The sequence below is a fragment of the Carya illinoinensis genome, chromosome 9 (genome assembly GCF_018687715.1).
Source record: "Carya illinoinensis cultivar Pawnee chromosome 9, C.illinoinensisPawnee_v1, whole genome shotgun sequence".
Taxonomy (NCBI): Eukaryota; Viridiplantae; Streptophyta; class Magnoliopsida; order Fagales; family Juglandaceae; genus Carya; species Carya illinoinensis.
Genome location: NC_056760.1, coordinates 35,513,459 through 35,583,955, shown reverse-complemented (window position 1 = coordinate 35,583,955; position 70,497 = coordinate 35,513,459). Strand labels below are relative to the sequence as shown.

The 70,497-nt window shown below is 39.0% G+C and overlaps 5 protein-coding genes, 1 long non-coding RNA gene and 1 pseudogene across 15 annotated transcripts in view; 6 read left to right on the top strand and 1 right to left on the bottom strand.

Annotated features, from left to right (window-relative positions):
- LOC122276101 (probable LRR receptor-like serine/threonine-protein kinase At1g67720) overlaps window positions 1-4,486 on the top strand; it is an 8,184-nt gene extending 3,698 nt beyond the window's left edge. The window contains exons 8-16 of one of the 3 annotated variants that reach the window (XM_043085571.1): window positions 148-216; window positions 1,068-1,222; window positions 1,345-1,583; window positions 2,062-2,188; window positions 2,284-2,352; window positions 2,453-2,639; window positions 3,535-3,670; window positions 3,959-4,308; window positions 4,388-4,486. In XM_043085571.1, coding sequence (XP_042941505.1) covers window positions 148-216; window positions 1,068-1,222; window positions 1,345-1,583; window positions 2,062-2,188; window positions 2,284-2,352; window positions 2,453-2,639; window positions 3,535-3,670; window positions 3,959-4,294 — 1,318 coding nt within the window. In that variant the 3' untranslated portion in view covers window positions 4,295-4,308; window positions 4,388-4,486. Of the gene's footprint in view, window positions 1-147; window positions 217-1,067; window positions 1,223-1,344; window positions 1,584-2,061; window positions 2,189-2,283; window positions 2,353-2,452; window positions 2,640-3,534; window positions 3,671-3,958 lie in introns of all 3 variants that reach the window. The other 2 variants (XM_043085570.1, XM_043085572.1) reach the window with 2 other exon arrangements.
- Window positions 4,487-12,203: 7,717 nt separating this feature from the next.
- LOC122277039 (protein FAR1-RELATED SEQUENCE 5-like) lies at window positions 12,204-14,866 on the top strand. The gene is made up of 4 exons (XM_043086922.1): window positions 12,204-12,278; window positions 12,564-12,698; window positions 12,785-13,756; window positions 13,847-14,866. Exons 1-4 carry the CDS (start codon window positions 12,204-12,206, stop codon window positions 14,864-14,866), a joined length of 2,202 nt encoding a protein of 733 aa, XP_042942856.1.
- A 1,903-nt stretch (window positions 14,867-16,769) lies between these two features.
- LOC122275996 lies at window positions 16,770-19,565 on the bottom strand. Its single transcript, XM_043085399.1, has 2 exons — window positions 17,388-19,565; window positions 16,770-17,280 (listed from the first exon to the last, which is right to left on the bottom strand). The coding sequence occupies exons 1-2, from the start codon at window positions 17,556-17,558 to the stop codon at window positions 16,939-16,941; spliced, it is 513 nt and encodes a 170-aa protein (XP_042941333.1). The 5' UTR covers window positions 17,559-19,565; the 3' UTR covers window positions 16,770-16,938.
- A 195-nt stretch (window positions 19,566-19,760) lies between these two features.
- On the top strand, window positions 19,761-21,469 carry LOC122275997. The gene is made up of 2 exons (XR_006228729.1): window positions 19,761-20,321; window positions 21,106-21,469. It is a non-coding gene; the product is annotated as an uncharacterized LOC122275997 (long non-coding RNA).
- A 2,357-nt stretch (window positions 21,470-23,826) lies between these two features.
- On the top strand, window positions 23,827-29,465 carry LOC122275995 (nuclear transcription factor Y subunit B-1-like). Of its 4 annotated transcripts, none has more exons than XM_043085398.1 (8): window positions 23,827-23,978; window positions 24,172-24,402; window positions 24,496-24,625; window positions 24,849-24,854; window positions 24,973-25,047; window positions 25,221-25,271; window positions 29,226-29,302; window positions 29,383-29,465. In XM_043085398.1, exons 2-7 carry the CDS (start codon window positions 24,185-24,187, stop codon window positions 29,277-29,279), a joined length of 534 nt encoding a protein of 177 aa, XP_042941332.1. In that variant the 5' UTR covers window positions 23,827-23,978; window positions 24,172-24,184; the 3' UTR covers window positions 29,280-29,302; window positions 29,383-29,465. The 4 variants fall into 4 exon arrangements, with proteins under 4 accessions (XP_042941332.1, XP_042941331.1, XP_042941330.1 ...); XM_043085396.1 differs by having other exon boundaries at window positions 23,829-23,978; window positions 24,973-25,053; XM_043085397.1 differs by having other exon boundaries at window positions 29,226-29,465.
- A 5,635-nt stretch (window positions 29,466-35,100) lies between these two features.
- Window positions 35,101-43,846, top strand: LOC122275282 (E3 ubiquitin-protein ligase UPL4). 5 transcript variants are annotated; one of them, XM_043084275.1, is made up of 19 exons: window positions 35,101-35,379; window positions 35,682-35,716; window positions 35,922-36,702; window positions 36,827-36,937; window positions 37,047-37,163; window positions 37,282-37,440; window positions 37,534-37,695; window positions 38,393-38,545; window positions 38,625-38,746; window positions 38,843-39,917; window positions 40,166-40,213; window positions 40,524-41,759; window positions 41,888-42,118; window positions 42,225-42,329; window positions 42,664-42,744; window positions 42,829-42,897; window positions 42,993-43,121; window positions 43,207-43,290; window positions 43,401-43,846. In XM_043084275.1, exons 3-19 carry the CDS (start codon window positions 36,061-36,063, stop codon window positions 43,464-43,466), a joined length of 4,590 nt encoding a protein of 1,529 aa, XP_042940209.1. In that variant the 5' UTR covers window positions 35,101-35,379; window positions 35,682-35,716; window positions 35,922-36,060; the 3' UTR covers window positions 43,467-43,846. The 5 variants fall into 5 exon arrangements, with proteins under 5 accessions (XP_042940209.1, XP_042940208.1, XP_042940207.1 ...); XM_043084274.1 differs by lacking the exon at window positions 35,682-35,716 and having other exon boundaries at window positions 36,008-36,702; XM_043084273.1 differs by lacking the exon at window positions 35,682-35,716.
- Window positions 43,847-67,766: 23,920 nt separating this feature from the next.
- Window positions 67,767-69,775, top strand: LOC122277038 (annotated as a pseudogene).
- Window positions 69,776-70,497: the final 722 nt, after the last annotated feature.

The window sequence follows — 70,497 nt, the reverse complement described above, 5'->3', positions numbered from 1 at the left end:
CTCGTGAAGAAATTGAGCGATTGATCTTATCTGATATATGATCATGAATTAAGTAATACCACATATTAATATTGTTTTTGTTCATTGGAAGCATTGCCTTGCCGTTTGAGCAAGGTCTTATAGATATGATGCATCTGATGGTTGCAGGTATGTGCAAGACAATATGTTGTCCGGAACTATACCCTCAGGCCTTCTCAATAAAGACTTGGTTTTCAAGTAAGTATGATGTTTTACAAATAGAGAAAATGCAATATGAGATTCTTACAAATTTGAGAAATATTAACCTCAGAATGATAACTACATGGAGATGAAAGCATTGGTGTATATTTTTACCCAATTTATTTGTTTTCATCCACAGAATCGTTCTTGTGTGTGTGGTGTGTACTCATGTATGTATTTCCATTTATGTTAAAGCATAGACACCGCCATTGGAAGAAAATATAGCAATATAAGCAAACATCAACATTCCTATTTGTGACGTGAAAAGAAGACTCTTCAAATTAAAGATGGGCCACAATTCTGTAATTAGTTTCATTGTTAGTATGGTTCTAGACTGCAGAGCAGAGACGTAGATTTGTCTCTTTTTTTAGCAAGTTTTAGCTTATGGATAGCCACATAACTATTATGGTAGAAATGACATGGCATTTCGAACTGGCTGTCTAGTAGGCATACTCTTTAGAAAACAACCTTTATTTTTCATCTGCTTCCAAGATTTGTTGTTTTGGGGAAGATTCCACTGTGCCTCTGAGCACATTAGATTATTTTCTTGGTTTACTCAAGTTTCTTTATGGCTGATTATAATTTTGTTATGTTTCTAATGTGCAAACTAAAGTAGCTATGAAGGCCCTGCCTCATGGTTCTTAGCTTAGATGAAGTCAAACTCCACAGTATGTCTTATATTTCTTTTTACAAGCCAATATAATGTGTTGAATTGTAACACTGTTGACAATTATATGGTTTTTTTTTTTTTTTGGGGGGGGGGGGGGGGGGGGGGTTGGGAGGTGTTAAAATCTTTTGTATATATGTTACTCCAATACACTAACCCTTTCTACTGTGATTCTACTCAGCTACACTGGGAACATCAATCTTCAAAAAGGGAACAAAAAAGGAAGCCACATCACCATAATTATTGGATCATCTGTTGGGGCTGCCGTTCTGCTCATAGGTACTATTGTGTCATGCCTATTCATGAGCAAAGGGAAGAAAAAGTATTCTGAGCGAGGTATGACTCTTGAGCAATATCCAAGTTTAAGAATTATTATGTAAAATTACAGTTTTGTTCAACACAAATTTTTTTTATTTGTTGCTTTTTTTTAAAAAACCCTTGTTTTTATTTGTTAATAGACCAACTTGAACATGCCCTGCCCGTTGGAAGGCTAGTTTCCAAGACTGATGCTCCCACAGAAGCCGCACAGTGCTTCACTTTCTGTGAAATTGAAGATGCTACCAGAAAATTTGAGAAGAAAATTGGTTCAGGAGGATTTGGAGTTGTATTTTATGGCAAAATGAAAGATGGAAAAGAAATTGCAGTTAAAGTTTTAAGCAGCAATTCCTATCAAGGAAAGCGAGAATTTTCTAATGAGGTAAGTTTTCATGTGACCCGCACCTCTTTCCATATTCTGAATTTGGGTCGTCTTGTTATCTTGACCTATTTATGAGCTATTGAAGGTTTCCAAATTGAAATGTAACGCAATGGCATGGGAGTGTTGCACAATTTTCCATTTAATTGGAAATAAACGAAGTGGAAATGAGAGGCCCTTCCCAAATCCTTTTGTGCAGCACTTGTATCTTGTCTAGAAATTTAAATCGCTTTTGTCACTTAAAATTTTGTTGCAATTGCCTGCTCTGCTTCCTACTTTCTCATGTCTTTTGTTTTGGGCAAATATGGAGAATGGGGAGGTTTTGAAACTTGATCTCTTCTATTCTAATCTTTTTTGAAGTTAACATGCTAATCAAAGGTTTTTCATTATTATTAATATGTCCTGTTTTATTTGGCGACAGTATTGCTTTTAGACATTAGAAACTGATTTTTATGGTTGAGTATGCTTCAATTGGATCTAGGTGACTCTTCTTTCAAGGATACATCACCGGAACCTGGTACAGTTTCTTGGGTATTGCCAAGAAGGAGATAGATGCATGCTTGTTTATGAGTTCATGCATAATGGAACTCTCAAGGAACATCTTTATGGTAAGCCTGCATGTTTCTCAATCAAGCAATATGAGTGTCAGTGCTCAACCATGTATAATTTTTCATATGCCCATTACTTATAAATAATTTCTTAGGCCCTCTAACGCATGAACACAGTATCCCTTGGATCAAGCGACTTGAAGTTGCTGAGGATGCTGCAAAAGGTTCATAAGCTAAAATAAACTCTTTCTTGTATCGCTAACAGAGAAGCTCTCCACTTCATAGATTGTTTAAATTGATTCATGTATTCTCATTCTTCTTTAGGGATTGAATACCTTCATACAGGCTGTGTTCCAGCAATTATTCATAGAGACTTGAAAAGCAGTAATATTCTTCTTGATAAACACATGAAAGCAAAGGTTTCAGATTTTGGTCTTTCAAAACTTGCCGTGGATGGAGCCTCTCATGTGTCAAGCATAGTGCGGGGCACTGTAGGTTATCTGGATCCTGAGTAAGGCTTTTCTCTATCTTCCTTAGATGCTTTCATTTTTCCTTGACCAAGTCAAGCATCATATCAAACCTAAGATATGAGATTAGATTAATATATTGAAAATAAAGCTGGTATCTATTTTTTTGTTGAAAAAATATAAACAAAATATAAGGCATAATACTTGTTTTTTAAATATTTCAATTTTCAAGTCAATCACCTATTGACTTGAAATATCACAAATCCAGCACACCCAAGCAGAAGTAACTCCACCATCATTTCCTTAATTAATTGAACTTGGATTAATTTTTATGAACCAAGCCTAATTTTGATAGGTCAAGCTTAATTTTTAGGCACATAACATACAAACACACATATATATGAAAAGAATATTTAGATTTTGTAATCAAAATTAAATATATTTTAGAAAATATATAATGTATTTTATATTATTTTTCTAAAAGAAATCAAAACTAGGGTGCGGAGGGCCATGGCCACCTGTTTTGTCTCTGCTAAGTTCTTTGATCTGATCATGAAGTTTTGCACGAATTTACTTGCTTTTTGGTGAAATTTTCAATTCATTTACTCATTTGTGAGGAACAAGTGAAAAAAGAGAGGGGTTTTCACAGGTAACAAAATTGTTGTTTTTAAGGACTCTGATTTAAATCCTTGTCAAACATCTAAACCCACTGCTGCCGGTTTAGCATTTTGCACTCTGCAGCCATGATCATCCTGTGTCGTCGTTCTTTTTGAAAAAGAAAATTGCAAATACAAAACATTTAGCAGCCTCTGACAGTATCTAATTCCTCATGTATTAAGATGGGTTGCATAACCTGTTTAGAATTTTCTTGGATCAATTGGCAACCATAAATTGTATTATATTACCTAATAATGGATTTTTTTTCCTTCTGATATGCAGGTATTATATCTCACAGCAGTTGACGGACAAGAGTGATATCTATAGTTTTGGTGTCATTCTTCTCGAACTGATATCTGGCCAAGAAGCAATATCTAATGAAAGCTTTGGCATTAATTGCCGGAACATAGTCCAGTGGGTAAGTATGGTTTTCTCTGCTGAGACATTCATTGAGACTCGAGATAATTAAGTGAAACCCTAATATTTGTTATTAATCATGTTTATTATCAATTTAAGTAGTTTTTCGTATTTTAAAGATACATACCAATCTTCTTTCAGCTTTCTCTCATCACTCTTTTTGAGTTTTCTTAAGTTATCAGCAGAAGTACTAGGGTGAAAAACATGGACCATTGTTACAATTGGATTGATGTAGAAGGTTTCATTAACTTTCCATCAAGTGATAAATTAGTTGGAATGATTCTCACAGGCAAAGTTACACATCGAGAGTGGGGACATTCAAGGAATCATTGATCCGTCACTTAATCATGAATTTGACATCCAATCAATGTGGAAGATTGCAGAGAAAGCTCTGATGTGTGTCCAACCACACGGACACATGAGACCATCAATTTCAGAAGTTCTCAAGGAGATACAAGATGCAATCGTGATTGAGAAGGAAGCAATGTCTGTAAGAGAAGGCAACTCAGATGATATATCTAGGAACTCTCTTCATTCTTCCTTGAATATGGGTCTTTTGGATATGGGTGGTGCCGATAATTACCTTACATTTGATGAATCCATCACACGGCCTTCTGCACGATAGTCCTCATTAATCATGTATGTACAAACACATAAGGCCTCCTTTTTTTTTTTTTTTTGTGATAAAAGGTGAAAAAAATCATATTCTTTGTTACAGGGAGCTCATGATTTTGCAGTCTTTCTCCTCAAGTTTTGAACATGCTGTAGTGGTGGTTTTTACTGAGTGTCAATATCTAGTTCTGGTGGATTTGAAAAACTTGTTACTAAGCTGTTGCCTGTTGGACAGTTTATAGATTTTAGCAGTAATGTCTGTGGTCAAAAAAGAGTGACCTTTCAGACATTACAAATCAAGCTCAATTATGTGAAAAAATCCTATACAAATCATGAAATGCTACCAGGAGACACGCAGCTTTTCCAATACATTTGATGAACCTGCTGGTTCATCAAATGTATCATCTCTTGGGCTAGAGTAATATTTTCAAATATAATTCTTCCATGCAAAAAAGCACCCTACTCCGAAGAAATAATCTTATTTAAAATAGGCGACAATCTACAAACCAAAATTTTAGAAAAAACCTTATAGATCACGGAGTACAAACTTATGGGTCTAAATTTGTCAAACCCAGATGGATTTTTCACTTTCAGAATTAACACAATATAATAAGCCAAGTAAAATTTGAGTAGAGGGGAGCCACTGAAAAACTCCCTAACTGCTGCCACCACATCAGACTCCATAATATCCCAACACGAATAATAGAACCCAGAACCAAAGCCATCTGGACCTGGACTACTACTCGTCAGAATAGAAAACATAGCCTGTTTCACCTCGTGGATCGAAGGGAGCTGAAGAAGAATATAGTTGTCCTCCTTCAAAACAACATTTTGCACAAACAATGATAAATTCAGGGGATCCTTCTTTGGTCTTGCCTTAAGGAAGTCACTCAAGAAATCCACAGCACCAGCATGAATAGCTTCCGAGGAATTCAAACAAGAACCATCTCGGAGTCGCATTTCCTGCACAATTGGCTTATTCACATAAACAAACATTCTAAAAAACTGAGTGAATGCCTCACCCTTCTCCATCCAACTAAGTTTAGCCTGTTGTGAAAGACGAGTCTCCTCTCTGAGAAGCCAAACTGCAAGCTCTTTCCTTGGCAACTAATAATACTGTCTCAACCTCTTCAAAAAAAGCTAGCTTGCAACTGATCTTCAAGTCTTTCTATTTGCTTTTCCAAATCACGAATATTAGTCTCAGTGTGTCCAAAAATTCTCCAACTCCAATCCTTTAATACCACTTTCAACTTTTTCAATTTAAAAGCTAGCCGAAAGAGACCCACAGTAGCAACTGGAACCTACCAAGTTTCTTTAACAATCTCTCTAACACCCACATTTGTTGGAACTTAAACGAAAGAAACTCGTATCGACATACTAGAGACTTTAATACAAAGGACATTGGTGAATGATTTGAAGTCGAATGAGGCAAATAATTACAATAAGCATCAGGTAACAAGTCCATAGCAATTTAATAGGGCATCTATCCAGTTTCAACCAACTTCTAGCCAAGCCTCTCTGCCCATTACACCAGGAAAACTTGCTCCCCACTGATTTCATTTCAGTTAACCCACAAGCCTCAATAAAATCATTGAACTCATCCATTGCAATTCTCAACCGAGGTCTACCACCACTACGTTCATCATCCTACAAACAATGTTAAAATCACCAAGACATAGCCAAGGTGTACATTGCACTACATCCAACTATAATAGCCTCCAGAGATCTCTCCTATCCATATGGTTACATTTTGCGTAAGCCACAAAGGCCACAACAAAGCGTGAATCAACCTTCAACAAAATAGACACATGCTGAGCACTCTGACTAATCAAAAACCTCTAAACCATCCCTCCATAACTATCATAATTTTCCACCAACACTTTGATTAGAAAGATCATGTTCAAACTTCAAATTATTTTTCAAACCTTCCAAATTACTATCATCAACAAAAGGTTCAGCCAACATAATAAAGTTTACCTGTAACTTTCTCACCAACTTACAAAGTCTTCTCTGTGACAATCGAATCCTATGGATGTTCCAAAACAGATGTTGACACATCATAAATCCATCCGAGCAGGCTTGCTGGGAACCTAAGATGAGCTTCTAAGAATTCTTCCACCCTTAGTTACATTCTTAACTTTTATAGCATCACCATCCAAGGGGTAATCTTTATTTTTACACAAATGCTCTGCCATTTCTTCATTGGGCTCAAAGGCATATTTTTCAACAACTCCATCAGGTTGTAACTCCACCCTATCGATCAGAATCACATTAGCTAGAGACTCCATCATAAGTTGATCTTCTGTGTTATCAAGTAGCACCCCATCCTCTACCACATTCTCAACTAACTCCTCAATCACCACCATGTTACGTGGTTGTATCACCAACACACAAACAACAGCGTCATTGACAGGCAATTCAGGAGACCGAGAAACCTTCATATTTTATGGATTAGGCATCGACTTATCATTAGGTACAAGACCAAACTCCATCACCACTACTGCAATATCAGCAATGTCTACACTAGAGTTATGCTCTTTTGAAGAATTAGGACGATCCATATTTCTATCCACATTTTCAGCCACCAACACATTGACAAAAGAGACATTAGCAGGCAATTCATGAGACCAAGTATCCACCATGCTATTTAAATCTTTACCCACTTCCAATATCTTCAGATCCTGACCACCAACCACCATTAACTCTGTATCAACACATTCTACAATATAGCTCTGCGTTTTGGAATGACTAAGACCAGCCATATCACTATCTACATTCTCAACCACCAACACACCAATAACAGCATCATTTACAAGCAATTCAGGAGACTGAAAAACCTCCATATTTATCGGATTAGGCATCGACTTATCATTAGGCACAGAATCAAGATTCAATACCTTTGTAGGCATGTCTTGCACAGATGGCTTAGGCTTCCAAATATTCATTGGCTTCTCTGTTTCCCTTTGAAGCCCCTTTAGTTTGCAATCAACCACCTAAGTAACACCTCCCTTCCATTTACACGTCTTCAAATTATGCCCCTGAGTACAACATCTTAAACAAAATGTAGGGAGAGTCTCATATTCAACCTCAATATAGAAACTTGAAGCATGGTGAGGATTTCCAATCCAAATCCTCCTGATTGGTTCCCTTGCCGCATCTAATTCCAAACAGATCCTTGCCCCATCGGTTCTCGTCGCGCATTTGGTGGCATTATCACAACGCCCCAAAGGGGAGGTGATATTCCTAAAAAAAGATTCATAGTAATAATTTGGTGGTAATCCAGGAATGAAAATGCACACCGGCACCAAAGAAGGCTCTGTATCCTCATTAAAACCTAGATGCCAATAGAACCCTTGGTAAGGAACACCATCCACATCAGTAATCTCCCTCGACAATGCCTTCACAAAATTAGCCTCATTTGAAAGACGCATGAAGACATTTCGAGGCTTTCTTATGGCGGAAACCATTGGTTGCGAACGCAGACCCCAACGATTTCTGATGAACACTTGGATTGCATCTAAGGACGGACGCTGCCTTAAAAATTTAAGGACCATTGAATATATAAAAGGAGCAACAAATTTCTCGACTTCTTCCCTGGAGAACAAAACATAGATTTCACCATTAATAATTTTTGTAGGACCAAAAAGAACCTCAATTTCAAATAACGGCTGCGGCGAATAGGCCACCAAATCAGCAAAAGAACACTGTCGACCAGCCATCGTCAATGGCCTGGGAGGAGCCCCGGTGGCTGCCATATAGCACACATAGATAACGAACCCTAGACAACCTCTCAGTGAGTTTGGAATGAAAAGGACCACAAAATGCAAACCTCATCTTCTAGTTTAGCCCGACCATCAACAATCCAAGTAGCTAGTGAATCAACCCCCTAATACACAAAGGCAAACCGATCATTAGATGAATAATAAAGGAGAACAGGCTAAAAGCAAACATTGAGGAAGTTTACCGAAGAAAGAAAGCTCTTAAGCCGACTAGCAATTTCGTAGACAGACTCTGCCCTAGCATCATTGGCACGTGGAGCAAACCCAAAAGGGTGTGGCTTAGAGGGTCCGAGCAATCCAGAGGAAGTGTGCCCCTCAAGCCTCCTAGTTGCCCAAATGGGTATGGCAAAGAGGAAGAATGAGGCTGAGGTGGAAGGGTTAAGCCCTCAAAAATGTCAGATCTCTACTTGTTTGATGGCTTGTCTCCACCTAACAAAAGAATTTGGGAGGCTGTGTCCTCTAAGATTATTGGCAAAGAATCCTCTTGCCTTAAAGAATGCTAAAGGGCGACGAAGGTATCGAGATCCTATCCCCTCTTAGATGCAAGGGATCTTCATGAGCCAAACCCTATAGGTCAACAAAAAGGACTGGAATCTCACCATCGAAAATGGTGGAAGAATTGGAATATGGAGTATGAGCTCTACCATCAATGTCACCCAAGAAATATCCTCGGCTAGTTGGGAAGGCGCCCTGGTAGCCACTTCACTTGCTTGAGCCAAGTTTACTCAATGCCATGGGCATATTCCCAAAGTTCTCAAAAGGCACACCAGGGATAGAACTATGAAGATCACTTGAGACAGGCTAGAGGAAAGTCTTATAGAAGGCCATCTCTACCTCTACATCATCCTAACTAGGAGGCTCGACGTATTTTCGACCTCCTAATAAGGTAGGATTAAGAACCAAAGATGGTGAAGACAACGCAAAGTCCAACGCTGCAGCTAGATTAAATTCTGCTTGTTCTAAAATATCATCAGGGCTATCCAAACTAGGCAACTCACGCTGAGTTGACCTCCAAACACCTGACGACAATTGAGTTCGTTGTGAATGATTGGAACTACTAGACGGGTGGGAAATCTCCAGCTCGGGCCCCAAGCAATCATGAACCCCCTTCAGTTCACAAATAGTCTCATCCTCCATGCTAGGTTTCTTTCTTTTTCCTCCGACAAAGTATCGAAAGGCCTCTTCTGGCCACGAGAAATGAACGGTTCCCTCAAGAAGTGACAACCATTGACATGTGACAAGTTCAGTATCACCAAGAAGTAGTCAATGTTCACCTTAGTCAAAAGGGTGTCAATCCAAACTTTTTATTGGTGTTGTTCAACCTAGGAGTAAACCTTCTTTAAGCGAGCTTGCTCTTGGTCGGAAAGAACCATGGAAAACTCATCGTCATCAGGAACAACTCTCCACATGACATGAATAGGGAACTTCTGGTGAGCAGCGTTGCCAACAGGATATTCCCAATTATGACCAAAGGAGAAAAGAATTTCTTAAACCAGTCCTTGACACAAGAGAAGCGAGGTTCCAGGTGTGCTATCCTATAGTTAGTCTAGGAATGGAAACTACACAGATATCGTCTTGGCACCGTACCCTGTGAGTACAGAAGAACTTCCTGGAAATCAAGTTAGGGTAATCCTCACTGTCGGCTCCCAAAACTAAGCACCATACCACACAACATGATAGTAGGATCCTCCAAGTATTGGGATAGAGTTGCAAAGGAGCCAAGGCCAAATAATCTAAAACATCCCATATGGGGCAGCAAAAAGGAAGCCGCAACCCGTTCAAGAATATAGTGGTATACAATGTGACATTTTCAACATATTCGTTTGAGTCAACAATCTCATGGCAGGATCCAAGCACTTCCAAGACAATAGGATCGAGCGTCTTGTAGGAACTCCTCACCATATCTAGGTTTGCCTCGGTAGTTGTCGCAAACCAATGATACCCTCGAAGCATGGAGGGATGCTCTGGCTTGAAGTTCTAGCTTTCTTGGGAGATCCTTCAGGATGCCACTAGGGAATCCGAACTCTATTAATTGCGGATTAATGATATAATTGTCGATTAGATCTTGAAACTTCCTAAAAAAGATAGCCATCTAAGATACTCGTCCAAAGTGATAATTCCTTCCAAGACAACTGCCTATTCAGGACTGATATTTAGCACACTCGAAATCATTAGAGAGGATCATGTAGTTATACGATATTCATCATTGCCTATATAATTGAAAATGAGAGGCGATTAAAGGTAACTTTGGATGACCATAAATATTTTATATTTTTCCTTTCTAAACATTAACGTAGGCATCATAGATGTCTCCAACTCTCCAGCACATCGAGCCCCTATATGCTTCCTTTGATACAGGTTGGTTGAGAACTTGAGACCATCAGCAGTGGTGCAAAACACACAGAGCTTTATTTTTTATTCATTCAATACATTGCTAATATGAAAAATTTTCGCACCAGCTATACTAAAAGCTAATTAGTGTTTTGATTTTTTTAACGTTGTAATAGATTTTATTATAGAGTTCTTCTCCGTATAGGCAGATTGCGCACCAATTTGCACACCACTTGCTGACGTGGCAGGTCAAATTTAAAAAAAAAAAAAAGAGGCAGAAAAAGAGGAAAAACTCTATCTGCCCATTTCGCGTCTCCCTCCCGTAGCTCCCGCTCGAAATACGCGAGGACCATGCAGCACCTCCGTCCTCCACGACCACCTACTCCGGCTTCCTCCACCACCTCTGCCATCCTATAAAAAAAAAAAAAAAAAAAAAAAAAAAAAAGACAGAAAAAGAGGGAAAACATCTCCCCTGCCATTTCGCGTCTTGCTCCCGCACCTCCAGCATGAAATACCCAACGACCACGCAGCACCTCCGTCCTTCGTGACCACCTGCTCTGACCTCCTCCACCACCTCTGCCGTCCTATAAAAAAAAAAAAAGACAGAAAAAGAGGGAAAACATCTCCCCTGCCATTTCGCATCTCCCTCCCGCACCTCTCGCACGAAATACGCAACAACCATGCAGCACCTCCATGGTCTGCGACCACCTGCTCCGGCCTCTGCGACCACCTCTGCGACCACCTCTGCTGTCCTAAAAAAAAAAAAAAAAAAAAAAGGAGACAGAAACTCGATCCTGGCTCTCACTTGATCAAACCGGCTTCCTGAAAAGGTAATATTTTCGACATTTATAGTTTTCATGTTTATTTGAAAAAAGAATGTAACTTTGATCATTTTTGTTGCTGAAGATAAACGAAATACTAGTTTTTGTTGCTTTTGAATTGTAAGTAGCTAAAATCTCCCAAATTGACTGTCTTGGTTGCCACAAAAAAAAAGAAGTTAAGAAAGAAAAAAAAAGGAACGAAAAGTATTTGTGCTTAGTATTGAGAGTACAAATGGATGAAAAGTATTGGCTTAAAAAGTACACACATAACCAACTATTATATTAGGCATCTAAGGAGGTCTGTTGTATAATTTGATTGTGACCGTGTGCATATAATTTTTAATCTAGTATGCAAGAAATTAAGAAGTATTGGATTTTTTGACTCAAGAAAGTGATTAGATGTAATTATTCAATTTTGGACAACTATATAACTACATATATAACCTATATTCAGATTTTACTTGTCATCAAGAGTTACCACCATGCATCTTCCTATATATAGATCATTAATTCTGGTTAGGATGTATTGAAAATATTAAGTGTAAGTTCATTTAAATCTGATCAGTTGAGAAAGCTAATCATGTGCTTATGTGTGGATTATTAATTGGGAGTTGGGTGCATGGAAGAATTAATCTATGCTTTTGTTGAGATTCACAGCCCACAGGACAATTGGGCTTTTTAATCAAATCATAGTATACCTACCACTAATTTCTTTGTGGTATAATTTTTAATATATGGGTTTAATAAAAATATATGGTTTTTTAATACACTAGCATACTTTACTTGATTATTTCGGTAATGCACAATCTGAGTAAAGATGTTTCAGATTTAATTATTGAAACATCATTATTACAACCGTGGAGGTAGGATTCGCTACAATTACCCAAACTAGCTCACATGTCACCAACATGTTTATTATTAATAGTTACTAAGGATAAAGGCTGGTGTAATTTATAAAAGATGATTTATAATGTTGTAAAATTTTCATTAGATGGAGAAAGGAAATGAGCATGCGTCTCCTATAACACCGATGACCACAGATGCTTCCTCAAATCCACCCACCCAGGTATTCATTGATTAACACTGCTTTTTCACTTTGAGTTAATTATAATGAATGGTTTTGTTCCATAAATGATACCAAGACCATTCAATCTACTCGGGTCAACACCTCCTCTTGCTATTCCATCAACCAATCTACCAACCCAGGTGATGTTCTTGTTAAATCTCCGGATTGGCTTTTGTTATAATAATGTATGTACTTTATTTTGTTTGTTTTCATAGCCTCATTTTTAATGGTTTTGCATGTAATTCCGGAACAATTGACACAATCCACTGACATTGGTTATGTTAGGTGATACCAATTTTGCCCTTTGTAATGGATTTCTCAAACTATATGCATGGGCACCATCCACCATTGGGGTATTCGTGGTTACCACCACCCTTTCTGGATCGTCCTGATACCAACCCATATACATGGACTAGTCAGGTGATAACTTTACTCATTAAACCGTCGCACTACTTTTTTATCATGGTTGTAATCGATTTAATTGCTTCATTGGGTGCAAACTGCAGGGAAACCCACGACCTCCAACATATTCATCACTTAGCCCTCCGATTGATTTACACTCCGCAAGTTCAAGTAATGTTGATGAAAGTGAAGATGCCATGCCTGCCTCTACGCCCCATGGTATTGATACTGTGCATATCGAGTTAGGCGATACTGTTCATACCGAGGGGGTCGATACTGTGCATATCGAGGGGGTCGATATTGTTCATACCAAGGGGGTTGATACTGTGCATACCGACGGGAATGATATCGTTGAGGAGCCGAAATTGGATATGGTGTTTAATTCTGAGGAGGAGTTACTTGGTTATTATAAAAGATATGGGCAACAGTGCTGTTTCGGGGTAATGACACAAAAGAGTCACAGACTTGAGGATGGGAGCCTTAGATATGTGACATTGGGTTGTGCCCGTGGTGGGAAGGCTCGGAATCATACGTCAAATGTCATTAGGCCACGTCCGACTTCAAAGACTGACTGTAAGGTTAGGATAAATGCTACGTTAGAAAAAAGGGTGTTGAAGGTGTCGAGTGTGTACAATCACCATAATCACGGCTTAAGTCCCCAAAAGTCGAGATTCTTTTGCTGCAATAGAGAAGTGAGTGAATCTGTTAAAAGAGTGTTAGATATAAATGATCAAGCTGGGATTAGAATGAACAAGAGTTTCGGCTCTCTTGTTCAAGAAGCAGGTGGGTTTGAAAACTTACCATTCAATGAAAAAGATTGTCGGAATTATATAGACAAGGCACGGCATCTTCGACTTGGGAAAGGAGGTGCTGGAGCCCTCTGTGAGTATTTTGCCAGGATGCAATATAAGAATGATGGATTCTTTTCATTAATGGATATGGACGATGATGGACGATTGAAGAATGTATTTTGGGCGGATGCACGAAGTAGGGCAGCCTACAAATATTTTGGTGATGTCGTCACGTTCGACACGACGTATTTGACAAACAGATATGGGATGCCGTTTGCACTGTTTGTTGGTGTCAACCACCATGGCTAGTCAATTCTGTTGGGGGCAGGTTTAATATCCAGTGAGGATACTGAAACGTTTACTTGGTTATTTCAGACTTGGTTGAACTGTATGGATGGTGAAGCTCCAAAGGCTATTATCACGGATCAGGACAGAGCCATGAAAAATGCAATTGCGCTGGTCTTTCCAAATTGCCGACACTGGTTCTGCTTATGGCACATATTGAAAAAATTATCTGAGAAGCTAGGTGCACATGGTGCATACAAAACAGGGTTGAAATCTAAGTTGCTCAACTGTGTGTATGACTCTCAAACAATACAGGACTTTGAGAGTTCTTGGGATGTGTTAATTTCCAAGTACAACTTGCAAGAGAATATTTGGTTGAAGAGCTTATATGCTGAGCGTATGTGTTGGGCTCCAGTATTCATGAAAGATGTTTTCTGGGCGGGAATGAGTACAACCCAACGAAGCAAAAGCATGAATGCTTTTTTTGATGGATATGTTCATGCCAAAACAAACTTAAAAGAGTTTGTTGATCAGTTCGATAATGCGCTGAGGAAGAAGATTGAGAATGAAAATGCGTCGGACTTCCAATTATTCAACGTCACTATTCCTGTTGTCTCTCCCTCTTCACTTGAGAAGATATTTCAGAATATCTACACTTGCAACAAATTTAGAGAAGTTAAAAAAGAAATCATAGGGATGCTTGCAACTCTTTTCACTTTACACCGAAAGGATGGGGTAATTGCAACATACCTTGTAAAAGATGAAGTGGATGTTGATGGTTTCATCAAGGAGGTGACCCACAAGGTATACTTTAATGAGGCGGAGTGCGAGGTGAAGTGTTCATGTGCCTTGTTCGAGATGAGAGGCATATTGTGTAGACATATATTAGCCATTATGAGAGTTAACAAAGTCCGTTCAGTGCCAGAAAAGTATATACTAGATCGATGGCGGAAAGATATTAAAAGGACATACACTCTTATACGAAGTAGTTATGACATGGTTGATCAGAGGCCTGAAGTTAAAAGGTGTTCCCGTATCATCAAGAAATGCTACGAAGTAGCCACAAATGCTGCTTCATGTGATGAGCATACTGAGGACATGGTAGTTTAGTTAGATGCAATGAACATAGCATACAGCACCGCTAAGCCGCCCTTGAAGGTTGCAGTTACAAATGTCGAGGGAATAGAAGGTGGGAGTTCTAAGAAAGTATTGAGTCCCCTGGTAGTTAAGGGAAAAGGCAGACCGCCATCTCTGAGGAAAAAATCAATGGTTGAGAGGGTTAAACCCACGACGAAGAAGCAAAGTCAGAAAGGAAAACGAAAACAAGTATATAGTTGCCCCCCTTGGTTATGAACATTTTAGGTAGTCGAGATTTTTTGAGTAATATTTTTTTAAATTTTTTATTTTTTTCTTTGTAGCCGCATGGAATAGAAGGCGAATCCCTCTCCACTTGTAGGTCACTATTTCAGCAAACAGATGTTGGGACACAACACTTGAACCTCGTTCAGGTTACATACGCTGTTATAATGCTAGGACAATTCCCATTAATGCTTTTAAGATGCTGTTTTAATTCTTCTATATAGAATGAAGATGTGTGCTATCTAATATTTTGATTATGTATTGTTAGCCGCATCAAAATACATCTGAAGTGTTGGACATGAGTGTCACCGAGTTAGGCTTTGCAGTGAATGAGACTCAAGAAAGTGTAAACCGTCTTCTTTAATGATGTCATACTTAGGAAATGTTGCATCGACTACCTCAACTGCTTCAAAGATTTTTAACTGTTATGTTATGTTCACAGATGCAACTTAAGATGGATGGAAGCCAGCCGGATAGCACGCCTGGGCCACAACCGTGGCAATAAGTCACTTGACGTGGTTTGTATCTTGAATGTTGATGAAATCCAATATTATTTCTAATTTAGCTTAGTTATGGGGAAAAATAAATCACTTTCTAATGGGGTGTGTGTACATGCATGTTAATCTAGTAGATTTGGTTTGCTTTGCTTTCAGTTCGAAAATGGGTAGCTTCATGGGAGTTTTGTACAAAATTAGGAAGCTGTAGGCTTGAACGACATTGAATTCGAGCAGCTCGGTGTACAGTTATAGGGTCATTATGTAAAGGGAGAATTTTAGTGGATCCACTCTTTGTAAATGCCCAACTTTAGATGTACAAATGTTTTTGTTGTATGGTTGGTATTGAGAAGATGTAATTATTTTTTGATGGGCGGTGAAAGCGTATGTGTTGTAATTATTTATGGGTGGTGAAAGCTGCACACGTTGTAATTATTTTTTGTTGGAATTTTTGGAAGTGAGGGGCTAATATGGTTTTGTTGTATTGCTTCCTGCTTTTTTAGCAAATCTGGAAAGTAGCATGTATTCACCGTATGATGGATCATAATATATGAATGACAATTGCTTTAATTGAAAAGCCAAAAATTCCAACACAGGTTATAAAACCATGATATTTATGGTTGAGCCGAAATTCTGTTTCAGATTTGTAATTACCCCTTGTAGTTAGAGAGTAATGCAGGTTTTACTTGTGGTTTTAGTTAAGGTGTACAATTAAGGTTGTTTGTTGTATTTGTAGCCGAAATTTTGAGGTTGTATTTGTAGTTAGAGAGTAACGGCTTTTTACTTGACCAGCCGAATGCTACAATTGCCCAGGTTGCACTCTCACTCATACAAGATTATGGTTGATCAAGGACTCATAGGCCACGTTCGTGATGGAATTGCCTTTAATGACACAAATAATGTTTTCTGGGCAGCAAAACTGCACATGTTAGTAACTAGCCACTTCATTAATGCTACCTAAAGGTTTCTTCCAGATTTGATGGGTACATTGTCTCCCAATCATATAGACAAGTCAGCTCCCTTTTATGCTTTTTTCAAACAAAACAGGCACAACATCAAAGGCTCACATCCATAAAAACAATTATGGATCCAGGAACATTCAAACAAGGCAAATGCATTTATAGTACTACATGAACATAAAAAATGGCCGGATGCAATTCTAAAGCCTAAACCGATACTTGTCAATATATACAATCAAAGGCTTTTAATCAAAAGTGTTGTCCCACATGTTCCAAAAGGACCTAAACATTTATAGTACTTCTAAATAAATTCCAGATTCACTAGTGGGCAGATTTATACAATTAGATGCTGTCCAATAAGTCACTGTGATCAAGTCAAGTATAAATAAAGTAATATAGGGATCGCCCAATAAATACGCAGATGTGGACGTTCACACCGGACTCCCGAGTCCCGCTTGACAATTTTGCCATGTATTTTTCGTACCTCTTCCATCCAAGTTCGAGCCTCTTGCATCCAAGTTCGAACTTCTTCCTCTCTTTTCTGGACGTCTTCCTCTCTTTTTCGAACCTCTTTCTCAAAATTTCGAAGCTCTACCTGCACTTTCCTAAGCTCTTCTTCCTTCCGACACATCTCACCAAATATTTTCATCAGTTCATTTTCGCTTGCCTGATCACTATCTGCCCATTTGAAATAGTCGCAGTGGGGTAACCCCTGTATATTCCCAGAATCATATTGTAAATGTAACAATATCACAACATTTAGTCAAACCAAAATGCGTACAAGAAATATGACAAGAACTGAATAAAAAATAAAAGTACCTTCTTATTGTACTTTGAACATCCAAAGAATGCTCGACCTGGGTTCCTTGGTGTATTTGATGTTCTAAGTGAAGCAGGTGACCCATAAGTGCACATTGGGTTGTTTCTCAAAGTATGAATAGTGAGTTCAGATGAAGAAGCTGACGATGCAACCTTTTCTGGTTCAGACATGTTCCCACTGTGAGGTGGGAGTAAACTGTTGCTAAAAAAAATTGGTTTTCATTCACTATGGTCTGTTGGGGTTTAGACTCCTTTTTTTAGAGAAGAGAGGTGGAGTGTTGGAGTGTTTGTGCAGATTAGTGAACTTATATTGGAAACAAGATAATGCATGAAGTTACAACAAGTTAACTATTTAATGAAAACTAGCATTAATCTTCTAAGTTGGTCCTGCCCCACTACTTCTATTATAAGAGGAAGATCATACATGGGCTTTTCTGCATATGTGTGGAGGTCAATATTTGCAAAAAAGGATCAAAGGTTTTAATAGATTTAATCATATTTATGACTGGAATATAAAAGGCATTGGTTATTCTGTCTCCAGGACTTAGGACCAAACAGTTTGAGAAGCATTGGTTATTCTCCCAGATTTGACAAGGCTATTTTAACTCATAATTGGGATTATTTCACTGTGCTTCCCATGAAACAATAAAATTTTCAAGAAGGAAAAAAACTACAATTTTACAAATCCTACTCCACTTTCTACTTTATGGTTTTTAAAGCTTCATTTCTCATATATTTTCAAAGCAATTACCATGCAGATGGATTTTACGCTTCCACCCAAGATGAGTTTTCAACAAGATTTAACTGAAAAAGCAAATGAATTAAGGAACCGCATCTGCATTACATGCAAAGAGCAAAAAACATTGGCAACAACTATACATCAGGTAAAATGGAAATGGAACTACTTTTCTGAAATGTTTACAAATGGAACTACTTTAAACACAAACTCTAATCAGGTTGTTTCATGAATAATTTCATGAAATAATAGGAATCATGTGCCTGCTTAGTGGGACACAATTGGTTGGAAACAGAGTGGATATGGGTGGCTTCAAGCATAGGTTAAGAACAGGAGCAAGTGTTCAAGACATTTGTTCACACATGAAAAGTGAGACACAGGCCCTTCAAGACTTAAACAGTGTCCTCCTTCCAAGCCAAGAAAATGACTTAATGGCTACTATATATTATAGTACTTCTTAACATACTGCATGCTGTACACCTAAAATGATTAAACCAGTTCATATAAAAAAAATGATTAAAATAGACTTGGGTTTCTATTTTCACTTTTTGAGGCTTAGAGTATTTTGGGGGTAAGGATGAACACTTAACCCAAAGATAACTTGAAACCCCCAAATATTGCATCCCGATTTCATTAAAACTAAAACAGAGTGGGTGAAAAGTGAACAAATCTTAACCCTCTCACCTCATAAAATCAACTAAAACCAAGACTATTAGTTCCATATCTATTGAGGAAGATCCCGATACCATATACATGGTATTAGTTTATTCATCCAGCAAGTCGTAGGGATTAACATCCTGCTATTAATCCTTCTAAAGCTAATTAAGATCCAAGTTACTTAGATACACCATGAACAACTTGAACAACTTCTAGATGCGTGGCATTGACACAAAGTAGATAAAGAAGAAAAAAAATTAATAGCAACCAGAGAGTCCACCAGTTCCCACATACATGCTTCTATACAGATTATATAGCAACCAGAGAGTAGCTTCTAAACTAGCATGAAACTACTACTCAGAGAGAGAGAGAGAGAGAGAGAGAGAGAGAACTTGTCAAGCACGATAAATCACGAAGAAGAAGCAGCGACACTCCTATTTTGGGTTAGGGTTTGGAACCCAAATATACGCGGTAGTAGTGACTGGGAGAGAACAAGGAGAGAAAACCGGTCGAGAGGGGAAACGTCTTTCTCAGAGAATGGGAACAGAGGGGGAAAGGAAAACGGACGGGAGGGGAGAAGTGTTTCTCGAAGAATGGGAACAGAGGGGGAAAGGAAACCGGATGGGAGGGGAGAAGTGTTTCTCGGAGAATGGGAACAGAGGGGGAAAGGAAACCGGCCGGGAGGGAAAACGTCTTTCTCGGAGAATGGGAACAGAGGGGGAAAGGAAACCGGCCGGGAGGGGAGAAGTCCTTCTTGGAGAATGGGAACAGAGGGGGAAAGGAAACCGGCCGGGAGGGGAGAAGTCCGCCGGGAGGGGAGAAGTCTTTCTCGGAGAATGGGAACTCTTGGGGAAGAGAACAGAATGGAGAGAGAGAGAGAGAGAGAGAGAGAGAGAGAGAGAGAGAGAGAGAGAGAGAGAAAGAGAGAGAGAGAGAGAGAGGAGAAGTGTTTCTCGGAGAATGGGAAGTCTCGGGGAAGAGAACAAAATTCATTCTCGCCCAAACAAAACACCACGTTTCATTTAGCCACGTCAGCAATGGTGCGCGACTTCGTTTGCAATACGCCTACAAGAAGACTTTTCCTTTATGTAAAGAGAAATGCTACTCCCACCGCTCTACCCTCCCGCTCCTCCCTCCCGCTTGACGTGGACAGCCTACGTGGTCTGATTTTAAATAATAAAAACACAAAATTTGAATCCAGCCTTCTTCTCTCCTCTTATCGATTTTTCTTCCTCTCTCCCAAACCCATCGTCTGCAAGCCAAACCCATCGATCTTTCTTCGAATCCCATCGTCCGCAAGCCAAACTCATCCAGTTTTCTTCGAATCCCAGCAAGCCAAACCCATTTACATTTTTGTTGGAATCCCATCGCCTGTGACTTCGCAAGCCATCCCAGTTCCTTCTGAGAATCCATATCGTCTTTCCTCGACATCGTAGAAGCCTTCCCGTCATTTTCTTCTTCACATCGTTACCCTCATACATAGAAAATGTTCATGGATGGAGTCGCTTGCTACTAAGCCTCGTAGACGGAGTACCCACAAGGTGATTTTTTAAAATATTTTACCCTTTTATATTTTTGGGGTTGTGATTTTTGAATGTCTTTTTTCTAGGTTTATTTTTCTGAGTTATATGAATAATATGCATGAACATTTGCATATTATTCAAGCTAGTTGTTGCTAAGAAGAGAATGCAGGAACATTTGCAATCTTTAGGCTTCTATTTGTATTATGAGCACACCCTGTTTGATGAAATGTCTCTGTTTTGCACATCGTAATTTTGGGGCTGGTCTTTGAGAGGGTTTGTGCCAATTCGTGTTTGAGACGGTTTGCCATTTTTGTTCAAGAATGCCAGTCAATCGGGCCGATTCTTTGAAGGCATTTATTATTCATCGCGATTAGTGGTTTGAATTTGTTGTATTACTATATAGAGTTACTGTTGGATTTCGGCCATACCAATTCCCATGTACTATACTCTTCTTGCTTGCTATAAAACTTGTGCGATTGTCTGGCTTAAGAATTTATTTGTAATCAAGGTTTTGGTCGATTGATTTTGGAGGAATAGGTTGTACTGCTCTGGTAAAGGCGCCAGGGGCCTAATATTTTTCTGAGATAATCTGCAAAAAATGAAACCAGGGGTTAATTCCTACATTATTGTTTTTTTTATATATGAAAATTTTGATCTTGCTATCCATGCTAATTTAAGGCATTCATTTACCTCTATTGTGGAGATTAAGGCTTACAATTTAAGTACTATCATATGCATTGTTTGATTAATATTTTGTTGCTTACAGTTTAGAACATATTTCACCCTTTGCTTTTCTTTTTAGTGAATTGTTCAATTCTGAAGCTCATATTGGTCGTCATTTTCAATTTGGGATCAGCTTGTGCTACTTCTGGTATAAATAATTTCTTTTGGCTGCTACTGGAATCTGAGGTGAAAGCTGCCAATCTATGCAGATCAAGCGCTTGTAAATTGTCAGGAATTTGTATTTATGTAAAGCAAACTGTTTTCATTTGTTACTCATATGTAGAATAAACCATGAAGCATTTATATGCGGTAAGCACAAATGTTGCTTGGATATCGGGGTACACTTTAAATAACCCAAGTTTGTGACAGGATTCTATATTGCTTAATATAAATCTCTCATCCAGTAGTCTGTATGGATGGTAGTATCTTTTTTCCCCTTCAAAGTTTTCCTTGCTCATTTTGTTAATTGATCAAGTGCTGGTTGAATGAGGTGGTTTTATGTTTTGGTTGTATGCATGTTTTCCGTAGTGTTTAAAAATCCCAGAAAATGCATGGATGGTATAATTGGAGCATGTGCATGGTAAAAACAAAGTCAAGTGGGATTGAGATGGAGAGGGCAGGAGTAGAGAAAGCCAGATATAAGCTAGTTTGCCTTCATCGAAGTAGACATTTCCTGGTCAAATGCATGTAGGGAGCCGGCGGAGGTTTGTTCTAAACTGGGAAAACAAATTAAATGAGTAAAAAAGGCCTTATACACGGGATGGATGTGCAAGATGCAAAATATTTAATCTTTGTAGGCATGGAAAATCTAGAAGGAGGGGACACCTTTGCATGAAAAAAGAAAGACCAAGGACATTTTTTCAGTCCAACATGATATGAATTAATACTATCGCAAAATCACTAATAATGTATAATTAAAAATTAGAAAAGTGATTGTCATTACAAAAAGTTATCATAATTTACGGAAAAAGTTAAATGTCATTACAAAAAATGATCATCTTCAATTAAGATATATTCATCTCCACCAAAAAATTGATATCTCCACCAACAATGAAGACCCCAAAATAATAGCAGTCATCACAAAAAATTACTTCGGCAACTTCCACAAAAACAATATCCAGCTCTATCAAAACTGCATCATTTATAATTGAACGTGTACATCATCGTCTTGGTCCACTAGATGCAATCGAGAAAGCTGCGCGAAAGAACGTTGAGATAGTAGTAACATTAAACACAAAATTATAAGCATTGAAATGCAAAAGAAATTGTTAAAAGAACCAACATTTTAAGATATGTCTTACCTCATCACACTCATTATTTGCAGGTTCTACCTCATATTCATAATTTGTATGACCTACTTCATCATACTCATATTCTGCACCTCTAAGGCCAGAATCCATTGCAAGTCTAGCCTTCAAATTATCTAGCAAGCTACAACCATATTCTAATAAATCATCATTTGAATTAGAATATGTAGTTAATCATATTGAAATAAATCATCATTTGAATATGTAGTTCATCATATTCAAATACTAATAAAAATAAGTTTTAAAACTTCAAAAACAAGAGCATAGGCTGTATTACTCATTCCCCAAAAAACAATAAACACAGGAAAAAAAAAAGGAATTATAGGTTGCTGTATATCTCAAGGAATTTTTTGTTATTTTCCCTTTTGTATGAAGATCTTAAACTTAAGCATAAAGATCATCCCCCCTAAAGAAATCCAATGAGCTGAAATTGATTAAGTGTATTGGATTGCATTTACACTTCTCTACCAAACATTAACAAATATTATTATGGGTCCACGCATAATTGATTATTATAGTAGTTTATAATAATTTTTATGAGAAATTACATACCTTTTATATTAATTTTTATTTCTTTCTCTTTTCCGGTGGCATGTTTTTATGTTTCCTAAACCTGAGGCCAAGACGGCCATGGACAGACATATTTTCTGGTCAAATGCAGGTAGGAAGGTTTGTTTTAAACTGAGAAAACAAATGAAATGAGTAAAAAGTGCCTTATACATTGGATGTGTAAGATGCAAAATATTTTATCTGCAAGATCAAAGTTTCAGTTTTTTTAACCCCAATCATTATACCCCATCTCTCTCGCCCTCTCTTTCTCTCTCTCCGATCTCCGTATGAATGCCATGGTCATTTCTCTCTCTTCAATCCCTCCGAAATCCCTTTTCGCTCTCTCTCTCTCTCTAAGAATTCCTCCATTTCTAAATCTCTCTCTCTCATTGACATCTCTCTGTAGAATGCCTAAAGTTATTTCCTAAACACCATCAAATTATTAAATTGAACCCAATATCAACAAGATAATCACATCCACAAAACCCTAATGTAAGAGAAAATGATAGAATGTTAAAAGTAATACCTGGAGGTCAAAGTCGCTGGGAAACACACAGAAATGAAAAAAAAATGCAATGAAAAGTCTTGTTGAGGCTGATCGGTAGAGCTAACCCAAAAATGAGAAAAGTCCATTTACGTTTTTTCCATTCGTTTCCTCTCCTCTTCTTCTTCAATTTTTTTAAATATAATAACACGTGGCATGCCACGTCGAGCGGGAAGGAAAAAAAAAAAAGATCAATCAGGTATCTTGTGGATGCCGATGCCGTCGTTGCATGTACTTGGACGTCGGGGCTAGAAACGCAGGTAACCAGAAACACTGAACACGTGGACGGCGGTGTAATCAGGTATACGAATACAATCCCGTACAGAAACCGTAGGGAGACCATGGAAAAGTAAAAGAGCGACGGTCAAACCATATTAATATTTTTTTAATGTAAAAAATATCTATATAAGAGAGAGAAACCCAAAGAAAATGAACCCAAACGGACGGTGCTGATAAATCTGTCTCTCATCTCAGTCGTCTCCTTTCTCCTCCCTTCTCCAGCGTCCGATCTTAAGCCATCCCGTCCTCTCTCGCGCTCGATCCCAAACTTAGGTACCATCACCACGGTTTCCCTCGCATTTTTCATTTTCTATCTGGCACGCACGCACGCACGCACGCAGAGACGCCATGAAATTCTCCCCCCCGAGCCCCCCTCTCTCTCCTCTAGGGTTTTGGTGCCACCGAGGGGCTTGGGGTTTCTGGTCCCCACTGACGATGTCGTTTTGTGATTGGTGCTGTGTACTAGGGTTTTGGCTCGGATGGCCGATGCTCCGACCAGTCCAAACGGAGGAGGCAGCCTCGAGAGCGGCGAGCAGAGCCCCCGCTCCAATGTTCGCGAGCAGGACCGGTTCCTCCCTATCGCCAATATTAGCCGGATTATGAAGAAGGCGCTCCCTGCTAACGGAAAGATCGCCAAGGATGCCAAGGAGACCGTGCAAGAGTGCGTCTCTGAGTTTATCAGCTTTATCACCAGCGAGTATGAAATCGTTGATCTTTTGTTTTTCAACTTATTCCTTGTATTGTTCTTGTCTTTTGTGTACAATCGATGTGGTGGTTGAATAACGTGTAGGGCCAGTGACAAGTGCCAGAGAGAGAAGCGGAAGACAATTAATGGGGACGATTTGCTTTGGGCTATGGCTACTTTAGGGTTTGAAGACTACATCGATCCGCTTAAGATTTACCTGTCCAGATACAGAGAGGTAATTTTTAAAAATGACTGTTTGAAACCTTAGGTTTCTTTTGTTTTGCAATTATATTGTTTAATTGAAGTGAGTGCCTTTAGCGAGGAGCTAATTGTTTGGACATTTATTTATGATGCATATCCTTTTCGTTTAATTCCTTAGCAATGAGTATCTGTACAAGTTTTGACTGACGGAGTTTTTTTCTCCCTTTCTTATTTCTGGATTTATGGGGTTGCTGCAGATTGAGGTATGTTAAATTTATATTTTACATGGCGTGGCTGGTAATTGAAATTTCCTTTGTATTTTGATATTTTGATTTGTCTTTAATTCTAAATATTGGGTTTTGCTTATTATGGCATTGACAGGGTGACACCAAGGGGGCAGCAAAGGGTGGAGATGCACCTGCTAAGAAAGATGTTCTATTAAGTCCAAATGTGCAGGTGGAAGTAAGTTTTATGCATCTAGCTAGGCTTTTATTAGTTGAAATATGGATCGTGCTTACTTTTATGGATTGAAATTCATATGCAAAGCTACTTATAAAAAAGAAAAGAATCCGTATGAAAAGCTTTTCATAGCATCTTATGGTGGCTGTTTTTGGTGATGAATATGTTAGATTGGTCGTCAAGGTTCTTTCTCTCAAGGCATGAATTACTCTAATTCTCAGGTAATCTCTCTCTCTCTCTCTCTCTCTCTCTCTCTCTCTCTCTCTCTCTCTCACACACACACACACACACACACACACACAACACACACACAAACTCACTCACAATCACACACTTCACGGAACTTGTCCTTGGCGAATTATCTTTTCTTGTGTAAATTCTAAGCTAAAATACTTTCAGTGGATGATTCATGGTTGATGAATATTCTAATTTTTTTCTAAGTACAATAAAGGGCTTGTATGGGAAATGGACAAGCTGGCTTACTGCTAGTAGATTTGTTGTGGTATGATAATTTATAGACTTTGGTTTTAGTATGCTTTGAAACGATCTTTCTTTCATTTACCAATACTAACAAATTATTATTTGCTGACAAATAATGATAACTTTTTTGGGTCTTTGTTGCACTGGGCACATAACTACCGAACGTTTACCTGGAGGTTAAATCTGTTGAACATCAGTTATCAGTTTAAATACATTTTTACACAGGATTAGAAGATATATAGCTTATGGGGAGACATGGTTATTCTGTATTTATAAGCTTATAAAAATATGGGTTTCGTAGTTCACACTGTATTTTGTGAAAACTTTAGGACTTGAAAGTACTTGTTTTGAACTTAGTTTTACCAAGCAAGTTAGGGAACTATTTTTTGTAATTAACTCAGAATTTTGTTCAAAAACGGCAAAAGGCATAGCCTGAGTACACAAGTATACAAGAGGGAAGCCTAAGTAGTAGTAGAAAAAGATATGAGAAAATTATAAAAACTCAATCCATTAAACTCTATAGAGGCTGCCTAAAGGAACAGAGCCTGAACAATGGAATTTTAGGTCTCTCCATTGTTGCTCACAATCGGCTGTTGGTAACTATATTGGTAGGTGTGCATGCTAGATATTATGATGCTGTATGTACAGATGTAATTTGATATTGCAAAATTATACCAACCATTATGTTTGGTGATTGCTTTTTTCCATTCAAAAAATCTCTTGATCTACTATGCCTATGTAGGGGAAGAATGTATTAGTGTTTTTTATGTTACATGATAGGTCTGAGTGAGTCCTAAAATGACAGAATATATTGTGTTATAACATCTAGATACTGGAGAATATCTAGAGCAATGTTTGTATTTGCATAGTTCTGATAGATATGTACTACTTATCACCTTGGAAGTAAACATTCCAGTGTTTGGATCATTTTTCATGCTATGTGCAGTACTTTTGTGTTTTGCACTCCAGGGCACAATGTATCAGCTATTATTATTGGAACATGACTACTTCACCCTCCCCCTGGTGCGGGCAGGGGTGAAAAAAATTTTGGTTGCAATACTGTAGATTGCATGTTAGGTTTGAATATTGTCTAATGTCGCATGCTGTTGATCTTACTTCAGGAAGCTTTATGTTGTGAAACTGAGCATATGGCTTTTAATTTATTCTTTGTACATCCTTTCTCTTTCATGCTGTTTTGATTTCTTCTTTACTCTTTTCTTCTGCCTCTTTTGATAATAACAAAAAAGTATGATTGTTTTGTTTAATAGCAATAGTGTTCTTGCTTGATGAAGCTAATTTATGTACCTAGGTACGTTGTACACACTTTGAAATCTTTCTACTAGTGAACTGTTGGGCTGCCTCAAATGACAGCAGAGGCATATGAGGTGCTCATAAGAAGATCTATCACTTTTTAAGGAAGTGACATTAGCTATAGCAGTCTAGAGGGGAATATTTATTTGTGCACTTTTGTTTGCTCAATGAAATAATATTCTTTTTTATAATCAGAATTTTTGCAAAAACTCATGCTAGCTTATCAAAAATAAAATAAAAACTCGTGCTAGAAAACTGGGGCTTACTCCAAAAACTTGCAAAGAAGAGACCAACCAAGCCATAACAGCTTGATTGACATAGTTAAGTTACCTGCCAGTATGATAAGTAGACAACTAATACCTCTAATTATTGTATGGTTTATACCCTAAAAGCCTATATTTACCTTGACATGCACTTCTAAAACCTTTTTCCTTTAATCTGTGTAATCTTTGAAAGGATAAAGGGCCCAGTACATTGCATATTAGTTAAAAACTGTGTCTTTGGTACAATTGAGGTACGTGCTTTTTTAAAGAGAGATTGCTGAGATACTGATAAAAAAATAGAGATTGCTAATGCATGTTGCATCTCTTTATCTTGGCGAATTCTTGTAGGCATCTCTCTCTCTCTCTCTCTCTCTCTCTCTCTCTCTCTCTGTGCATATAGCAAAACAATTTGAAAATAATAAAGTTCATCATGGCCTCTTGATGAACATGCAAGGCATCTTTGTAGTCAAGAGTTTTTTTTTTTTTTTTTTTTTTTTTTGGGGGGGGGGAGGGGGTGTGGGGCTGGGGAGGGTGAGAGGTGAACCTTTATCTGATAGCTCCAACAAGTACTGATGAGTACCAAAACTCACGAGATTTATACTTTATTAGAAGACTATCTTTAATCCAAATAACTCGTATCGTACTTTTAGCTCATACTAATATGTGGTTGATAATTTAAATCTGTCAACTGCATTGTTGCGTTGTGTTGCAGTCATATGCCTTCTTGGCACAAACAATTTGGAATCAATCTTAAAGAACCCAAGTTCATTTTTGGCTAAAAGTGTTGCAGATAGATCAGGGTTGGTAAAATTGTGATCCTAACCAAGATTGGTGAAAGGGTCTTTAGGATGAAATCGAAGATTTTATGATTTAACAAACAATTGAAGATACCTGCTATAACATGGTTTGTATGATCACCCATTAGACAATCGAAAACCTTGATTTCTTAGGGAATTGGTATCGTAGCTCATAAGCACCATTCCAAAAAAGAAATTGCCACCTGTTTTTTATGCTTACAATAATGTTAAAACATTTGAATGGTCTTTAGTATTGGAATCCTAAAAGAATTCCACCATTATACTAAACATCTTAATTTTGCCATAAAAAATTGAGATCTTAATTATATAAGGTTTAATTGTGATCTATATCATTATGGGATTTTAAGATCGTAAGATCATAAGGTTTAAGATCTAGATTGGGATTTTAATTGCCATGAGATCGTTTGATATTTGACAGAATTATTGGTGCATTTAATTGACTCAAGTTCACATGCTTTGAAGTTGTGTGGTGTAATTTGTGAAGCTATGTCCCTTTGGATTGTGAAAGCATTGCATGGACATGTGTCCAACTTTGGGTGTGTACTAGGTGAAATTTGATCATATAGGAGAGTCTGATAGAGTCCTATTAGGGAGTCGGGACTAGTCTTTTGGGATATCATGCAGGTATAACTAGTGCATTCTGGGTGGTGATAAGTGATATCAGAGCCTGCATACTTGGGCTATTCCTTTCACAATCCCTTTGGATTGTGAAAGCATTGCATGGACATGTGTCCAACTTTGGGTGTGTACTAGGTGAAATTTGATCATATAGGAGAGTCTGATAGAGTCCTAGTAGGGAGTCGGGACTAGTGTTTTGGGATATCATGCAGGTCTAACTAGTGCATTCTGGGTGGTGATAAGTGATATCAGAGCCTGCATACTTGGGCTATTTTTTTTGTGTTCATTAAAATCTACGATTACTTATAAAAAAAATCATGAGAGCCAACCTATTAAGCAATGCAGTGTAAGGGCACTATAGTGTAACAGGCCTTGTTGAGCATATCAAGGATTTGAGTGGGAGTGATGTGATACCTCTGAGATTGTGTGGATTGTGAAAATGTTGTACGGGCAATGTGCTAAATTCCAGAGTACCATTTGGAACGAGGATAAGCGATTCTAGGAGAGGATTGATAATGACTTATTCCAAGTTATTGTTTGAGGAATTATGCGAATAAAACAAGAAGTCATTGTTGTTTCTTTCTTTCGTTGTTTTTTCTTGTGATTTTCTGCTGGCTGATAAATCATTGTTGTTAGTTGGTTTTAATATCTACATACTGGTCTCCTGTAACGTTTGTAATCTCAGGTGGCCCAACATCTGATGGTTCCCATGCAAGGCACTGAGCAGGCATCTGGCTGATCTTCGTCCAATATCAATATTTGGTATCCTACTTTAGGAATATCTTGTTCAGTGCCACATCATTATCAAAACATTATTCTTATGTGTGTCACTGACATTTTAGGGTTATTCTGGAACTCGTCTCCAGGAGTATGGCAGGTAACATTGTATATTTACGTGTCTTAGAATACAATGAGTATTTGAACAGAATATTTGTAAATTTTTTTTTTTTTTTTCATGTCATTTTTAGACCGCTTTTTTTAAAGATGTCATGGAAATGATTATGAAACCTTAATGCTTTTTTCCTTAAAGGCCCGTTTGGTTACACAGATGAGATGAGATGAGATATTTTAAATAGTAATGAATAAAATATTTTTATAATATAATTTTGTAATATTAATTTTATATTGAGATTTGAAAAAATAAAATTATTTATTATATTTTGTATGGAGAATTGAAAAAGTTGTAATGATGAGTTGAGATGAGATAAGTATTTTAGTTTTGTGTAACCAATCCGTTATGTTCCAATGATTTGAAGCTGACTTACGATCCTGAAAAGCCTTTGAAATTCCTATTATATTTAGGGTAATGATACACTTACCACTCTTTTACCACTATTTTACCACTTATAGTGTATTTAATTTTTTATCATTTTCTTTTAAGTATTTTTTTAATATCCTTAGTCATTAAGAAAAAATTTTAAAAATATATAATTTTAGTGATAGTCACTTGCTTAATCATTAAGTAAAAGAAAAATTTTTAAAAAAATAAAAAAAATTAAAAAAAGTGGTAAAAGAGTGGTAAAATAGTGATAAGGCTATCATTATTCTATTTATCCATTTGACTGTATAACAGGTACCTTGTTTTTAGAATCTACTGAGCAGTCCTATCGATATGTTATCTGCGATTAGGCTCTTAGAATCTTTCTAGTAGGACTGATGTAATGGCAGAAAATACTTATAAAAAAAAAACTGATGTAATGGCAGAAAATACTATTATTGTAACAATATGCACCCTTTTCCCCCCTTATGTTATATTATGGCTGTATAAGAGAAAATTACGCTCTAATTCCTCAAATTCACTATTTTCATTACCCAAACTACTGGTCAAGCAACAAGAAGGGTAATCTCGGTAAATCTGCCATACAAAGAGTCGACTTCAAAAATAAAATATTTGGGAATGCTGATAATTTTTAGTAGATTTTTGTAAATGATAAAGAAAATAAACAAAAGATTGGATGATTGGAAAAAATAAAATAAAAAATACTTTCTGAAGCATGTAAAACTATGCTCATCAGAACTGTAGCAAACACCATCCTTCTATATCAAATGTCATCAAACATACTTTCAAAATCAATCTATAAAAACTGAATATTAGTTTTAAAAATTTTTGGTGAGAAAAATCAAAAGATAAAAAATACAAGTTTTGCCTCAAATCATGAAAAATTATTTACAATCAAAAAAAGATGGAGGACTAGGATTATGACTAATGGAAAATATGAACATTAGCGATCTCAAAGGTAACTGACTCGAGTCTCTGGAAAGGAATACTAAAGACTATACCTTAATTGGAAAAATGTATATGTTTCAAAATTGTAAATAGTTTGTCTGTGAGAGATTGGCTAGACCCTTGGATCCCGACTCTGGGAAATTTCAAACCTATTCCTCTAATTCACACAGCTGACCTCTCGACTACTCTTAGAGTCTTAGATCTGATTCTTCAGAATAACAGATCTTGAAATCTTCCAATATTAACATCTCTCTTCCAACAAGAAAGCATCAGTGAAATTCTCAAAATTTCTTTGTCCCTCTCCAATCAAACTTTGAATTGCCCCATTTGGACCAAAACCCAAAATAGGATATTCTCAGTCAAAAGTGCCCATCATATTACTTCCAATATTGAAAAACTCTAGCAGGGAAGCAATCCGGGATATTCCAATTAAGATCATGACACGTCACTATTTTTTCATCCACTTAACGATTAGATCTTAACAAGGAATTAAATTACAACTTATATTTCAAAGATGAGGAGCAATGTAACAACTATAAAATAAGGCTTGGTTTTGGTTATCAAATGCCAAATTATCTCATCTTATCTAATTATTATAATTTTTTAAAATTTTTACACAAAATATAATACACAATTCTATTTTTTCAAATTTCAAAATAAAATTAATATTAAAAAAATTATAGTATAATAATATTTTATTTAATTTTCAATAAACATGTCATCTGAATTGTGTAACCAAATGAGACTACTCTTAGATTTGCTTTGATTGATGGTTAGCTTGACCATGCTTGGTATTTCTCTAAAGCATTGTTGATCGCTTGAATTGACTTTTTTTTTAATTTTTTAAAAATAATTAAATCATATATAAAAGGAATGTGAGATATTGGAGAATAATCTCTACTGGTTTTTATACCTTTTAGCTTCTGCAATGCCTCTAATTTAGATAATAGTCTCTAGAGAACCTCTATGTACAAGTTGAAAAGAAAAGGTGAGATAAGATTACCTTACCGAATACCCCTTTGTACTTTAAAAAATCTTTTTAAAGATCTGTTAACAGAGAATACAAAAGGAAGCGATTGAAATGTATTCCTGGACCAGATTTATACAGATGAGTTTAAAATCCAAAACTCTCGTGACAGCGGAAAGAGGCTGTGTGGTTGCTTGCACTGCGGTTGGGTGCATATTGCAGCATGCTAGGGACCACCCGTCTATTGTTTTCGCATCCTTTTTTTATGACCTGTCAGATCGCCTTAGAAGGGCCTTTTGGAAGGGGGAAAAAGTTGGCACATTTGTTGTTTATTGGTTTCTATTGGGCGAGTCGTTTGTGTAGCAAGTGCAACCTTTATCGACCTGATGAGTTCTGTTATTGGGTTTTGAGGTCTAAAGGACCCTGTTTTTTCTTGAGATTATAATTTATATATATGAAAAATGATGGTATAGTCTCAAATTTGTCCATTCATATATTTTTATTTTTTTAAATTATTAAAAAAATGATTATTAGTAAATTTTTATTTATTTATTTAATGGTTAAAGATATTTAAAAATTATTTAAAACAAAAAAAAATGTATTTGCTTATGTGCATCCTAGCATAATAGCATTGTCTTATATAGAGGGAGAACCTCTAGGAAGAGATTCATAAAAAAATTACTTGAGGTAGAATGATGTGGTCTATCATATTTGTTTTATGATAATGCAGGCTTTATAATTTAATGCATTATATTAAGTTACGCCACTTTCTTAAATTATTTTTTTGTGAAAATATTTTACAAAAAAATAATTTCAAGACCAATTATTTCTCATATATATATATGGAAAAATGATCTATAAAACTAATTTACAATTCTAAAAAATGAATGTTAATTTTGTAGAATTGAAATTTATTTTTAATGAAGTGACGTTCATGTATTTGATTGATTATAAAATGAATTATAAATAACAAAAATTTTATCCATCATCTCTTACATCACACCCTATATAGATTTTTTTTTTTTTATCTTTATAACTTTTTCTCTTAGTTCTTGCATTGACAATGGCTATTGTCAAGTCCAAAGTTTAACTAAAATATTTACCTTTTGACCATATCATCAATTTTTAGCTAGATAAATCTACATTGGACTAGTCATTTTAAAGTCTTAAATAATAATATAATATTATATATTTTAATAATAAATTTTTAATATAATCTCATATCAGCTAACACTATATATAAAACCAAATGTTTGACACCATATTCATAAACACCATCGCAATACCCAAATATACATGAACGGAAATATACTCATCCCAATACCCAAATACGCAACACCATTGCAATACCCAAATACAGAAACCATTTACCCAAATTGTGATTTTCTTGTGGTGGATTTGTAGAGGCAATTGCACAACCTTTTAGACAACGATTCACTGGCAAGGAAAATGGTACAATACATCAATGGTCATTGTAAAGCAAAACACAAGACGATTCAATCACTCGATGAAAAGAAAATAGGAGAAAATAGAAAGAGAAAAGGGAGAGGAAAGCCTCAAAGAGAACGAACAGAGAAGAGAGAGAGAAGCAAGGAAGAGAGATTATCGTTTAAGCTGGAAGACAACAACAACGTGGACGATCGACAGAGAGAATGGGCTTGCGGGTTGAAGAAGAGAAAAGAATGACGAAGAGAAATTACTTTGTGGATTGAATAAGAGAAGGGAGCTTTCGGGAGAAAAAAGAAAAGAACGAGAAAATGAGGAGGTTTCGAGATGAAGAAAAAGAAAAAAAAAGTAGAGAAACAGAGAACGAGAGGTAGATAAAATAATAAAATAAAACTTTCTAGTGTGAATAGTAATTTATCAGGTTTAGAGAGCATCCAACAATTACTGTAATTCAAATGTTAGCTTTAAACTTTTGGCTAGTTTATTATGAAGGCTTTTTTTTACGTTTAGCTAAAGTTTGAAATTTCATTAGAATTTGACTAGGCCATTATCAATATTCTAAGTAGATAATATAAAGATGAAAAGTAAAAGAGTTTAATTAATTTAACAAAAAAAAAAAATTATAATGTATGGTTTATAAGGTGAAGAAAAGTAAAGATATTTAAATAATTATAAAACAGCTGCGGTGCATGATTACACACAGACACGATATTTTTGACTTTTTTTCTGAAGTAAAACTTGGACCTTTAGTTTAGTTTGCTGTTTGGGGGTTCCAGTCTTGGGTCAAGTTGCGGTACTTAGAGGCCGTTGAGAATTAATTTTCAACCCATCTTATTTATCATTATAATAATTTTAAATTTTTATATAATAAATATAATAATTAATTTAATTTTTTTTAATTTTAAAATAATAATATTAAAAATAATATTTTATTTAATTTTTTTATTTAATTTAATTTTTTTTTTAAATCAACTTATCAAAATGTCCAAAGAACTCTCTTACTGCATTGCGTGCAGCAGGTGCGTGCGTTGCACGAATCTTGCCGCTTCCTTCTCCTACACGTTGTGGATGACTTGTGCTATTGACATCATCTCTCAACTAGGGATTCTTTACCGAGTAAAAAATAAATTAAAATAATAAAAATTAAAGGCAGCCCAGTTAACTTTGATCGGGGCCTCTCTTTCATGCCAGCAATGATGCAACTTGCTTTCCCCCATTTCTCTCACCACCTCACCTCACATATCCACTCTATATTCCTGTTCTAGATATGCACGGATCATTTCCCTTAATATTCTTTCAACATTTATTTCATATAATTATTTTAAAATTTATTATTCAAATCTGATATATCGGGTTTTAACTAACTATTCCTTTAAATTATAGAATATATCTAATAAAATATTTATTTGATATAATTTAATTTTAAAAAAAATTAAAAATTTATATTTTACAAATTAAATATTACTATTTAAATAATGATGATAATGTGTTTTATGTAATGATCTGATAAGAGAATAACTCACAAAATTAATTAAAATATATCAATTAAAAAAAGAATAATGCTATTCATTAATTTTTTTTTTCTTATTATCGTCTCATCATTTCATGACATAAAATTTAATAACTAGAGATGATTTATTATATTCTAAAAAAATATTATAAATATGTATTTTTTAATTTTATTTTGTTAGGCATCAAAGATTGGGCTTAGCCCAGGGCAGGCCCATTTATGGGTAGAATAAGGCGGTGCCAGGTCGGACCAAACAAAATACTCCTAATCGGACGGTTCAGATCACGTGAGAACAAAGACGCAAACACCTCCGATACTCCCGCCTAACGGGTCCCACCCTGAGTTGGCATCAACCGTAGATGCATTGCGCCTACACAGTAGCTCTCCTTCCAGTATTAGAAATCGTCCGTAAGATCATCGCTCTCTCTCTCTCCGAGCTTTTAATTATTTTAATTTTTAATACACTTGACGCTCTGTTCCTTTTTCTTCCTCTTCTTCTCTTATTCTTCTTCTTCCTCCTCTCGATTTCTTTTTATCATCGTCTCCATCCTAGAAGAGCCTTTCATGAACCAGAGGAGTAGGCCAAAGACGAACGAAGCACTATCCCTGAAATCACCCTAAGATTCTCGTACCGATATATTTTGGTCTTCGAGCGAGTCGAAGACCGATTGGAACACAACTTCAACTGGGTACCTTAAAGTCCATCATAATTCCCGTTTTCTTTCTTACAAGTTGTACCATTCCCTTTTTTCTGATCTTAATTTTCCTCTCCCTTCTCTTTTTCCTACCTGTGAAATTGTTTATGTGTATCTATCTGGCAAGTGTTTTTGTATGTGGCATTGTTTAAATGCTTTGCAAGTGATTGTGTTTGTTTCTGTCGAGGGCTATTCGTTTTTAGCGTTTTTTCGTGATATTGGAGCAAGACTGAGGTGTTTATTTTGTCGGTTTTATTTGTTTATTTGATATTACTCTGATTGTTTTATTCTCTCAGGGCGGTGGTTACTTTTATGGTACGGAATCGGTGGTGTAAGATACAAACACAAAACTTAAATTTCTGACGATTATTTTTTTTTTAGTATTGGGAATTCTGTGTTAACGAAAATGTTAATTTCTGCTCAGTATTCACCTAAAATGAAGTTTCCACTTTGTCAGTGTGAGCTTTTATTGATCATCTTTTTGTGATTCTGAATTGGACTTATTTTATCTTCCTTTTTCTTGTTGGGGGTTATAGTTCCGATGATTAGGTTTCATGGGGTTTCGGAATATTATAGCAGCGACAATCAATGCTTCATCTGATGAAGGCATTGAACTATACAGGGTGGGTGTTTATCGAGTTTCTGAATTCTGGAAGTTTAGAGATTGATCCATAAATGGGTAATCGTGGCCAAAAGCGTGCTGAAATGGTTGATGAATTGCCGGCGGATAAGCGGGCATGCAGTTCGTTGGATTTCAGACCGAGTTCATCGAATTCATCGGTTCAGACCCATATGAACTCCCCCAATTCAGCACATGAAACCCGCGACAATGACATGGAAACTTCGTCATCTGCTTCAGCCTCAAGCCGATCGGAAGGAGAACCTGAAAGGGATTCAGCGTATGGTTCTTGTGATTCTGATGATGCGGAGCAAAGACATAGCAATCTTCGCCACTATCGTGATTATCAGAGGCAGAGATCGTCCACTGATCATGGAAAATTCAAGAGAATTTTATCAAGTTTGAGTGAAGAAAGTGGCCCTTCCGAACAACTGGCTTCACTTACTGAGTTATGTGAAGTGTTGTCATTTTGTACACAGGATTCACTTTCAAGCATGGTGTCAGACTCTTTGTCTCCGCTTCTTGTAAACCTTGCAAAGCACGAGAGTAACCCAGATATAATGTTACTAGCTATAAGAGCTATAACATATATATGCGATGTGTATCCTCGATCATCAAATTTCCTAATTCGTCATGATGCGGTTCCTGCTCTTTGTCAAAGATTATTGGCTATTGAGTACTTGGATGTTGCTGAACAGGTACTGTCTTATTTATATGTGGTTGATTGCCTGTTTCCAAGTTAACCTATTTACCACCTTGTTTCTGAAGAAAATAGTGTTTTTAAATGGGAACTTACAGGTTATTAACCCTGTTTTCTTGTAGTGTCTGCAAGCGTTGGAGAAGATATCACGGGAGCAACCGCTTGCTTGCTTACAGGCTGGGGCAATTATGGCTGTCCTAAATTATATTGACTTCTTTTCAACAAGTGTACAGGCAAGCCATTTATAACAAGTTTTTATTTGAAAATAGGTGGTATATGCAATTGCTTTGGTGGTGTGAGGGCTTTTAACATGGTATTTAATTTTTATTTAACTTGCCTTAGAGAGTTGCTCTTTCCACTGTGGTGAACGTCTGCAAGAAACTTCCCTCTGAATGCCCTTCATCTTTCATGAAAGCTATTCCCATATTGTGCAATCTTCTTCAGTATGAAGATAGACAGGCAAGTATTGTGTAGAGTTTTTTTAATTTTCTTTCTTTTTTTCTTTTAAATTGGTTATTATTTAAAGTCTTTTGTTGATCTTCCAACTTATTATTAATTTTTAATTTCAAATCTGCAGCTTGTTGAATATGTTGCTATCTGCTTGATTAAAATAGTGGAGCGAGTAAGTCAGTCTTCTGAGTTGCTGGATGAACTTTGTCAGCACAGATTGATTGATCAAGTCATACATCTTATAGATTTGAATTGCCGAACCACTATATCTCGCCCTATATATAATGTAGGTTTACTTTAGATACTCTTTCTTCTTAACCAGCTTTTACATAGAACTGCTTTCCAAGAGTGATCCGACTTTTCCATTTTGGTTTGTCAGGGTTTGATTGGGTTACTTGTAAAACTTTCTTCTGGTTCAATTGTAGCCATCAGAACTCTATATGAGCTTAAGATAAGCAGCATACTGAAGGATATATTATCTACTTATGACCTCTCACATGGAATGTCTTCTCCTCATATGGTGGATGGACATTGCGATCAGGTTTACTTCTTTGTCTACACAACTCTGTTTTGTTTCCTATGCAAAATAAAAGTTAATCAAATCTTTGGACTATCAGTTTTATGAGCATTTGCTGGACTGGCAACTATTGAATGAAAACTTGGCATTGGGTTTTTGGCAATGTGTGATAATGGAACATATAAATTTAAAGTTTGATACTGTTTTGCGTTTCAAACACCCAATAGATTTTGAACTTACTCCGACACAGCTCAGAAACACAGGTGGTGCTAACTGTTAATAAGTTGCACACATAAGCTGTTAAGTTTTGTGCCATATTGTTAATTGGGAAATGTGCAATTGGGAAATGTGCAATTGGGAGGATCCCTTAATTATTTGCAATACAATATCTTGTACCATAGTTTTGTTTTTTAGCAAAAACCATATCAAAGATTGTAATGATAGATTGGGTTTTGGGTTCATGGATTGTTTTCAACTATGTATGTGACTGCTGAAATTTAATTATGTGCCATATATTGTGTTTTTTTTTTTTTTTTTATGTGTAAAGTATGGGCCCTGTAGTATAGAGGTTTTTGCATTTATTTTTTAGTGTGAGACTCTCATTGTTATAGATTCAGTTATTGCTTTCCGATTTTGCATGTGACTATGAAATTTAATTCATGTGTTCCATAGTGTTAGAGGAAACGGAATGTTGGTTTTATTGCTATTTTTTAATTCTCAGGTTTATGAAGTTCTTAAGTTGCTTAATGAGCTCCTACCTAGTACAGCTAGAGATCAAGATGCTCAACAGGTGTTGGATAAGGAATCCTTTTTAGTTAATTCCCCCAGTCTTCTGCAAAAATTCGGAATGGATATACTTCCCTTGTTGATCCAGGTTGGTTTTGTGGTATATAGCAGTAAATTGATTTTTTTCCTTATATGGCTTTGTAATGTTGCCTTCACCCCTTGCACAGGTAGTTAATTCTGGTGCAAATTTATATGTTTGCTATGGCTGCCTTTCTGTTATCAACAAGTTAGTTTATTTCAGCAAATCTGACATGCTTCTTGAATTGCTTAAGAATACCAACATTTCAAGGTGAACCAGGCTTTCTTGTGTTTACAGTATTAATCCTGATAATGTTTCTCTTGAACTGAAGATTTATTTATTTATTTATTTTGGTCTAATTACCAGTTTTTTGGCCGGAGTGTTCACTCGAAAGGATCAGCATGTGCTCTTAGTAGCTCTACATATTGCTGAGATGATCCTGCAAAAGCTTTCTGATATTTTCCTGAGTTCATTTATCAAGGAAGGTGTCCTTTTTGCTATTGATGCATTGTCAGTACAAGAAAATTGTGCGCAATTAATGTTTCCCAAATTCACTGCTGTCCAGCTATCATTTGACTCAAGCCAGAAATCAGCTTCAAAGGAGGTTCCGAGCTGCCTATGTTATGCTTTTGCTACTGGTCAGCCTCCGACAACTTCAGAAACTGGTAGTTGCAAGCTTGAAAATGATTCTGTTCACAAACTTGCAAAGCATGTAAAGACAAATTACTTCACACCGAATTTGTCTGAGCAAGGGGTGACTGATATTCTTCAAAAACTCAGAACCTGTTCTACTGCTTTAAGTGATTTGGTTAATGCGACAATAGGTAATGACGCACCTGCACGGTATGAAGAGAGGTTTTATTGTATAGTGCATCAAATTATGGAAACTCTTAATGGGAAGGAACCCATTTCCACTTTCGAATTTATTGAAAGTGGGGTTGTGAGATCATTACTGAGTTACCTATCCAATGGCCAATACCTAAGAGAAAAGGGAAAGGCTCAGGGTGTAAATGGTAATTTTATTATTGTAGAAAAACGATTTGAGATGTTCGCAAGGTTATTCTTATCTTCTTCAGAGCCTTACTCTGTGGACTTGCCCCTATTGGTGCTGATACGAAAATTACAAAGTGCACTGTCTTCTTTGGAAAATTTCCCTGTTATTTTGAGCCATGGATCCAAGCAACGATACTCATATGCAATGGTTCCAATTGGACGCCGCACAATGCATCCATGTCTAAAGGTTCGCTTTGTGAGAGGAGAGGGGGAGACATACCTTGGTGAATATTCTGGAGATGTTCAGACAGTGGACCCTTTTTCCTCTTTGGATGGCATTGAAGGCTTTCTGTGGCCTAAAGTTAGCATTGGAAGAAATGAGCACATTAAATCAGCCAGTTGCACTACGGGTAAAACTGAGAGTTTACCGCATGATTTACCATCAACTGTAAGTACTAGTGTGGATGGAAGTCCCAATGTTAAGTGTCCTGATAGTATGTCCACAGATTTTCTGAATATGCTGGCTATTTTCGTATGTTTTATGAATTGGCTTAAGTTAAATTGATTCTTCCATTCCAGAGTCAAAAAGGTTTCTGCTTTTGTTTTATTTGGTTCTTTTTTCAAAGGGCGAGGGATTTTACATGGACTTTATGAATCTGTAATGGTTTATTTATTCTCATTTATAATTTTCTTCAGGACAATGATGCCAACTTGTCTCAGTCTGCTTTTGAACAAGCACTTAATGTAAGACAGCAAATTCCTAGCTTGATATCTTTGGATGAAACTCTTACTTGTAGTTGTTCTTTCCTTCATTATCAATTTACGATCTCAATACAGCTAACATTAGCCTCAGCTTTATGACATGGTGTTGGCTATATATATTTATATATATATATATATATTAGTATTTGTTTTATAAGTATTGGTTATATAAGCATGACTTTCCCCTTTGGTTTTATGATTGTGGATTTGTTGTTATATGGCCATTTTTTTCTCATTTTCTAGCACCTATGTAGCATCATTTTCTTAGATATTCATTTTTTGTACATAACAGGATTTTGCAAAGCAAGAAATGCAACTTCCTCTGGAGGCTGAGGTCAATATGGGAGTACAGCATCCTGCATCTTGCAGTGATGAAGATGCCTTGCAAAAACTGGTATTTTACCTTGAAGGGCAACAGCTGGATCATACACTGACACTATACCAAGCAATTCTACAAAAACAAATAAAAGAAAATGAATTTATTACTGGGGCAAAATTATGGAGTCAAGTTTATACCTTAACGTATAAAAGAGCTTTGGAACCCATACAAGGCAATTCTCAAGAGTGTCTTCAGTCAGGCCAAAACTTGTCTGTATCAGATAAAGTTGGGGCATATATGGAATACACTCCATTTGTCTCCAGCATATATGCTTGTGAACTCACTTCTGACTTGGAGAGGTCAAGTTCAACTTATGATGTGTTGTTTCTGCTCAAAAGCATGGAAAGCTTGCACAGGTTTACATTCCATCTGATGTCTCGTGAAAGAATATGTGCTTTTGCTGAAGGGAAAATTGATGACTTGGATAGTTTGAAGGTAGGAGTTCCTTCCATGCCTCAGAATGAGTTTGTAAACAGTAAGTTGACAGAAAAACTTGAACAGCAGATGCGGGACTCTTTGTCTGTGTCTATTGGTGGGATGCCTTCTTGGTGTAAACAATTAGTAGCTTCGTGTCCTTTTCTGTTTAGTTTTGAGGTAAGATGTAAGTACTTCCAGTTAGCAGCATTTGGTCAACTGCAATCTCAGTCTCATCAACTGTCTCATAGTAATTCAGGAGCCACGAGTGACAGACGACCCAGCACTGGCAGCTTGCCCCGTAAGAAGTTTTTGGTTTTCCGTGACCAGATTCTAGAGTCTGCTGCCAAAATAATGGACTTGCATGCCCGTTACAAAATGCCTGTTGAAATTGAATATGATCAAGAAGTTGGTACTGGTCTTGGTCCAACATTGGAATTCTATACCCTGGTAAGTTGTGAGTTCCAGAAATCTGGCCTGGGTATGTGGAGGGGGGAGTATGGTTTGTTTGCATCCAGTACAACTTTGGAAGCTGAGGATAAGGGAATTCTTATGTCACCTTCTGGACTCTTTCCTCGCCCATGGCCATCTACTTTGAGTACATCTGATGACCAGTTTTCAGAAGTAATAAAAAAGTTTGTCCTTTTGGGGCAAGTAGCTGCAAAGTCTCTTCAAGATGGAAGGGTGTTGGATCTGCACTTCTCGAAAGCATTCTACAAAATTATTCTTGGCCGGGTACTTTCCAACTCTGAGTGCTATTAATTTGAAATTGTAGGTAGGATTGTCATGTTAATTTGCATGAATACTTATAATTCAAGCTTCGGCCTTTTTTAGTTAATTCTCATTTCATTTATTTTTTCTAGGAACTTACTCTGTATGACATCCAGTCGTTTGATCCCGAGCTCAGTAGGACATTGCTAGAGTTTCAGGCTCTTGTCAATAGAAAAAGGTTTTTGGAATCGGTCAATGGAGAAAATTCACCAGCTGAATTTGACTCATTCTTTCGGGATACCAGAATTGAGGATCTTTGCCTTGATTTTACTCTTCCTGGGTATCCTAATTATGTACTTGCTTCTGGGCCTGATTACAAAATGGTAGTGTGTCCTCAATGCGATTGCTCTCTTTCTTTTTTTTTTCTTTTGCATGATCTTTCTATTGATTGCAATAACCTAGTTTATTTTATTCATGTTGCTTTACCAGGTTAATATGAGAAACTTGGAGGACTATGTCTCGCTTATTGTTGATGCGACTATAAACAGTGGAATTTCCAGACAAGCAGAAGCATTTAAATCTGGGTTTAACCAGGTCAGTACTATCACACTTTCTTTTGATGAAGTAGGCAGGACCCGTTTCTTTAATGTTTTCTGATGCAATTGAATAGCCTGAAATGAAATTGATCCATCTGGAAAAATTATATATTTTTTTTCTTTTTCCGCTGAACTTCAGTAATGACGTATTCATGCTAATCTCTTGCTTCATATCCATTTGAGCCATTAGGAATGTCAAATCACCCCCTTCCTTCCCTTTTCACTTGTGTTGATTACGATCACTTCTGTTAATATTCTCAAATATTTTTGTGCCTTTTCTATGGGCAATATGATGATACAATTTGTAAATGTATTTGTATCTGGTGTTTCAGGTTTTCCCTATGGAACATCTTCAGATTTTTACTGAAGACGAACTAGAGCATTTACTATGTGGAGAACATGATTCGTTGGTGGTATGTATCTTATAACTTCATTGTTCACTATTTACTTGGTGCACCCATTATATATACGAGGTTATGGTTCATTCTCTTTTCCAGTTCAATGAGCTCCTGGATCACGTTAAGTTTGATCATGGATACACAGCTAGCAGTCTTCCTATAGTCAATGTCAGTGTTCTTACATCTTTTATCTAACCATTTGTTAATTGATTAAACATTTTACTTGCTTCCATACTCTAGAAAGTCACTCACTTGTTCCGCAGTTGCTGGAAATCATACAAGAGTTTGACCATGGACAGAGACGAGCATTTCTGCAGTTTGTGACTGGGGCACCCAGGCTTCCTCCGGGTGGTTTAGCGTCTCTCAATCCAAAGTTGACTGTTGTCCGAAAAGTCAGTACAAGCAACGCATCTTGTTGATCCAATTCATCTTTTCCCTTTCTTTAGTTATTAGCTGATTGTCTGGGTGTTTATACAGCATTCTAGCATCTGGGCCGACACAGACTTACCAAGCGTGATGACGTGTGCAAATTATCTTAAGCTCCCTGCTTACTCTTCAAAAGTGAACCCTCTCTTGGCTTTCTAGCATAATTTCCCTTGGTACTGCTGTACAAAAACAGTGAAAAATGTTTTTTACCCCTTCATTTTATGTTTTTTTATTGTTGGTTTCAGGAGAGGATGAAAGAGAGGCTCTTATACGCCATAACAGAAGGCCAAGGATCATTTCACCTATCATAGAGTTCTAATCTCTCTCTGTCCCAACGGGTGCATCAATTGTGAAAATTGTAATTATTAGAGTAGGTGCTGGTGGTGTAGACAAAAAGAATGGATGACTGGTAGTGATGTTGCTTATTGTTGAAGGGGGAGCTGATTGGCGTGGAACAAAAGGAAGCTCCTGTCTTCACTGACTATAACTGGAGGGATTATGTAAATAATCAGTAAATGCAGGTCGGTGATTTTACTTTTGGGGGAGCTGTACGGTAGTAAAGATGGGGGATTTCAGTTAGATTGGTTAATTGCACGTCCAAGATTTTATGTATAAAGCTTTGTATAGAGACGTTTATGACTATATAGTTGCTCTTTCTATCTATCTATTGCAATGAAAAATGGTTCTAGTAGCATGGGGAAAGCAGACTATTTAGGGATGATCACTGAATTAGCTTGTTTATTTATTTATATTTTAAACAAGATAATATTACTATTACCGGAAAGAGATACGAGTGGCAGTGATAATAAATAAATAAAAAGAACAAAGTAGGAAATGGTACCAAATAATTAGTATAGTCCTAGATAAGAGATCCAGCATGTCAAATGGCCATTCAAAAGCATGGAACATCTATTTTATAGAGACTTCTAGTTTCATTCTCTCAAAAAAATTGAAGTAAAAAAAGGCGCCGAAAGCAAGAGCAACTTTGGTCACATTCAAACTGTCATCAGAAACCTTACTCAAGAACTGTCTCAAATCTAATTCAATGACCCAGCCATTCAGTCCATGATCAAGGAAACTAAGATAAAGGAAAACCATAATGAGCAGCTTAGAAGAGAGGAGACCCTATGGAGACAAAAAGCTAGACTGAACTGGTTAACCACTACTGATTTGAACACTAAATTTTTTCACACGTCAACCACCATAAGGAGGTGTACCAATTCCATTGAGAGCCTCAAGATCAACCCTCAAACTTGGACAACTGAGATCCCTGTGATTCTAAACAAGTTCCTTGAGCACTTTAAAGAAATCTTCACAACCTCTAACCCAATCATGCACACTGAAATGAGTGACCTTTTCCATGATAAGATTTCTAACTTGGAGAACAAGTTCTTCTATGAGGTTCCTTCTTACCTAGAAATCCTCTCAACTCAGAGACCCCCTCCAATGAGGCCCCTGGCCCAAATGGCTTCACCGGTATGTTCTATAAGCAATATTGGGACATTATCAAAGAAAACTTCAATGTTGCCATCACCAACTTTTTCATCAATGAGAAACTACTCAAAGAATGGAACCACACACACATTGCACTAATTCTTAAGACTAATAGCCCTAATACTGTCAACCAATTTAGGCCTATTAGTTTCTCAAATGTCTGCTACAAAGTCATTGCTAAGATTCTGGCCAATAGGCTGAAAAAAATCCATCCTAAACTCATTTCTCCACACCAAGCAGCCTTTGTCCCTAGGAGGATCATTTAGGAAAACACCATCATGGCTCAAGAAATCTTCCATCTCATTAAAGAAAAAAGAAAGGAAAAAAATGGCTAATTGTTATTAAGATAGACATGGAAAAAGCCTTTGACTTTATAGAATGGAACTTCCTGCTTAGTATTATGGACAACTTTGGATTCCATAGCAGGTGGGATTAACTAGATCAGGAAGTCTATCTCCACTGCCTCTTACTCGTTGATCATTAATGGTAACCCTTGTGGGTACTTTAAGCTTCTAGAGAACTTAAGCAAGGGGATCCTCTATCCCCATTTCTTTTCATTCTTGGTACTAAGGTTCTCACACGTATGATAACAAGAGAGGAAAATCTTGGTCAACTCAGAGGGATCTCAACTAGTAGAAATGGACCCAACATCTCTTATTTGCTCTTTGCAGATGACCTTATCCTGTTTCATAAAGCCTTTACGAACAATGCTAAAGGGTTTTATAACTGTCTGGAGAAGTACTCCCTTTGGTCTGGTCAAAAGGCCCATACTGTTAAGTCATTCATTCAATTTAGCTGCAACACATTACCTCTTATAATAAGAGGAGGGAAAGAAATCCTTAATTTTAAGACTACCTCTTCTAATATCAAATATCTTGGTCTACCCTTCCTTTTTAAAGCTTAAAAAAAAGCTCATTTCAAAGACATGCAAGAGAGGATCACTCAGAAATTGGCAGGGTGGAAGGCTAAGCTCCTCTCTCAAGCTGGTAGGACCACTTTAATAAGAGTAATAGCTAGCTCCATTCCTTCCTATCAAATGGCCACCCTTTCTATCCCAAAAGCAGTTAGTCAATTCATAGACAAATACTTTATGAAGTTTTGGTAGGGCTTTCTTACTCAGAAATCACACAATTTCACTGCTAAATCATGGAAGTCTATTTGCAAGCCAAAATTAGTAGGTGGCCTTAGGCTAAGAATAACCTTTGAATGCAATTCTACCCTTATCAACAAAATAGGTTGGCAAATAATTAATGAGATTGATAAAAACTAGAAGAAAATGCTCACTAAGAGATACTTGAAATATTCTTCATTCTTTATAAACAGTCCAAGATCTTCTGATTCATGGATTTGGAAAGGGATCCTAAAACAAAAAGAAATCCTAAAAAGCTGTGTTTACTTTCAGATAAACAATGATGTCATCATAAAGGTTTGGACTGACCCTTGGATCCCTACCGTCCCATCATATCAACCTAGTCCAAAATCACCATCCACTCATAGGGACCTTTCTCTAACTGTCTCTAAACTAACACTGGAGGAGCCGAGAAGATGGAATTACATTCTTCTCCAAGCCCTCTTCCACCAAGAAACTGTGAATGAGATTCAGAAAATCCCTCTTGCCTAATTTAACTTTCATCACCAAAAGGATAAAATCATGTTGATGCATGGCAACTCAGGCAAAGTCTCTTTCAAATCTGCCCATGCTGTCCTCTCCATGAACTAAGAGCACACTAACCCCCTTGATCAGTTTAGTCACCGGAAAAACTTTGAAAAATTAAGATTCCAAGATAGAATTAAACTCTTTTGCTGGAAAGTCATTCACAACATCACTCCCACAAAGAATAAACTGAAAAGGTTCATCCCTCTGAATGAAGAAGACACCAATTGCCCCATTTGCAACACTGAGGATGTTGATGACGTGTTTCGTATGCTCTTGGCCCTGGCCCTTAGGCACTTGGGTCTTCGATCCAAGTCTTGCAAACACGAGACAACTCCTACGTCCGGTGGCTAGTGTGGCAATCAGGAAGAGCCTTCGATGCCTAAGTTAGTAAAAACCAGAGGAGAAAATCTAAAGGTCATTATTATAGGTAGAGTTAGAGAGTCCCCCTTCATTTTGGTGCCTAGGTGTTACTTTTATACATGCGTTTAGGGTTAGAGTTCCATGATAAGTGACTGAGTGGGGGTGTCTCTTGGCATATCTCATTTAATGTGGCATGGCTCTCTAGTGAAACAATTAATGTGGTGTGCCTTCTTGATGATATGCTTAAGGGTGGAGTCCCATCGAGATGGCATGTTTTCCTCATTCCTTGTTTGAACGGCTTCCTGTACTCCATGAGCCGCAGAAGGTTCTCGTCATGGCGCCCATGTTCGCCTTGTCCAGGTTGGGGACCCTTGGGTGAGCCACAGTAGTGCATTAGCAGACACATGCCCATGAGTGTTGGGTTTGGCTTACCGGGCCTTCAGCATTCTATGGGTAACGATCCTGATACCTAGATTGGGCCTGTATACTTGGGCCTGAAGTTTCAGGAAAAAACCCCCAACAGTTATCCTACCAATTCCTATCGAAATGATTCGGTGGGAACTTTTGCAGACTCTTGCTTTCCCACCTATTCACTAGCTCGATTGTGATTGCTTTTGTCTTTCGTACCATTAACACGCTAGTTTGATGGTTTCCTCCTGTGTCCTGTTATGATTGGCCCTTGTCCCCCATTGTTGCGGCTCGACAATGCCCCTTCTCTTGGCAATGGCACGTTCCGACGGCGTTTTCCATGCACTCAATGGTGTGTGCCTAGTCCTTTCCGCATCGATGGTCTCAGACGGTTTCTATCACATCTCCTTGCGGCATTCCAAATTCGTTGTTTTAATGATGCGTGGGGGTTCCCTCAATCCCAGAATTTGAACTATTCCTCTAGGTGTGTATATAATCGTAAAGAAAGGGCCCCGGGGGGGGGGGGGGGGGTAATCAGACTGCTCTATCCTATAGTACCATTTTGAAAATTCCATTTCGTGTCGCTCAACTCTCCTCATTTTCAGTTCTAATCTCTTTCTTTTTCTCATCCAATGGCACCCAAAAATCCTAGGACCACTAGACACCCTAGTCCTTCTCGTAACATCTGTAGAGATATAGAGGTACATAGGCTCTTTGTGGTGATCATCGGCAATATCCCAGGACTTGGACGAACTGAGGCAAGAGTACAACGTGCCAGAGGGTACAACGTGAGGGGGCCATGGGTCTTAAGGGGTATGCTTACAAGGTCGCGTTGTTCCCTTCTATGTTTTTGGACAGTCTTCGATTTCCATTCCACAGCCCAGTTCGGGATGTGTTAGACATGGTGGGCGTGGCGCTGGTCCAACTTCACCCCATTGCTTGAAGGACTCTTGTTGGGTGTTGCATTATCTGGTGGTGTGCGTTGGAGGAAGCCCAAGAGGTTTGGCTGGATCTCATCGATGAAGAATTCTTGCTTACCCATCACGTACTGAAGAGGAGCGGGAACTTTAGGTTCCACTCAGGCCTTTGTTAACTTGGAGAAGAAATAGGACAAGAGGTCCTCGTGGTTCAAATGCTTCTTCTTCGTGTCAGGTGTTGGGTGAGAGTACCCTCCGGGGTAGATTGCTCAACAAGACTTTTCAATCTGTGCAAACTGGGGTGTTGTGCAGAATAAGGGGCTCGTTAGATCATCACCTACCAAGGAAGAGCTTCATTGAATGGAGATCATATGGAATTGGATTGCTACCCCTCTAGAAGAAGTTTGGACAGATGCTTTGTTGAGCGATGACAACCTACAATGAACTTGCCTGCCCATATGGCATTATTTGCGTTGCGTTCTCCATCTCGTTAGAGCTGACCGATTATTCAGCTTGTAAGCTCTCCACCAGCCGCCGATGAAGGGGAAAGGAAAAAGGCTCTAAGGTAGCTCACTGGTCGCACCAGATTCTGACAATGACATCAACCCCCTTAAGGACAGTCTTCAGTAGGGATATTTGTGCACCGGTTCGTCCCACCCCCATCGAGGGGTAGGAGAATTTTGACGTTGTTGGGCCAGGGTGCTTTGCTTCCTTACCCACTGGGTCGCAGGGACCTGATCTCTCCTCAGGTCTCATTCAAAGAGGTGGAGGTCTTTTAGGGTTGTGCGAGCCCATCGAGTTCTTTCTCCAGCGCTACATCGAGCGTTCCTTCCCCGACTTTGCTTGGTGTTGAGGGTTTTCTCGTGCTCTCGCCTGGGGGGCAGCTTCTTGTGGCCTTGTTTTCTAGGGCCCCTCAATGCCATTCTTCTCGATTGCTGCAGGGAGCTTCCTCTTGGGTACCCAAAATTGGTGTTTCTACAGTTCATCCTGTAAACCAGGCTTAAAGGGGTAAGGTCGAGATTCAGAAAGGGGCGGTACTGGCCATGTCAGGGGCTAAGAAGGTGACAGCTGGAGTGGCGAGCGTAGGGCACCAGAAGATGGGGACTCGTGTTGACGACTTTACTCGAGAAACTCTAGAGTTAGGGAAGTTCGTGGATGCCTTCGAAGCCCTTTCTACTGTTGTCAGGCCTGGAGCAGTCCTTTCCGATCATGGAGCAAGCTTGGCGACAATCCCCAGCAGGGGAACTGGGGTCAGAGCTCCCCCCACAAGGGAGGCCCCACCCTAGTTACGGGACAGAGAGGACCACGTGCGCTGAGTACGGGCGGTGGCCCATGACTTGAAGGGCTTCCTAGCCTAGGTTCGTCTTCGGGTCTGTGTCTTTTCACCTTTTGTCGTCCTGGTGTTTATTTCATAGTTCTACTGGGTGTTTTCATAACAAGGTGTGGATCGGCTGGTGGCTTTTGTGGTGGATGACCAAGAGAGATTGGAAGCCAAGAACCGGGAGCTCGCTCCATGGCTCGTGTGGCCCTGGACAACTCTAGAGTTGAGAGGGAACTCAGGGAGGAGTTGGAGAGTTCCCTTGCTGACTTGCATCAAAGCATATGCTACTCGGAGTCTTACCTGCAAAGGTCCCAGGCTGAGGTTACCTTGTGCTATCAAGACCTTGGACGCAAGGGAAAGCCTTAAGAAGATGTTCAATCGTCAATCAGAGGAGCTTGAAAGGCTCTAGGCCACAAATTCGGAGCTGAGCAGGAGGTGTGACTCCATTGCTGCATATTGCCAGTTTTATGAGAAAAAGTTCCTGCAGATTTTTGAGTCTCTTTAGAAGAGGTGGAAGTCTCTTAAGGTTATGCGAACTGAGCGGGAGGCATTGAGGTCTGCAAACACCGTGGCAAAGATTGTTTCTCAGCAACTGTGGTTAAAGTTATAGCCGGTGTGGCAAGTCTGGGACAAAGCGTGGTACCATCATTTTTCTGCAGGCCGTGAGGCATTGAAGAACTACTTGTTGTTGGACCATGCAAATGACTTGTCGTCATTAGACCTTGATTTAGTGACACATGGTGTGGCGACACTAGAGGTGGGAGCTCAAGTAAGGGTGGATCCGGTTCCTAGTGCATTTCAGGCCACTCTTGTGGCACCCTCAGTGTCTCTGAATCCTTTAGAGACTAGTCCTGTTGATTTCGAAAAAGATCCTAAGGTTCCCTATGTAGGCCTTGCACTTCTATTTTGCTTTATCTTGAATGAATGTAAAGTTCTCCTTTTCCTCACTCTTTTGATTGCATGGACTAGTTTTAATAGATTTATTCGCTTTCACTTGTTGCCGTATTTCTATACTTTGCCTTGTACTTTAGGGTCTTTTATGTTTTCCCTACTGCGGGATCATTCAATGTCAGCACCATAAGGGTCTTATCACTCGTCAAGTTAATGTGGTGACTGACGTGCTGCACTCAGGTTCCACTACGTCCGTGCCACACGGCATTAATGATGATGTGGTGGGTGTCGTGTCAGACGTGACGGGTGGTAGGTTACACATGTTCCCCAGACATGGGGAGGGAAGTGCAACCCCGCATGTTACCTATATAAGGTGTCCCCTGGTGTCGTCACACCTTCATTTCTACTCATACAAAATCTGGTTTTTCCTTCCTCTTTGAGTGAGCTAGGCTTTTGCAATGCCTCTACCTTGGTAGATTCTTCTAGCTGGCCTTCCTAAGGGAGGGCTTGTTGTGGATTGATGCCAGAGCAATCGAGGAATGTCAAAAGGGTTTTCTTTCAGGTGAGGGGGAGGTAGTTTCGAGTTGTAGGGTATTGTCGATCTAACTCAGCCTTTTCCGTATAGGTGGCCTACAGGCTTCTGGGGTGGTTCGTTGAGATACGTGTTGTCCCTCATTGTTTGTAGAAGCACTGTAAGGATGGTGCGGGTCAAGCTTTGCAGTCACACTATTTGATGCGTTTCCTTATCTCAGGATTGGTTTTGCAGTTCTTGCTCCCTCACAACGCTTCAACCTATTAGGTTGGATGGGTTGGGCCGGGTTTGCGACCTTGTGCCTATCTCAGTCAGGAGTCATCATGGTGGAAGGGTTGCTCGGGTTTCTACGCATCTCCGATGAGGGTGAAAGTAAGGGTTCGTTGTCTCCATGTGGGGGCTTCGGCCAGGGGTGATGGGGGTGGCTCTGATGACTATTCGAGGGTTGTTGTGCCCCTCTAAGGGTGATGCACCTCCGATCGCCTCACCGACACCAACCCTTCTCGCCCCCGATATTGTTGTGTACCCTGCCAATTTTACCCTGCCTATGGATTATCTTGACTTCTTTATCTTTTTTATGGTTTCTTGCAAATATGTTGTGTCCTTAACCTACGTGATCGTTTTGATGGTTGATGAATAAAATGTTCTTTTGCTCGTGCCTTCGATATTATCGCTCCTTTCTAACTTACTTGTTTATGCTTTGCATAAGCCCTCTGTGGGCGGTAGTATGTTGATTGCTTGCTGAGGCATGACACCTTTCTTATATTTTGCTCAGTGAATCGCTTCCCGTCCTCAGTGAATCACTTCCCAGTTGCCCTTATTTAGTCTGGCCTTGGTTGGCTGTTTTTAGCGCCTGGGACATGTAGCGTGCAAGGTAGGTCTTGCTAAAAACTCCTTTGCTAAGAGCGCGCGATGTGTAGGTTGGGTGTGCCTTATTGACCCTCGCCCTCGGTGAGAGGGGCCGAGTAGCAGGTAAACCCAGCTCGCCCAGAACCCTTTGCGGAGGTTAAGGGGTATGTATGACCAGGCTCACCTTGTTGACCATTGTGCTTGGCTAGAGGGACCGAGTGGTATGTAAGACTAGCTTGCCCAGAAATCCTTGGCAGAGGTCAAGCGGTATGTATGATCAGGCTCGCCTTGTTGACCCTCACACTTAGCGAGAGGGGTCGCTTGTCCATGTTGCAAAAGTCAAACCACTCGGTTTAAATAATCACTGAAGTTTGCAAACCTATCTGCTTGGTTGATGTTCAGAGAAGCTCTGAGACGTTATCCAATGAAGGAGAGAATCCTTTTGAAGGTGTGTCGGGTAGTCTTGGGACTGTCTTGCACTCCGTTGGGGGAGAGGTAGGGGCACCTCAAATCACACCCTCCCCTTTGGGCCCTCCAGGTGAGGTAATCATCCCTTCACCACAATGGGATGGGGTAATATTAGAGCAGCCTTAGGGATGGACTTGCTCTCCCTCGCGGGGGAGTTCAAATTAGCCTGGGGCCAGAATTGCCTGTAGACCCACTCGTAGAGGTAATCAATTTTGGCAGTTTGTGACTATATCCAATCCTCCTCCCGCTTGTTGACGTCGCAAGGAAAGGGAGTGAGGGCTAGGTTGGTGCTACACCTACTTTTTCGGGAAATCGTAGGGCTAGATTGGCTCTCCTCTGGGAGGGTTGAGATGGCCTATAGCTCATCTCGCCCTTTAGTACCCCGTGAGGAGGTAATCTATTCAAGCAGTCCCAAACTGAACCCTCTCTCAACAGTCGGCGCTCACGACGAAAGTTAAGTGTGTCAGGCTATTGAGGATAGGCCCGCACTCCATTGTGGGAGGGATTAACCAGCCATTTGGCATTACACCCATCCTTTTGGTGCCCCGCGGGAAGGTAATGATTGGAGGCAGAGGGGCCGTCTGCTCTTTGCTGCAATGGGGATGGGGTAATGTTCGATCAACCTTAGGGCTGGACTCGCTCTCCCCTGCGGGGGAGGTCGAGCCAGTCTAGGACCGGACCCGCTTGTTGACCCATACATAGAAGTAGTTTGGTTAGGCAGTTTTTGACCATGCCGTCTCCCGTCCGTTGGCATCGCACGAAAGGTAAGTAAGAATCGAGTTGGTCTTGCATCCACTCTTTGTTGTGACAAGACAGGGCAGTTTGGGCAACCTCAAGGCTGGACCCGCTCTCCCCCACAGGATGGTCGTGATGGCCTCTTTGTTTGAGTAGTCACTGACTGGACCTGTTCCCATTGGTTGACGCCCACGACGAAGGTAAGTCGATGCGCAATCAGGGTTAACCAGCTTCTTGCTGCAAGAGGGATAAATCAACACTTTGGCATTACACCTATCCCTTTGGTATCTCGAGGGGAGGCAAGTGTCGGAGGGCCGAGGGGCCATTTGCTTCTTCGCCATGATGGGGATGGAATAATGTTAGAGCGGCCTCAAGGTTGGACTCGCTCTCCCCCACGTGGAAGGTCGAACCAGTCTAGGACCAAACTCGCCTGTTGACCCACACGTTGAGGTAGTCTGTTCAGGCAGTTTGTGATTGTACTCACTCCCATATGTCAATATCGCAGGGAAGGTACTTTTCTGCTATGGATCTTATTAGTGTGGGTTGATTGTTGACAAAAATCTCATTTTGGCGTGTGTTAATTCCTAAAATATTCACATTCTTTCATCAATAGTAAGTACATAATGATTACTGAAGTTGATCATAAATATAAATATTTATATATATATATATATCACAAAGTCCTTATGGGTAGAACATTCGCAGGTGCTCGGCGTTCTACGGGTGTTGCAGTTCATTCTCTAAGGAGTCCTAAAGCCAGTAAACCCCAGGGCGGTTGCTGGCAACCACTACGTAGGGGCCTTCCCACTTTGGTCCTAGTTTTGCCTTCTTCTGTCGTGGGGTTCCTGTATGCTTCAACACGAGGTCCCCAACTTTGAACGACCTCCAATGCACCCTCTGGTTGAAGTACCACTCGACCTTCTTCTTGTACATCATCATCGTCAGCTCTGCCTCCTCTCAGATTTCTCCCACCAAGTCAAGTTGTTCCTCGAGGCATCAGTCATTGGAGTGTTTTTCGTAGTGTTGTATCCTGTAGGTTGGGATATCTACCTCAACTGGTGGCATGGCCTTGTGACTATACATGAGAGTAAACGGGGTTTCTCCAGTCAGGGTCCTCACAATCACCATGTATGCCCATAGAACTGCTGGAAGCTCTTCCACCCAAACTCCTTTCCAGTCGCTTAGCTTTTTCTTTAGTATTCGTAGCAAGGTTTTGTTGGTCGCTTCTACTTGACCATTTGACTAGGGGTGTCTTGGGGACGAATACCGAAACCTGATCCCTAAGTCTTGGCACCAATCTAGGTAGTGGTTGGAGTCAAACTACCTTCCATTATCCAAAATGATGTTGCGGGGCATGCTAAATCTGTAGATGATGTTCTTCCATAGGAAACGAGTGATATTATTAGCCGTAATAGTCACCAACGTCTCGGCCTCGACCCACTTGGTGAAGTAATCTACTACTACTACCATGAATTTTACCCTGCCCTTACTCAGGGAAAGCATATTGGCGTTAGTCTTTTTGGGAGGAGATGGAGGAGGTCAGAGTACTCCTGGAATTTTTTGCGTCTTCGCACATACTCTTTGGCGTCCCTTAAGGCGTGTGGCCGATAGTATCCTGCCTACATCGTCTTGCCTGCTAATACCCTTCTTTCGGCGTGGTCATTGTAGATTTCCTCATGTATCTTTGCCAAAACATGTTGGGCCCATTCGTTTGAAATGCACCTCAATAAGGGGGCGTTGTACCCTCTCCGATATAGGACACCATCAACTACAGTGTACCTTGCCGCTTGGTACCTGATCTTCCTTGCCCTCTGCCTATCGTCGAGGACTTTGTTGGTATTTTGGTACTGGAGGATGTCTAGGGCCCATTCTAGCACACCCGACTTGATTTCCAACAGTTTGATCCCTATGGCGGTAGGCATTTATGTGGTTCTAAGAAAGGCCGATTCTGGTATTGGGGCGGCTTCCTGTCTGGACGCTATTTTTGCCAGTCTATCTGCTTTGTGGTTCTTAGCCTCTGGAATTCACTATATTTGAAAGTGTTTGAAATGAGCGCGCTCAACCTACACCAATGTTAAGTACTTTTTCAAATTTTTCGCTCTTCGTCGCAAACTCTCCTTGCACTTGGCTAACCATTATCTGGAAGTCGACCCAAACTTCCACTTCTTCACCGCCCAGAGGCTTCACAATAGTCATCCCGAAGAACAATGCCTCATTCGCTACTTCATTGTTCGTAGTCTTGAATGCTAGCTTAATGGAGTAGCCATTCTCTTCGCCTTTATCTGTGATGATATGCACTCCCGCTCCCCCTCCAGCCTGGCAAGATGAGTCATCAACAAAGATTTGCTAGGGCTTCATAGGCCGTGCATATCCCATCTCTTCAGTGAAGCTAGTGAATTCTGCGACAAAATCTGCGAGTATATGTCCTTTCAAGGAGGTGCGCGACGCGTACTCGATGTCGAACTCACTCAATTCCATGGCCAAGTTGGTAAGGCGGCCTGAGGCATCTGGTCGTTGCAAGAACTTTCTCAAGAGGCCTCTGTAAGGATTTTGATTGGATGGGCTTGGAAGTAGGGTCGGAGGGAATTTGGCTTTTACCCCTCTGTAAGCTCAGCTAACTTAGTAAATTGGCCTTTGAACCTTGCCATCCTCTCGCACTAAGGCCGAGGAGATCGCTTGGGGGGAGATGGATAGATACAAGGTCAGTGTTTCCCTGCAATGAGGCTGACTAAGCAGCAGAGGGCTAGTTAAATACTATTTGAGTGCAGCAAATGCCTTATCGCACTCCTCATCCCAGCCTTGGGCCTTGTGAAGCACTTTTTGAAAAAAGGCAAGCATTTGTCTGTTGATCGCAACACAAAGTGGTTAAGGGCATCCATTCGGCTAGCGAGTTTCTGCATGTCATTAGTGCTATGGGGAGAAGGCATGTCTAGGATGGCTTCCACCTTTTCGAGATTAGCTTCAATTCCCCTTTCTGACACCATGAATCTGAGGAACTTACCCGAACCCACCCCAAATGCATATTTGGCTAGGTTTAGCCCCATCTTGTATTGCCTCAACACCACAAAACTTCTCAAAGATCATCTAAGTGTTGTGCCGAGTCTCTGCTTTTAACCAGTAGGTCGTCCACATAGACCTTCATATTTCTTCCAATCTAGTCTTTGAACATCTGATTGACCAGCTGTTGGTACGTGGCCAGTGCATTTTTTAGACCAAATGGCATGGCAGAGTAGCAGTATAGTCCTAAATCTATGATGAATGACATTTTTTACTCATTGTCCAGATTCATGCGGATTTGATTGTATCCAGATTAAGCGTCCGTAAAGCTTAGCATGCGGTGCTCAATTGTCGGATCTACAATGAGGTCAATACGGAGAAGCAAGAAACTATCCTTCAGGCAACCTTTGTTTAGATCTATGAAATCTACGCAAATTTTCCATTTACTATTTGGCTTCTTCACAAGCACTACGTTGGATAGTCAGTAGATTCTCCATTTACCGTTTGGCTTCTTCAAGCACTCCATTGGATAGTTAGTTTAGGTAGTGTGTCTCCTATATAAACCCTATTGCGAGCAAGCAATCGACCTCAACAAAGATGGCGGCATTCTGTTTGGCGCTAAAGCTCCTACACTTATGCCTTACTCCCTTGGCTTTAGGATCCACACTCAAATGGTGCTGCATAACCATGGGGTCTATTCCCGGCATATCTCTGTGGCTCCATGCAAAGATGTCGGATATTCCACAAGTAGCTGTTGTAGAGTGTCCCTCATCCCGACAGTCATTCTAATGCCAATTATGGCAATTGCCTCTAGTAGGTTAGGGTCCAACAGAACCAGGTCAAGGGGTTTGCTCGCCTCTGCTTTTTGAGTGCTGACTCATCCCTTGTCTCACCTTCTATGGAGATGCACTCCAGGGTGGGTGGGAGGATAGTTGGCGCCTCTGCCCTTCTTTGTGTGGCACAGGTTCCCTCTCCAACTTTTACGGGTCTGTCAATCTCCTCGTCATGCATCCCCTTGGGTGTTCTTCCCAATCGCATTGCTTTCGCGGCCATCACTTGCGTGCCTATTTATTCAAGTGCCTTGCCACACCTCCTAAGCTTCCCAATGGTGGGTTTTCGTGAGTATACGATGGACACATTAAAATTTTTCTGATCTCACAGAAGGTGCTACTATTGATAACATGTTCGATACACTCTTGGGCCTGGCCCTCGGGCACTCGAGTACTCGATTCTTCGATTCGGGTCTTGAAAACACAAGACAACTCTTGCATCCAATGGCCAGTGTGGTGATTGGGAAGAGCTTCGAATACCTAAGTCAATAAGAACCAAAGGAGAAAATCTTAAGGTTGATTGTAGGCAAAGTTAGCGAGTCTCCCCTTCTTGTTTTGGTGCCTAGGGTTGCTTTTATACCTGCGTCCGGGGTTAAAGACCCATGATCTACGACTGAGTGGGGGTGTCTCTTGGCAAATCTCATTTAATATGGCGTGGCCTTCTGGCGAAATAATTAATGCGGCATGGCTTTCTGATGATGCTTAGGGGTGGAGTCCCATTCAAATGACGTGAATCCCTCCTTTGTCTGAACAGCTTCCTATACGCCCTGAGTTGCGAACCATTCCAGGCTTGGCACCACCTTGTCCGGGTTGGGGACCCTCGGGTGAGCCACTGGGGTGCCTTGGCAGGCACAGGCTCAAGGGTGTTGGGCTTGGCTTACCGGGCCTTTAGTAGTCTATGGGTAATGCTCCTGATACTTGGATTGGGCCTGTATACTTGGGCCTGAAGTTCCAGGAAAAACCCCCCAACAGAGGAAGAAACTCAAAAGCATATTTTCTTAAATTGCCTCATTACTAGAATCCTTTAGTGGCAATGGCCCTGACCGATAGATATTACTAGCTTTGTAAATAAGGACATCAAACATCGGATGGATTGTATTATCACTCACTCTAGGAGTTTGAACATCCCTACCAATGATTAACATCACTTTCAAATTTTTGCAATTATAGCCATAGACTGTATTTGGTTTCTTGGAAACAAGGTTTTTTATGAAGCCATCCAACTTTGTGTTAGAAATTTTGTTAATCACACCATCAAAACTTTCAAAGAGCACTGTTATGTTTGGGGCATTAAACAGGTAAATGAATGCCACCAATGGAGAACCATACCTAGTGATCACTACACATTAACTTTTGATGTGGCGGTTAGAAGCTCAAGCAGTACAACAGCTGCCATTTGTAGATAAAAAAATGGCACACCAATCTTTTTCTAGATTGAGTTTATCCCCAACCAAAATCCAAGTCATGGTGAAGCCACAACACTTCTTATAGGGGTCAAGGAAGCTAAGGAAAGAAACATAGGAAGAGTTGTAATTGTAGGTGATTCACCACTCACAATTCAAGCAGTGGATGAACCAGAAGCTACCACACACTAGATTGTTCAGCCTATCATATCAGGATTTTCCTAAACAATTTCCTAAGCTGGCAAACTAGGAAAATTCATTAAGATTTGAATCGATGTGCGCATTCAATTGCGCAATGGGCAGCATCCAATAACCTTTACGAAAGCATACCCCTCATCTTAGTTCTCCCTTGGCTCCTAAACTTTCATAGTGGCAAAGACCCCCTAGTCTATGATTTTCTTATGGTCTGTAATGTACTAAGTGTATGGGTTGTTGAACATTGTTTGTAAGTTTTCTTTTTTGGAATGAAGCACTATTTGCGAAAAAAAATTAGTATAGTCCTGTTACAGTTTGATACCTTATGTCACAATGAACTTTCCTTAGTTTAACCTACTTTTTCCCCTTCGACTTATGGATGTGGATGAGGGTGGTGGAAAGCGGTTGTGGTAATTTAGCCATCAAGGGTTGGTCCATCAGAGAGGGAAAAGAGTGGTAAAGGGTGTAAGCTTTCAGCTTTGTGGTAAAGGAGGGATAGAGTAGCTGGAGAGACTCAGAATTTAGATGCTTGTAAGTAGACTGTACCACACCTAGCATGTTCTATGAGAAGATGGTGATAAAGGACTACTAGATCAATGGAATATGAATGGATTATATTCATTCAATCACTCTTTCATTAATAATTGTAATTAATATAAGGAGCTTCTTTTCTTGAAAGTAAGTATATTGCATCCCATATTTACTGTCTATTATTTTGCAGCAGCCAAAAGAGAAAAAAAATTAATTCTTTTTCTTGGATACAAGGGCAACCGGACACTAGATAGACCCTCCCTATATGTATGGTAATGTGTTGATGTTGTGTTTGTACTCTATTGGGCCATGTCCTCGACAACTCAGGTCTTCGATCTAGGGCCTACAAACATGAAGAAAAACTTTGGAGTTTTGCTACCAGGGCTGCAACCGGGGGGAAAGTCTTCGATACCTAGGTCAGTAGAGCTCCAGGTAAAAAGGATCAAAGGCAATAGTAATGATCAGAGTTTTATGAGTTCCCCCTTTTTTCGGTGTCTGGAGGTTGCTTTTATACTTGAGTTTAGGGTCAAAAGCCCATGCCTTATTATCAATATGGTGTGCTCCCCTTGGTTCCTCTAGCCGCGTTCATTTAATGCGGCGTGGCTCCCTGGACAAGCATTTAATGCAGCGTGATCTAAATTCTGTCTAAGTGCTATGAGTGTGATGTAGCCTTGCCTTTTTTGCTTGTTGTCAGATGATCATGGTTCTTTTGCTCCATACAGGCCATTTGTCAAAGTTTTGGCCTCTCTTGTGGGACTCAAGCCCTAGGGAAAAATCTCCCAACATAATGGGTTGATTTTTTTGGTATATAAATGACATTATAGATGACAATTGGTATCTAAAACAACGAGTGAAAGCAGGATGACATACACATTTAACATGGTAGTGTGTATGTTCACACTCCTGTTTAAGACTGTTCATCTGGGCCGGATTTCACCCAGCCCAGTCCAGAACTCGGATAACCGGGTTTCCGGTTATGGTTTTCGGCTAGGATTAAATTCGGGCCCGAACCCGCATTTATAAAAACCGGATGCATCCGGTCCAAACCTGGGTATAAAATCGGGTTCCGTATTATACCCGGTTAACATCCAGGTTTGCATAAAACCCCAAAACATGCCTCGTGAGTCCGTGATTTTGGTTTCCTCTCTCTCTCTCTCTCTCTCTCTCTCTCTCTCTCTCTCTCTCTCTCTCTCTCTCTCTCTCTCTCTCTCTCTCTCTCTCTATACGAACTTTAGCAAATAGAAACCCTAACCTCCCTCCTTGAAATCTTGGTGCCGTCTCTCTCTCGCCGTCGCCATTGGCCGAACTTCGATCAATAAGTCTCTCTCTCTCTCTCTCTCTCTCTCTCTCTCTCTCTCTCTCTCTCTCTCTCTCTCTCTCTCTCTCTCTCTCTCTCTCTCTCTCTCTCGATCTATGATCAATGGCTTTGAACAAATCTCTTGTGGGTATAGAGTAACGAGATCTGCTATTTTTTGGATTGTGAAAAAATAATCTTTTTCTAGATCTGTTCTCTTTGTTTTTAAATGTGGGGGTTTTTTTTTTTTGGGTCTGTTTTTTTCTATGATCAATGCCCTTGAACAAATCTGATGTGAGTATAAGGTATATGTTGTTATTTTTCTAGATCTGCTCTTTTTTGTTAAAAATGGATTTTTATTTTTATTTTTGTTTTAAGTTTTTGAGCTTTTTTGTTTTGATTATCCTGTTTCTAGTATTTTGTTTCTTCTATACTTTCTCTAATGAAGATAGTATTTTTGACAAAAGTTTGGTTCGCAGACAGTTATGAAGCATCTTCTGTGATAAAGGAGTAGTATGGTTAATTTAAAGAAAAAGACATTACTAGGCTTCTCATAATCTCTATGACCATTTATTTCTGCTTGACTTCATTAATGTGATGATTTACTGGGAAAAATAGAGGATTAGATTTAGCTTTACTGGAAGTGCTAATGATTTCTTTTTTTTATATCGAAATATTTCTTGCGTCGTAGATCATTAGGAATGTAAACATAGAAAACTGGACTCATATTTGAAGTTGATTAAACAATATAATGGGTTTGTTCCTATTTTCTTAATTTTTACCTGCTACCACAAAGACTTATCCATTCTGGGAGGACCAGAAAATTGTATAAAATGTGGAAAATGGCATATTGTATTCTTAGCAACTCGTCAAATATGTTGAATTGATAAGTGCTATGGCAGCATTAAAACAGAAATTTATGCTGGTATGCTCTGAATGAAACTCCTAACTTATATACTAAGGAATTTTCCATGTGCTGAAACCTCACCCTTTTATTGAAGTTTAGAGACCCATCTCGAATACTTTATTTTGCACTTTTTCTGTTTCTTTTTTATTCTTCCAACATTGGGGGTTTAGAGAGGAGGATCATATCTGTCCTGTACAATGGAAAACATATATCCTTAGGGCATGGTTTGTGACACCCCCAAATCTCCACGCACGGACACAGGGAAATCAAGACGTACGGATAGTGACATCGCTGCTCACCACCCTAACGACGAGTGCCAAGTGTGTGTATAAGCAATAAATGTGCACGAAGAAATACACAGCGAATAGCAAAGTCATAAACTAACTACCAGAATTTTTCTTGTTTAATACAAAGCTGTTCAAATCATACATAATAAAATATTACAAACAACAAATATAGTTTCAAACCAAATACAAAGCATAAACTTCAACTTAGAACTCCGGCGGAGCCTCATCCTCGGACTCAGCCTCCTCCTCCTCCTCGATCTCTGCATCAAAATCTACGGTACTAAAAATGGTGCCGCAGGTAAGTAAGACCCAAACGCCACAAGATAAAAACATATAAACTCAACAATATGCATGGATGAATGCAAATACACATGTCCCACAAAAACCACATATTTCCACGCACGCCAAAAATTCCATTTGGCCTAAAAACATAACCTCGCCATTATCCCCGATAATAGCCCAAAACCAAACCATCAGAGTACTGTAGGTGGGAATCGCAGGCGGGACTCTCCCACCATCCCTTCGCGTGCACCGTAGGCGGGATTCTACCACCGTCCCTGCTTACCACCATCCCTACGCTTGCACCGTAGGCGGGAATCACAGGCGAGATTCTACCACCGTCCCTGTTTACCATCATCCCTACACGTGCCTCTGACTCAAACCAGTCAAACCAACCTTTCACATATACCATAAATCATTTCTCACTTACAAGCCCAATTTTCATTTTACAAACATGTACATGCATGCAACTAGGCCTGTGCAAAATATCCGTTGGGCCGCACAACCCGCACAACCCGATTGGGTTGAACTCGCTAAAGTCGGGTAGAGGAAATGTCGGTTTCGACAAACTTCAAATCCGACCAATATCGGACGACACTGACTTAAAGTCCATTGTAGTGATTCAGTGAAATATAATTCTACACTATCATTCTTTTTCTTTGAGTCAAATAAGAAGTTATGGCTTTCAATAAAATCAGATCGCGTTGAGTAGTTTGGGGAAGTGGCAGAAACTTACCCAAGGCAGTAGAGGTCACCATGTGGAAGACGAGGCACGTGACTGCCGTTCCAGGCGGTCAAACAGGTGACAAAAATCCATGGCTGACCTGGGTGGCGCGGTGAAACTGCCGTCAATCTCCATGGCCAAGTAACAGAGGGAGAGAGAGAGAGAGAGAGAGAGTGATGAGAGGAAGAGAATAGAGAGAGACATCGGAAAGAGTGGGCATGGCCTCAAGGAGAAGAACCTCACCGTGAGACACGACAGTTAGGGGTTGACGACATAGAGGGGCTAGCGACATCGGTGGGCTTCACCAACCTGTCACGGGGCTGAAATTGGAACGAGGAGACCGCTGAAAGCTTCTCTTTCCATTTTTTTTTTCCTTGGGTCTTTTCTAATCATCTGAGATGTGTGCTTTTTCTCTAGATCTTGAGTGATGGTGAAACAAATGAAGTTCTTGTAATGGCTTTTGTTTAAAAATGGCTTCTGCAGACCGGGAAACTCTGCAAAGCTTTTGTTGATTTTTTGGCAAAGGTCGTGTCATACGGTTCAACCTGTTTTTGTTTTATTCGGTTCGGGTTGATCCTATCCGCTCCTTGGGCGATGGTATTCGGGTCGGGTCGGGTTGGTCTCAAACCCGCTTTGCGCTGATCGGGTTGCAGGCCTACATGCAACTACACGAAAACCCAGTTTTCCCTTTTTAAACATGAACATGTGTGCACTATACAATGCAAACATCAAGGCACAAATATCTCAATGCACAAAACAACCAATTAACCATAAATCAACAAATCAAGCAACTCCATCCTCAATTCATCCGACCCCCAAACTCATCGGATTCAGTCCGAAATCAACCAACCAACAACAAATATTTATTGTAAGAGTAAAATATATTTAAATCTAAAAGTAGAGTTTGAAAAATACTAACAACGCTATACAGTATTTTTTGAAAGCTCGCGGCGTTGCAAAAGGCGGAGGAAAAGCAACTTAACAGTGTATTTTACACTGTGGCCGTGGGTAATAAATTACCCACTTTCGAACGGGGACAACCCAAGACACGAAATTGATAAGGAATGGTCTTGAGATATTTATGAAGCTAAAGGAAGTGCGCTTTGGCCGTGAGTGGTGGTGGAAATGGCGGTGGAAGGCCAAAAAGGGGCTGAACGGAGTTGAGCTCGTGGGAGCTGCTCCGTCAACGGATCGAGGCTGGAAATGGGTGGGTTAGGTCGGCAAGAGGTAGGGGAAGAAGCCGTGAAGAGGTGGTGGCCGGAGGTGGAGCGACGGCGCCGGAAAAGCTCAAAAACCGTGTGGCTTGGAGGAGCTCATGGCGGCTAACGATGGCTCGGATGGCGGTGAAAATTGGTAGGGATGTTCACCGGTGAGAGGGGAAGAAAACTGGGTGGGTGGTGTAGGCCACGCCGCCGGCAAGCAGCGGTTCTGGACTGAGAAAGCAACCGGCTACAAAGAGGGAAAAGAGGGCTGGTGCCATGACTTCCAGTCGTGCGTGGCGGCTAACGGCTGGTCGGATGGCCCTGAAAAATGGTGGGGATGATCACTGGTGGGAGGGGAAGATTTTGGTGGGGGTGGTGTACTACACGGCGGCCGGACGGCGGCAGTCTAGGTTGGTCAACAGGCGGCGACGGGAAGGAGAAGGAGAGCTGTTCGGCGTACGCGGGAGAGAAAGAAGAAGAAAAGAAAGAAAAAGAAAGAAAAAGAAGGAAAAGGAAAAAGAAAAAGAAAAAAAAGAGAGAAAAGAAAAAGAAAAGATGAGGGAAAAGAAATGAGATCCAGTCCTCACTCCGGAAACCAAAAACCGATCCGCCGAAAACGATTTTAAAAACATAAAACGACTAAAATAAATTAAACACCACGTCAAATAAATTAAAACCAATTTAAAATACAATAAATTAAAATAAAAGAGCTAATATATAATTAAATTAAAAACAACTCATTCAGTAAAAATACACATAAAAATAGGTCATCACATGGTTTGTCATAATTACGTTCAGTTAGCAAGTAACTTTTCACTTTTAACTCCTTTCATATCAGGGAATAAACTTCTTGCGTGTTGTGTGCTTGTAGGCATTACATTCCTGATTGAATTTTTGTTTTCTCAACCCCCGATTTCAGAGAAATATATAAATAATAATAAAATCGTGTTAGTGGGTCGTGTTCGTATCGTGTCAAATCATGTATATTATACTATATAGGTAAACCTAACCCGACTCGTTAAGTTTATCGTGTCAAAATCTCAAACCTTAACCCAACCCATTAACATAACGTGTCGTGTCGTGTCAACCCGTTTTGACCCATTAGTGAATATTACTAAATAAGTTGACACGAAATAATATGATCCGTTTCAAACTGTTTATGTAAATGGGTTGAATATGTCTAAAATTAACCAGTTTGACTTGATTAAATTTAACATAATTTTCTATAAATGTTAAAATCACTATCTATAAAAATTATAAAATTAACTACAAGTCCAAAATGACAATCTAAATAATAAAAATATCGAAATTAAAATTCTAACAATTTTACTTTTAGGTAGAATGGTATAATTGTAACTTTAATTTTCTTAACGTGTCATAACGGGTTAACCCGTTATCAACCCGTTAAGCAATCGTGTCTTAACGAGTCAATCCGTTTTGACCCGAATCCATTAAGACTAAACCCTAACCCGCTATTATCGTGTCGTGTTCGTGTTGGGTTAACGGGTCGTGTAACATATTGCCACCCCTAAAAATCAACACGAAAACGATCAATATTATAATTAATTTACAGCCAACCAGTGCCCGTGCTTGGATGCAATTGTCTATCGCAGAACTGGAGCTCTCCTGTGTATTTAATCATACGCAAGTGGTAGGATAAGGACGGTAAGATGACACGAGAAAGATAGAGCATTGGTTAATTGCTTAAAGCGGAGGATTAATGAATAGCGGCATTTGGAGTTGTTGCCTCGGCATGTGTACGTGGATTGTAAAATCAGGATACACAGATGATCAATGCTAGAAAATGTGCATCACACTAATGTAAATAATTTTTTCTTTTGTTTTTTTTTTTTTCTCATTTAAGTATATTTTAAACATTCTTAATCATTAAAAAAATATAAATTTATTAAAAATCACTTATTTAATCATTAAAAAAATTAAAATATATGAATGAGCACATTTAAGAGTCTAGTATTTTTCCTCACACACATATATATAATTGAAAAAGTAAAATAAATTTTAAGAAATTAAATAAATGGTCGGTGTTGCCCTTAAAAATATATACAGTATTCTACTGGTCGGGTCTCCTCCCTAATTTAGGCCTAGTTTGGAAAATGATATCAGAGAAATATATAAATAATAATAAAATAATTTATGTAGTAATGAAATGATTTAAGTTAAAATATTTTATTAAATTTTAAAAAATGAAAGAGAAAAATTTTAAATAAATATATTATAAAATTAACTAATATTATTTTAATTTTATAATTTAAAAAAATTGAATTACTTTTTATGTTTTGTATTTTGTGTTTGATAAATTTGTAATGATTAAATAATAATTAAATAAAAAGTTAAAAATTATAATTAAAAAATATCTATATTTAAAAAGAAAATTATAAAAATTTCTTAAATGAGATCAGATTTTTGGTATTCAACCAAATGGTTAGAAATTTAAAGTGTATAAGTTGTGGGAAGTTCACACGGGAGATGTTGGATTTAAGGTATCTTTTTGCAGTTTTGTTGGCATTTCCAGAGCAGCTTTGTTCCTTTCAAAAACAAAAACTGGCGTTGATTTCCAAGCTAATTTATTTGCAGGGCAGCGAAAACGTTGTCTCCATCCAAGCTGATTCTGACAGCGTCGTGGTCGTCGCATACAATGAGCCTGATTGCAAAAGCTCTGAATCCCATAGCAATATGGGGAGCAGATAAGACAACTATTTTATCGATAACTTCGACAGCATAGTTTTAAGGTTTCTCTTTGTCGTATTGATCTCTCTCTCTCTTTCTCACTCTGTTTTTTTTTTTTTTTTTTTTGCCCTTTTTTGTACAGTGTATTTGCATCTCTTCCCTGAGTCAACTATATTTCTATTTTGTCTCTGCATTATGTAGATTGCCATTACGTACTCCATGAACGCATATTCCATGCATTAATTAGGTTATGTGGATCATCTTTGTTTTGATTTGTTGTACGGCATCCCTAAAGAATGACGTTCGATGATGCCATGGCAAAACTAAAAACAAGTATATAAATCACTCGTAAAATTTGTGTTTATATGTTTATAGAGTTGCAAAGAATTAATTTTTTGTATTAAAGAATCACAAAATAAATTTTAAGGTGAAATATCATTGTTTAGAACACTCAGAATACATATATTATTTATTAAGTATATATTTATATTGTCATACAATGAAAATCCTAATTTTTATTTTTTTATATTATTTGCTTGAGTGAAAAGTCAAGCACCCTTTGAGTAAACTCTCTATCCGACATTCACTAGAATGAATTCTCTACCTGCATTTTGCCTGAGCTACTAGTCGCATATGGACCTAAACCTATATTCCATGATTCAATTCTCCTTTAAAATCTACCAAAAAACTATAACGTACGCATGTCGGATCATTAAATCAAACCAACACACCAACAAGCCACTCTCGACAAATCCAACATTTTACACTTCAAGATTAAAGATAAACTTGGCATATTTACACTTCATGATTAGTCTTATTTACTCTGGAAAGGACCATAGCCAGGCACCTGTAAAGAAAAACAAAGCGAGAAATAGAGATGGGGTGAATAGAAATATGCACAAATGCAAGTATGATGTAGCAACAGAAAATCATTATATTTGTTTGTTAGTGAGTATTTTGGAGCAGGGAGCTTTTTCATGCGTGCTAGTCCAACATAGCCGTTCCTTCTATTTTGCTGGGTCATGGCACTCTAGTGTGTATATATATATATATATATGTATATATATAAGGCTATCGACCAACTCGAAAGACTTGACTTCATCATCCTCTAACACCTCTGATATTCTCTGCACAAAACTAGGAAATGGTGGAAATAGCTGTATCGCCACTTCTACAGGTGGTCTTTGATAGACTAGCATCCCCAGTCCTAGGAAAGCTTCAGGATCTCTGTGATCTTAGGCAGAATTTTTAGAAGCTACAGGAGTCTCTGATAAAGATTAAAGATATTCTTGACGATGCAGAAGAGCGATAAGCAAAGGAGGGAAACGTGAAGGTTTGGCTATCAAACTTAAAAACTGTAGCTTATAATTCTGAGGATATACTGGATGAGCTTGCGACGGAAGTCATTCTGTGCGAGAGATTCAATGCTGCTAAAAATCAGGTACGCAGTTTTCTTTGCCTCTTGAACCTTCCAGACATCTTTTTGACGTTGCTCGTCAAGTTAAAAAAATGCTAGCATTGTTAGACAAGACTATTGCAAGCTTAAACTTAAGAAGGGGCATATGATCAATGGGAATCTGAGAGCTCAGCGAGTTTTAGAGAGATAGATTCTCATGTGACTGAATCTAAGGTTTATGGGAGAATGGAAGATAAAGCCAAAATTATAGAGCCTCTGTCTCTGGAAAAGACCAGAGATGTTTCGATCATTGCCATAGTTGGTATCGGAGGCCTAGGGAAGACAACACTAGCTAAGTTGGTCTACAAAGATGTTGATTTGATGGGGTGCTTAGATATGAAAATATGGGTTCATGTGTCTGATGATTTTGATGTTAAAAAGCTTATTATAGCCACAATAGAGTCTGCAACAAATAAGACATAGCAATTCACAAATAAGGATGTGCTTCAGTGTCTGCTGCGAGAATCTATATGCTGGAAGAGGTATCTGCTGGTGTTGGATGATGTTTGGAATGAAGACCAGATTAAATGGGAATCATTCGTAAATTATCTAAGAAATGGTGTGGAAGGATGCAAAATAATAGTTACAACCCGCAGTGAAAATGTTGCTTCACTAGTAGGAACACTTCCTTCATATCATTTCCAGGGCCTGCCTGAGGATGATTGTTGGGCATTGCTTAAGGAGAAAGCATTTCATCCAGGAGAAGAGGAAGATCATTACTTAAAGCTCATTGGAAAACAAATTGTTAAGAAATGTGGAGGTGTACCACTAGCAGCAATGACTCTAATAAGTCTATTGCGCTCCAGTAGAGACCCCGGTTACTGGTTTTCATTGAAAGATCATGAACTGATCTGTAGTATGGATGAGAGCGTAAGTGGGATTATGCCTGCCCTAAAGTTGAGTTATTGTCATCTAAAAGTGCATCTCAAACGATGCTTTGCATACTGCTAATTGTTTCCCATAAGTTATGATTTCAAGAAGAAAAAGTCAATCCATCTTTGGATGGCCGAAGGCTTGATTCTAGTAGATGGACATAATCCCCTGGAGGACATTGGCAACTGTTATTTTGATGATCTATTGATGAAGTCCTTCTTTCAGGAAGTCAAGGACAATAGAGATGACAGCACGAAAGTTTACAGGATGCATGATCTGATTCATGAACTTGCCCAATCTGTTGCTGGAAATGAATTCTTAAAATTGGAGCATGGCCCTACATGTAAGAATTATAAAAACAATGTATTGATGTTGCTAGGAACTGGAAGAACACGATGGAAGAAGTTTGTAAAGAACTATTTTTACTCTGTATATTTTTCACTACTACAAAGCTGTACAAAACTGTGCTATTTATAGCAGCCTCATGTATGTCACTACACTACAAATTCACTAGGATACAAGAAACTTGCTATACGCACTACTCCAACATTACTTTTACATTACATGAAAGAAATGGCGTGGCAGGTGACAGAAACACACTGCATGCATACAAACAAAAACACTTTATCCTTTGCACATTCCCTCTACAAGTTGCTTTCTGTTTTCATTTGCTGACCCGCAATCCAACATAGCAGGAGGGTGCCTTTCCATCTCAGCAATTTCCTCATTCTTCAATAGCCCCCCGCAAGATGGAGAGTAGATATTTGCTACTCCCATCTTAAGCATGCAAGAGTAGAGACTTTGGGAATCCAAAGCTTTGGTAAGCATATCTGCCACTTATGATTTACTTGACACATGTTTTGTAATAATGCATCCTTCTTGTATCTTATCTCGAATTAAATGACAGTCAAGCTCTATATGCTTGGTTCTTTCATGAAACACAGGATTAATAGTATGTATAGGGCTGACTTGTTATCACAATATAGAAGAGCAGCTTGAGGATGTTCTACTTGTAGGTCTTCAAACAAGTACTTGAGCCACGTTAATTCACAACATAGATTTGCCATGGCCCTATACTCTGCTTCTGAGAAGGATCTGGAAACAACATGTTGTTTCTTGGACTTTCAAGACACAAGTGAATCACCAATTAAGACACAACACCCTGTGACAGACCTCCTGCTATCAGGACAAGCCCCCCAATCTGAATCATTGTATCCATGTAGCTGTAACCTTGAATTTTTTTGGATAGAATAAGCCTTGGCCTGGTGCCCTTTTGATGTACCTTAGGATCTTGTGTGTTGCATGTAGGTGAGGAATCCTAGGATTATCCATGAACTGACTTAATAACTGGACTACATATGAGATATCAGGCCTAGTTATTGTCAAATACAACAATTTACCAATGAGCCTTCTGTAGATTATTGGTTTTGGAAGCAGCTCTCCTTCCTCCTTGCTCAACTTCATGTTTTGATCCATGAGGGATCTTAACAGGTACAGACCCAGTGGTTCTCGAGTCACTCAAAATGTCTAGAGCATATTTCCTCTGACATAAATGGATAGCATCTTCAGATCTAGCCACCTCAATTCCAAGAAAGAACTTTAGCTTCCCTAAGTCTTCGATTCTAAATTTCTCATGAAGACTGACTTTGAGACACTTAATGCTTTTAATGCATTTACTAGCTACTATAATGTCATCCACATAGACCAAGATGGATGTGAATGATCCTTCAATACTCTTGGTAAACAAGTTGTAATCAGTTTTGGATTGTGTGAATCCTTGCTCAACAATGAAGTTGGAAAGTTTAGAATACCATTGTCATGATGCTTGCTTTAAGTCATATGAACTTTTCTTCAATTTGCACACCTTCTCACTATCATCACTAGGATACCCAGGGGGTAGTTCCATATAAACCTCCTCATTTAACTCACCATGCAAAAATACATTGTCTACATCAAGTTGGAAAAGGCCTCATCCTTTTATTGCTGCTACAACCAAGAGGGTTCTCACAATGACAAGCTTAGCCACTGGTGAGAAGGTCTCATG

Bases quoted from the DNA above. Each gene is read 5' to 3' on its own strand.
- LOC122277039 (XM_043086922.1), top strand. From the start codon at position 12,204: ATGGAGAAAGGAAATGAGCATGCGTCTCCTATAACACCGATGACCACA. The intron at 12,279-12,563 runs GTATTCATTGAT...TGGTTATGTTAG, and splicing joins CCTCAAATCCACCCACCCAG to GTGATACCAATTTTGCCCTT. The intron at 12,699-12,784 runs GTGATAACTTTA...TGCAAACTGCAG, and splicing joins CATATACATGGACTAGTCAG to GGAAACCCACGACCTCCAAC.
- LOC122275996 (XM_043085399.1), bottom strand. From the start codon at position 17,558: ATGTCTGAACCAGAAAAGGTTGCATCGTCAGCTTCTTCATCTGAACTC. The intron at 17,281-17,387 runs GTACTTTTATTT...GGGAATATACAG, and splicing joins GTTCAAAGTACAATAAGAAG to GGGTTACCCCACTGCGACTA.
- LOC122275995 (XM_043085396.1), top strand. From the start codon at position 24,185: ATGGCCGATGCTCCGACCAGTCCAAACGGAGGAGGCAGCCTCGAGAGC. The intron at 25,054-25,220 runs GTAAGTTTTATG...TGAATATGTTAG, and splicing joins GTCCAAATGTGCAGGTGGAA to ATTGGTCGTCAAGGTTCTTT. The intron at 25,272-29,225 runs GTAATCTCTCTC...TTGTAATCTCAG, and splicing joins TGAATTACTCTAATTCTCAG to GTGGCCCAACATCTGATGGT.
- LOC122275282 (XM_043084274.1), top strand. From the start codon at position 36,061: ATGGGTAATCGTGGCCAAAAGCGTGCTGAAATGGTTGATGAATTGCCG. The intron at 36,938-37,046 runs GCAAGCCATTTA...AACTTGCCTTAG, and splicing joins TCTTTTCAACAAGTGTACAG to AGAGTTGCTCTTTCCACTGT. The intron at 42,330-42,663 runs GTCAGTACTATC...CTGGTGTTTCAG, and splicing joins TTAAATCTGGGTTTAACCAG to GTTTTCCCTATGGAACATCT.